The sequence below is a fragment of the Plectropomus leopardus genome, chromosome 18 (assembly GCF_026936395.1).
Source record: "Plectropomus leopardus strain MGB_pleo_1.0 chromosome 18, ASM2693639v1, whole genome shotgun sequence".
NCBI classification, from domain to species: domain Eukaryota; kingdom Metazoa; phylum Chordata; class Actinopteri; order Perciformes; family Serranidae; genus Plectropomus; species Plectropomus leopardus.
This window is the reverse complement of record NC_142193.1, coordinates 18,567,066-18,639,154: the sequence shown is the minus strand read 5'-3', so window position 1 is coordinate 18,639,154 and position 72,089 is coordinate 18,567,066. Positions and strand designations below refer to the sequence as shown.

The window sequence follows — 72,089 nt, the reverse complement described above, 5'->3', positions numbered from 1 at the left end:
ATATATACGCAATAGATATTGTATATATTACACTACATAATACACTACATGCTCATTTCGTAAAACATTGTCAGACAGGAAAAACAACATCCAAATAGTCAACATTACCGAAACTTTGTTGTAAGGTAAATGTGATTTTAGCCTCAGTCAGGTTGTCTTGTGAAATAAATGTAAAATCAACCGACACAGAGCCAAACACCATCAACCAAATCAGTTTTTCAGTAAATAAATGGCAAAACCACCGTTATTGTACAATGTCACTACCATATTCATCTCAACATGTTTTCATCCCAAGTGGTCACATATTGCCACTTTGCAGTGGACCTCGGTGTCTACATATTACTCTCTGGTATCCTTCTGCATTTGATATTGATAGTCCAGGATGCCAATACTACCATGATGTCAACACAAGTACATGGTGGGATTGCGCTGTATGTGGTTATGTTTAGGCAACAAAAGCAATTGCTGACACATATGGTTAGGATTAGGCAAGAAGTGTAAAAAGTAGCACATGGTACAGTGTAGAAGAAAATCATAACATTCAGATTGGAAGTGAATACCAACTCCTGCATGAAAGTATAGGGTTTATTGGATCCATCCACCGTCCCTCCTGCTCGCATTATAGGGACCTTCATGCTTTTTACATTACATAATAACCAGCAGCGATTCAACATGACGCCGTCCAGCGGCGCATCATACAGCTATGAAAGGAGGCTTTTGGGGTCAGGATCTTATGCCAAAATCACAGCAAAAGCGGTGGGATTTGATGACTTCTGAATGCGAACAGGCTGTTACTCTGAAGAAGAATGTGAGGTTTTACAGTGTTAAACTGGAGCAAGCATGCCTGTGATTTCTTTCTCTCCGTTAGGCCTACTTTTGGTAAAATATAATGCTATAAAATCCTACAGCAAACTACTGTTTATGTTAACTGTTGTTTTGGCTCAAAAAAGCATTAAGATTTCAGATGTTTTACTGTGTTAGGGAAAAACTGTACGTTACTGTTAGAATTTGGCCATATTTTTACCACAATTTGTTACGGCATACGGGAGCGTTTCAGCACAAGTTTAAAATGGATATTCCCCTAAGCCATATAAACAGAGGCCTGAATATGCATGGTCATTTTTCTACTTCAAAGAAAAAGATGGAAAACCAAAATAAAAAGAGACTGAATTTTCATATTCAACAAGCACCGGAAGCACTTTAGTGTTTTCTGTAAGTTTCAGTTTGGATCAGATAAAGCAATTGGTGTGGGAGTAAAATATGGAATGAGAAAAGAGGGTCAAGAGCTGGAGGGAATGAAGGAGGAGAGAGGAGTGCAGTCAAATGAGCAGGGGGGGTGAGCAGGGGTCATGTTGCCTCCCCCTGTACTTGCTCTCTGAGGTGCAGGGAGGCTGACTGTGTAGCCAAGGCTCCTGCTTAGAAAGACAGCCTTTCTTTTCTCCAGGCCCTCACTAATGCAATTGAGAGAAATTAGTATAATTATGCTCCATATTGCAGATTGAGGAGGCAATGTGGCCCGTGGGACGAGGACGGGGAGGGCAAGCTAGCGTGGGTATTTGCTGACGGGAATAACTAATTCATCAGCTACTTTTGCCATTTATCAGAGTACATTCTTGCATTTATGACATTACAGCTAATCAAATAAAGAGGTCCTGGAATGCTGCATCTTTCTCAAAATGTGATTCTGCTAATGCGAAAATGACTCCTCCTCCCTGCGGCCCTCCTAGCGACCACGTTCCAGCTGCTCTGCCCACTTGGTCACAAACACGTTGGGCAGAAGTATCTGTCGGAGCGCTATCATCCCCTGATGTCACATCTAGTGTCTTTCATTCAATAACAGCTGCACTTACGCTGAAACACATGTGAGCGCACTGCGAAGGACAGATCCATCAGACAAGTCCACTCCGGGACAGATGTCCCCGACTTTGACACATTTATGGAAGAATAATGTGAAAAAGGAACAGTGCAAAACAAATCCATGTCAATAATGGATTTCCGTACTTGACATTGGCTTGAGACTTCTGAGAAATAGGCACAGCAGGGGTTCTTCCAAGCCTGAACCAGAAGTATGCTTTTTCGACCGCAGTTTGGCTGAACATGGTTTCAGGGCCCTGATCCACCATTTATATACACAACTGTGACAGTAATTAAAGAGTGCTGCATCCAGGGTCAAAATGAGGTGCACAACGATGATTTAAGTTTGAGTGATGTGATTCTGCTTCAAGACGAGATACAGAAAATATGGATTCTACGTAATTATCAGAGACTTAATGATCTAGAGATGTAATGATATCCAGATGAGTCACAGGAAGTGATGAGGACGCAGCACGTGTGACAATGTGACCTTGAAACACACTTGTGGAAGACCTCCTCTTCCTCAGGCCGCCCGTCCGGACCCCACCCTGCAGAGTTGGAGGGAGCGGTGGGGGGTGGAAGAACACCATTTGATCCCTGCTCCAGAGAGCGCCAGGCCTACACATCATCTATATCCTGTTTGGGGAAAGCAGCCTTTTGAAACCCATCTGCTCATCGCTCCCAATGGCATCATCAAAGCCACGTATGAGACAAGAGCATGCAACAAGAAGAGTCCGGAAACCAGCGGCTGCTTTTTATGATCAGAGATTCAGCGTTTGTAATTAAGAACCTCAAGAACAAAGTTTTAAAGCGGATGAAAAGCTGCTTTTTGCATAAATATCTGCTACTAAAAAAAGAAAGTAAATAAATGAAGGGAAGTTCTCAGCAGCCACAGATCTGATGTCCACCCACTCAGACGTCCACTGATCATATATTAAGTACTTTCATTTCAGAAGTTATAAGGTCAAAAACCAGATGATGCCTGGGTTTAGTTTGTTACATTATATGCTTACATCATGTGTGTTGCATGTATGCGACAAGAGTCATCCCACGCATGGATTCACAACTGGAGAGGGAGAAGACAACACAAAATCTGTTGAAACTAATGGCTTTCAACAAGTGGTTTTAAAGCTAGAAAATAATTGAATTCAGAAATGCAAGATAAAAGGCCCTGTGAGAGAAATGAGCGACAAATCTGATTACGACCAGAAAACAACTTCTATTGAATCTGAATGACCCAGATTTATTTGTGAAACAAGAAACATACACAGTGCACTAATTTTTATGGAGAATATAAAAAATCTGCAAACAAAGAAATCCTGACAAAGCTGATTAATATCAGATCTTATCTGTTTAAATTAAATGTGTTAGATTTATATGAGAAACATTTTCATAGTTGAAAACCGATTTATGTGTAAAGTTGTAAGTTGTAAATGATTAAGTATTGATGACAAAATAACAGAAGTCCCTATGCACTGCCTGTACAAGGTGGGAATATCACGCCATTAAACCTCCTCACTATTCTATAGAAGACAGGTATGACAACGGAGGTAGTAAAAGTATTTTGACAGCATGTAATGTGCACGATCCGTCCACGGGGGATTTAAATAGCAGCAGTTTAAATAGCAGTTAGTGACTGGCTCAAAGAACAGCAGCTATAAACATTTGAAAATTGGGAAAACAATGAGATCCTTATCCTCTTAGCAGAGGATGAGATCAGTCCCCATATAACAAAAACAGTATATGATTGTTATTGTCATGTGATACCATTATTATTTTTTAGCAATTGCTCCTGATGTGTACACTAGGGGCGGAAGCTGTTGTGTTAAACATCACAGCCATCATGCCTCTTTTGCTTTCGCTATGCCAGCATGCTGTCTATGATCATACTGGAACAGAATGATACCACCGTCACTTGGTTCTGCATGAAAATGCAAAGGGGGCATAAAGAAGGGACTCTGTAGCAGCCCTGTAGCAGGATCTCTGTGTAAAAAGGACCAAAGTGTATGAGGTTAATCGTGGAAAAAGTTTGTTTTTTTTTTACTATATGAAAATATCAAATATATGCTGTAAAGCGAAAACAGATTAAGACAATAATGTAGCAAACCATACCAGTAAGTGACTATTAAAAACACATTACATAGAAAAATCATTAAATCATATTAATAAACATTAATTACTGAGAAAGAAAAGATTCAGAATGCTTTAACTGCTTCGCAGTGAAAAATTGGTTCGAGGGGAGATTTACACTGGAGATTTGTGGCAGTGCAGGGTAATAAAAAGTTTTGTGACCAAAAAGGAAAAAAAAAAAGATTGTCAAGGTTGTCGAGACACATAATGTGGGCCGTTAATCAGTCACGGAGCGGAGGGAGGCGTCTCCCTCAGGAAGCAATTAGCTGTGTTGGACCAGTTGCTAATAAAACACTTGGGTTACAAGCTACCCACAGCCCAGCCAGGCCAGGGGACCCAAGGTACTGTGTGTGTGTGTATGTGTGTGTGTGTGTGAGAGAGACAGTGTGTTGAGGCCTAACAGGTAGACAGAGAACGCTACAGTAGCAGCAACTGGTGCAACAGCACTGTTTGATGGTTTCAGTTGCAAAGTGATACTTCATCCTAGAATCTATCTTTAGAGCATCAGCACTGACCCTCTGTGGGCTTGAAATGGCTGTAAAAAGTTTGTCATATGGTCAGATTGAATGTTTTCAGAGTGAAACTACAATTACCACCTCGCAGTTCTATGCCTCTGCAAACCAGCCAAGTTGCATTTCACATCTATGTCTGTCTAGACACTTGATGTTGGGCCAAAGTCTAGTCAATTCAAGTCAAGTCAATTTTATTTATAAAGCCAATTATCACAAAACACAGTTTGCCTCAGAGGGCTTTACGGCATACGACATCCCTCTGCCCATAGACCCTCACATTGTCTAAGGAAAAACTTAGAGACGTAAAGTAAAGTATGTAAGGACAGACAGATGTGTAATAGAGGTCGTAAATAACAATTAAATTACAACAATGACAAAAAGGAAAGACAAAGAGAGACAGAAAGAGAAAGGGGAAGAGAGAGGGGGAGAGATGCAACAGCAATAATGGTACCAATAGCATGTCATATAACAATGGTGATAGGTGTAAAATTACTAAATGCACTCTTAAAGACTCGCTGTGTCTGCAGACAAAATAATGAATTGAAAATATAGATATGGATCAACAACATAAAAATATGATTGTGCTGTAAGGGTAGTTTGTCAGACGTTTTTGTGGAGACTTTGATTTTTTTCATTGCCATGAAAACTTCTTACAACTGGCATTCAGTGTAACCAAGGTGACCACAGCTGCTCCTTAGCTCTGTAGCTAAACACGTAGGCAGCCAATCAAGGACTGCATTTTAGTCAATGATGTATCATGCCTGCTGCTGCTTTGAAAACATTTATGGTGGCTCCCACAGCAGCAAGTGCTAACTTTAGCATTAGCAGAGTAAACACAGCCATAAGTAAAGTTAAATCAGTAATGGAGTCGATTACAACGATTAAACATCAACAAGAGGATGCACTCGAGTTTCTCGGTGGAATTTTTTTTGCCATTTATCTGACTGGATTTGGGCAAAGCTCGATTCACTAACTGGCTCTGTTGGTGATGAAGATGTTCCCTAGTACAAATACAATGTTTAGTGTTTTTTGGCCACTCATTGCTCTACTGGAGGGGCAGATAGGCTGCAAATCTGGGGATTGATAAACTACATGCTAAATACATACATGAGCCAAAATTAAGACTCTAAAACCCAAACAACTCACAATAAACAATACAAAACAATATAGAGCTAAATCCTGATTGATGCCATTAAATACATGACATCAACTTTTTCGAAATGAGCCTCACCCACTTCAAACCAGTAAGAAGAGCTCAGAGAAAAACAGAGGTATTGCTTAAGTGAAATAACAAAAAAGTGTTTTTGCTTTTGTGTTTTTATGGAGGAACCCATCATCTACAGTAAGGAGCTTATTGAGAAAATTGGGTTTAACGGCCTTTAAAGCCTGCAGGGTGTGTGACTTTTGAGTATATAATAAGAGTATATTTGAGGAACAGTCAGACCAAAGGGGGTAGTGGAAGGCAACAAACCATTATCCCACAATGGGAAGCCATTGCCCTCAGTAGGGAGCCTCTGGAGTCCAGAATAAAGCGGCCAGCAGCCACTAAGAGGATCCCAAAAACCACCTCTTGCCGTGTGGCGAGCACACTGTTAGATTAGGTTTCATCTCAGCATCCAGGCCCTGCCAAAGCCCAGACACTAGACACAACAAAACCGGCCCCTTTAGGAAACAAAGCCCAAGAAACGCCACTTCAAACTCTTCCCCTGAGGGGAGAGACGGAGTGAGAAGAGATAGAGAGAAGAGAAAGACAAGAGAGAAAGAAGGAGGAGGAGGAGGTGGTGGAGATAAGTGGAAGCACATTGACAAGCTGTAGACAGCAGGCACTTCTCTGCATGTTTAATGTCCAGCGCAGTTTCCAATGTTTAGGAAGGATCTGTTGAAAAGATTGGTTACTAACTATTCACTTGGGACCCAAAACTCCACTAGATGGCTTTTTTGTAAAGGATTAGTCTCAACAAAAGGTTCCCATTTTTCAGATTTTGAGGAAGGTGTTAACTTGTGAGTCTCATAAACAAAAAGCCCATTTGGCTGGCACATAAGAAACACTGCTTCTCAGACACATCAATCTTGTATAATAAGTAACTTAATGGCTAAATAACATGATGTCTAATATATGTTATGAAACACTATTTGATGATATATCTTCATTATCACCATTTGTCATTTTACCAGTTCTGTTAGATGTCAGTGGCCCTGACACACCAAGTCAACAACTGGCCGCAGTTCAATTCATCATCGTTAAATGTTTTGTCACTGTTACATTTTTTTGTCTCTATTTTGGTCTCCATTTTTACTTATTTTTTGCTTGTATTTAAATGTACATATTTGTATTGTATTATTTTGTCTTATTATTCCAAGCTCAGTATCCTACACTTCCTGTTTTTATTCTAAAAGTCTAACCAGGTATAGGGGTGCAAATCAACCTTGGCTATAAACGTGTACCTCATCTACTTTGTATTTCATATATTAAGCAATGCTTTATGCTTTTACCCTTGTCAAATAAACAAGTAAATAAAATAAACAAAATAATAATGTTGGCCTGCCAGTTAGCATCTGTTGCCCTAGTTGCTGTAGGTTGCACCGCTGAACCTCGTTGGCCCCCATCGGCTTTATTCCACCAATTTAGCTTGTTGAATTGGCCTAAGAGATGATGGAGCCCATCAGCGAATGAAATCGCTTTGACTGGCAGTTGAGCTCAGTGCGCGAGGAGAGAAATGATAGTGAGAAACGTAAAGAAAGGGCCAAAGTCAAGAGGGAGTAATATCAAAACTAACTTGTTATATAAGGTAAGATTATTTTTCTTTAACCTTCAGCAGAGTCACTTCCTGATGGCTTGTGTAACTGCTCACTGATGCACAGTAAAAATGCCTTGATTTTGAAATTAGACTGTGTTGTTAATGTGCTAACTGGCTAAATATCGTCAAAAACAGTCCTCCGTTGTCCCTTTTTGAATGGCGGTGACAGATGGCTGCCACCTGCTGGTATGAAGGGGTAGTTCCTCTGATTCAGGTGCTGAATGTACCTGCTGGTTGGCCATGGATTGTAGTCTTTGCAGTGTGCTCATGCCCAAGTTATTGGCGCAGACACAGGCGACATGAGGAGACGCATCAGTCAACTTTGTCACTGCTATTTCTTTGATGTCGATTTGGTGTGTCTGTGCTTTTAGCCTGCATGCTTGAAAAGAAAGGAGATCTGAAGTGAAAGTAGTACTAATCGCTCTCAGATTCTGTCATGGGGAATTAATTTAAACTGTGATCTTATCTCAAAGCATAAAACTAACAGAGGTGGCTTCTAGGTCACTGTTGAAATACTGAAGATTTTATGAGATATTTTTGTTCTATTATATAGGATTATTCAGCATATAGCAGAAATTAGGCTAAAGAGCCCTCTGAAGAAAACGATGTGGAAACTGTGGCTGCATTAGTGCAACAAAATCCAGTGTTTCACTTCTCGAGGAATGTCACGGTGGTCAAAACAAATGATTACAGACAAACACGAAGCGTTTGGATCTGCCGGCCAAATGCAATTAGTCATAGCAGACACACGCAAAAGGCAGATTTACGAAATCAAATCCGAGCCCAATGTAATATAGATTTGGAGTCTTCCAGGAATTAACATTAAATCAAAAAAGATGTACAGCTGAAATGAACAGGGATTCAAACCCAGGTACACTTTCGACATCCACATCTGACGTTAATTGAAAACTTTCCTTGGATTTGGCAGACTGAACCAGCGACATACTAATGCTGCTGAGCTCCACACAAATCTTCCGTTTGCTTTCAGTTGTTTAGACTACGCCACTGCCGATTATTACCTGTTTCCAGAGTTATGCACAAACACAGCTAAGCTCTTCCTACAACAGAGTGAGGCTCATCGTGCATCTCTAAACTGCGGTGTGAAGTCATTTGTTGTGGGAAAACATGTATGTATGTTTTAGTGCGCATGGAAACTGAGGTGTGTCTGCGGGGCCAGATTTTCGCACGCTGTGTGGTCCTGCCTCCAGAGGTGAGGAGAAGAGGAACCTCACCCTTCGTCAACAGAACCGGAGAGTGTGTTCTCTAGAATCTCGGCGGAGTGCTGATTTGCTTTTTCCCAGAGAATGACTCAATATAGAGAGGAACAGAGAGCGAGAGGGAGCAGAGAGTCTCTACGTTATCAGACCCGAGGGAGCCAATGGTAGGCAGATACTCCCAGGAAGGCGGGTTTCACAGAAGAGATGAGTCAGCAAATGTGAGCAAGGATGCAATCAGTCTGTCAAAAGCCGGATGATTTAACAACGAAAACAGAGCAAATGCTCTGATGTCCAGAGATGAGAGGAGTGTGAGGGAAAGGGGAAGACCCGAGGAGCGGTGAAAGCAGAGGGAAGGTGGGGGAATGATCTGGGGAATTCTCCGTCCACATCCTTCTTTTTTTTATTGAAACATTTTGGGTCAGGCGTGCCCTCCCCTCCTCCCCCTCCTGGCCTGAGGGTCTCCCCAGCACACATGTTCACTCTGCGGCCAGCTTACAGTGATTAGCCAGGCCATCCTCTTTGACAGGTGCACCGTCACGCTCTCATAGGCCGGGTGAACCCCCCCCCCCCGCCTGCTCCGCCTCAACAGATACACTTGGTGCATCCCTGAGCCAAGTTCATCTCTCTGTGAAGACAAACCAGCAGGAGGGCATTCATTCAGACAGGCTAAGAGAAAGACAGTCAATCATGTGTAGCAGTGTTGGAATGTAACTAAGTATATTTACTCAAGTATTGCACTTCAGTTCAAATTTCAGGTACCTGAACTTTGAACTTGAACTTTGAGTGTTTTCTCTCAGTGTCACTTTATATTTTTACTCTACTACTTTTCAGAGAAAAATACTGTACTTTTTAATTCACTACATGTATTTGCATGTTTAAGTTACTTTACTGATCGAGATTTTTGACATGAAAAAAAAAGAGTTAATAAAACGTGATGTTTTGTTACATATTAAATTATCAAGCAGTTTATACAAGTACAGCTGCAATAGATTCAACTATTTTTGATGAACATTTTTTTCAATTCTTTTTAAGTTATCTGGGTTTTTTTTCTGTTTTTATTTTTTTTTTCTGGGATGTTTTTAATTTTTGTTTAAAATAATTCTTAGTTTCTGCTTTTTTAAAATAATTCTGAGGTTTTTTTAAAAAATTTTCTAATAATTTTGAGTTTTTACTATTTTGTTATTTAATAATTTATTTTTTTGTGTTGTGTTTTGTTTTTTTATTTACCTATTTAATTGTTAGAATTTTTCTGTATTTACTTTTAACACTTTAAGTACTTTTTCTTGTATAAACTTACTTACTTTCACTTAAGTAAAATTTTCACTGCAGTACTTTAACTTTTAAAAGAGTGTTTTTTATAGTGTGGTATTAGTACTTTTACTTATGTAAGGGATCTGAATATGTAGCCAGTGCTTTAGGTGGAAGGATAATTAGGCAACACGTGGATGTTTGAGATTAGACATTACTGTCTATTTCATTCCAGATGATGCTTGTCTATATTAGTGTTGATTTCAAAAGCCTAGAATATCTTCCGCGATTTATAATCTTTGGGTTAACCACAGCCAGTGGCATTTCCTCCAGAGGAATCACATACAGCCAATATAAATTACCCAGTTGAACGTTAAAGCATTCAAATAAAACAGATATTAGACAGACCTCATTATGTTTCTTGAGTTCTGCGAATACTAAAGAGCTAGCTGCTTTGCCTTTTTCTCCAATTTAAATGGCCTGTAATTACTTTCAGTCTCAGGGAATCAACTTTGGTTTTTACAGTTGTAAGCACTTAAGGAAAATTATATTCTTGGCACCTGAATTCCACTGTGGCACAGCTCTGCTTCCCAGGTCTACACCGGTCTGATCGAAAAAACACCGACAGCAGCAGCAGCAGCACTGTGGCAGCTTCAGTGTTTGGCAGGCAACACAATGCAGCAAATGCAGAGAAGCCATAAGAATCATTTAAAAAAAAGGAAGGAGGAAAAAAAATCCAGACATGCCGTCTGTCTGCTTTCCTATTTGCATTCTAGATGTACAGTATAGTGTGACACTGCTTACTGGGGAGGTGGGTGTAAAATAGGAGTTTTATGGTTCAAAATTAAAGTGAAGAAAAAGAAAAAGAGCGATTGTAACCAGAAGGGATTATCGTGCTGATGGCAACAACAAAGTACAAAACAGAGTGTAGAGATGCCATCCAACTCTGGTGTTTAGTGAGCATGCAGTACACTGTCAGATGGATAGCATTATTCATGGTTAGACTCAGTTGCGAGGACAGGCTCCTGCATTTTGCTGAATGTATCTGGCTACTAAATGTTCATGTTCTGCATGAACATCAGTTAATAAACCAATTTTTTCATAGTTCATTATAGTCAACAAGTTGCTCTGCTTCATTATTACTCAATTTTTAAAAGCAGTTACGCTCACAAGAACTTTAAAGGAACAGTGTGTAAGATTTAGGGGGATATAGTGGCATCTAGTGGTGAAGATTGCAGATTGTAATCAGCTGAAACTTCTCCTGGTTAGAATTTCTTCAGTGTTCAAGAGGTTTTCACCAGGAGCCGAATTAACTGCAGAGGTCTCCACATCAGTGTTTGTCCAGTGCTTTTTGGCATGTCAGATACAGGCTGCTAGCCTGGCACCTGCTAATGTGTGCTCCTTTTTTCATTTGGTAACTTAAGATCTAGACTTCAGGAGGTTTTTGATAGGAGCCAAACTATCCAGAGATTTTGCTGACCGACAGTTCCATTGCAAAGCAACAGCAAACTACTGCAGCTGATGTAAAAACACAGATGGCCCTATGTAGAGCCAGCGTTTGCTTTTTCCATTTTGGGCTACTATAGCAAAATGATGGTGGAACATGGTGAGAACCCACACCCTATGTTGATATAAACAGCCCATCCTAAGTTAATTTAAATGCAAGCTTCTTATTTTCAGGTGATTAAACACTAGTGCTCACCGGAATACCGTTTTCTGGGTTCTGGAGCGTCACCATTCATCAACAGTGATTAATTGAAGCTTTGGTCGGTGGGGGAGGTGCTGACAGACACTGTGCTGACACCTTGCGCCCCAGAGCTTGGGCGACGGAGAGACCGTGTGCTTCAAAGCTTCACCGACAGGTAGGGTCACAGTCACCTGTCTAGTAAGGGATGACCAACTTCTCATCCCAACAGTTTTCTGTGTCGAGAGAGAGAGAGACACAGTGCCCCACGGACTGTTATGTGAGAGAGAGCTCTGTGTGCCTCTGACTGCTCGACAGCGGTTGTGACACTTTATAGTTTGAAAAAGTAAAGTTTGATAGTTTGATAAAGTTAGAAAAAAAAACTCAGACAGAGAGTACAGCAATCTATGTCCAGTGTTCTAAATTAGGCTGTTAAACTTCGTTGTGCATGTGCAAGTGTCGTCATTATGGAAGATATTGAAATTCACCTGTTCTGTGCTGGAGGTCAAGGCAATACTCAAGGTGAGCTGCAAGGGGGCTCACATGAGTGCGTAGCCAAATATTTGGGTACAGCTCTGATACAAAAGACAAGATACTTATGACTTACTTATAATATTATGTATATATATCATATATTCATTTTCTACTAATATATCCACCTAAATCCTTCACACTGGACCTTTAAACTGGACATATATTTAGAGAAGACATTTTGACAGGCCAGTTTTACAACCATGTTCCTCTTCCATTTACACCTTGCCTCAATGAGGACTCACTTCAGTTGCTCCAAATTGCTCTGAGCAGTTAGACACAAAGCACTTCAAATGGCCAAACGCCTGGCATTAAAGAGTGACTCAGTGAGCTTTGGTGCCTCTACTGACCTTGGTTTAAACTGTCCTGCAGATGCAAATTCTCATTTTTGCATCTTATTTTGCATTCAAAACTTCCCAGTTTGCTGCGGCAGCTGGGCAACATGCACAGTGTGTTGTGATCTGGGCCAGAAAGGAGAGAGTGGCAGCTTTGAATAAGCAAATAAGTTCATTTCAGCTCTGTGCATTTTTTCATATTGCCCAGACCTTTTTAAATGCAAAGTGGCCCACTTGGAGCGATGCCTATCATTACACATGTTACTGCTGAGAAATAGGGAAATGAATGGTGCAGATATGACAGTTAGCTGGCACTGGCATATATGGTTTACTTCCCTGTTCTGCTGCAGTTCAGTTTGGTTGTTTGCATGTTTTTTTCCCCTCACATGACACTTAAATATACAAGCTCACTAAAAGATGAAGAAGAATTGTCATTTCCTGTAAATATGATAGGAACATGACATTATGTACAAGGTTGTACACTTTCTGTGTCTCTCTAACACACACGCACACTCAGAAAATAATATTATGCCTTGTTTGTGCTGTTGTCTAAACAAGAAATCCTTGTGGACCACCTCCCCGAGCTCCTAACCCCAACCCCCCAGCTGTGTCCCAGGGAGGTGAAACCCAAACCAGAGTGCGGAGAGCTCTCTCAACTCCTCAACCTCTCAACACATCCTCAGCACTACCCTTTGAAAATAAACCACGCCGGCAAGCCCCCGTCTCAAACTCTCGCCTCATATGTGTGCACACATGCCCCACACTCCGCTGGGAGCTCTTTGGAGACTTCCCCGCCGCTGTTCCAGGAAGCAGATGTGAGAATGGCAGCAATCAGGCATGACGCTTCGCTAGGCAATGTGGAGACCATTACTCTCGCAGTGGAAGATTCGGAGGAGAAGTGAGATGTGGGTGCATCTTCTGCAGTCACCCAGAGTTGGTTAAGATGACACAGTGCTAAGCGGAGAGCATGTGATAAGTACCATATCAACAGCACATGGCTTCATTTTTTCAAATCGCGGGCTGGACCCAGATTGCGGGGCTCAGACAAATGTAACATGACAAATGAACTGATGTAAATTAAAGTGAATGATAGTGATGCGAGAGTAATTGGCCACGAAAAAATAAAAAGGAAAACCACTCAAACAATAACACACCCACAAATGAGCCCAGAGTTGATGAAATATTTAGTGATTTTAGGACAGTGACACTTTCGTACAGCTTCCCACACTCTAAAACATGTGTAGAGATGGAGCTCCAGATGGCTGGAAGTCTGCATTTTTCTGAGATCCACCTTCTAATGATGATCTCTCTCACACTTCCACACAAATTGTAATGTGAGCAAGTGAGGAGCCCTGCAGTGTGTTGTTTCTACTGTATCAGATGAACCAGGGTGACTGATAAGAAAATGAACAATAACCTGGAGCACCGCATGAAGAGTGGGAGCTGTGTTTTCCCAACTGGTGCAAAAGGCTCCGAGTCCATCAGAAAGAAAAGCCCCGTGGGGTGCGAGTGACAGCGCCGTGATGGAACTGATATCAAGTCACTGAACTTGGTATCTCAACAAAGCTACAGCCACATGAATGGCAGAAGACCACTGACCCGTGAAAAGAATTGAAGTCATTCAGAAATGATGGAAGAAATGACAACTGGATGATATATAACCAAAAAAGAATCAGCTAGATGGAAAAGTTGCACAGGGAAAACACACATATACTATGCCATCAAAGGGCAACAGTGGAGATAGGGATGATTTTTGAAGCTGATTGCCCTCAGAGAGAGGAAGAAAACATTGCATACACAAAGGAATATCAGAGGAATCATGAGCGAATGTTCCCAGTGAAAGAGAAAAACTGTACTGTAGCGCTTGCTGGTCAGTGCTTGCCTGCAGGACTTTCAACTGGTGATAGGGACGTCTCCAAGTATCTCTAGGCAGGAATACTAAGTGGGTGGGACAGTGGGCTCTTTCAGGATAAAGCCCTGTGGGGCATAGTGTGTATGAAATGACATTCAAGCATTTTAAGGATAGGACAGAAGGACTTATTATAAATGTGGCTGATTTATCGCTCACAGGATGGGGGATGGTTACAGTGAGGTGTGGGGGAGGGAGCAATGTGCGTCAAAACTTTCATTAATGATGCAGAGGGGCTTCAGTGACAGAAACATATTTTATAAAGCTGGAGAATATAGTTCACAAAGCCCACAGCTTTCTCTACCGTCAACCCCCCTGCATTTCATTAGCATATTGCTTTTATGATTATCAAAAAGCTTGTTTATGGAACATGACGGCAGAGAGAAAACATATGCAAAGTTAATACAAAAATTCATCCATATTTTGGTTGGTGTTTCCACAGAGATGCATGAAAAAAAGCAGCTTGTCTGGAGCTGGAGCTGATTAAGGGTGAAGATGGAGACGATAAAGTGGGAACATCATTTTTCATTTTTTAGCTTCAATACTACTTCAGTGTATCTGCTGTTCTTCAGCAATTTTTTAAAGGATTGGAGAAAAAAAATCACCAATGAAGCAAATCTGTGCATTTTATGTCACTTTGTTCCATGATGGTGCATGTCCCCTGCAGAGAGCATTGTGTGACATCTGAGCCACCTCAACAAGCACAAGAACGCTCGCCTGCAGGACTTCCTCTCTTCTCTTTCATTCATTTTCTCTCTCCATCTCCTACCACCTCCGTTTGAGCTGCGCAAAGCCGGATAAGGGTCATCTTACCAATGTCCCCATTGCGATGCAGAAATTTCAACATTTTGGCAGCACCCTAACCTGTTAACATCTCAACTTCACAAAGCTGACAGGATCTTCCTCTGCTTTCTGCAACACTTTCGTCGCCCTCGTTATAAGTGCTGTTAGGGAGTCACAAAAAGCCACATAAGCAGTATTAGTAGGCCTTAGTGAGGCAACACTTAGGGATATGTTTATGTGTTGTTGTAATTATTTGTATTGCTTTTCTAACTTTCTGCCAACATTCTCCCACCATATGAATGACTCCAGTGATGCACACTTGTTTGAGTGGGCAGTATTTCCACTGAGGCAGTCCTTTGACATGTGCATATTGCTGTATTGCTGTTTTGTGGGTGTTGCTCTGTTTGTATTTTGACATGGTATAATGTTTGTTTGTGCGTGTGTTGGGGTGGGGAAGGGGTGCTCTGAGGATGTGTGTGCATGTGTGTGTGTGGGTGGGGGAGGGAGGGAGGCACAGCTCTGCAGCCTGATATTCTGGGAACGGCAGGGTGGCGTTGTTGACCCACCTGCTCCCTTCTCTCTTCAGCTGGATCTAGTCGAATTTCAGCAGCTGCATCCCCTCACAAAGCACCTCTTTGTAATCTTCCCAAGGCGCACAAATACAACTGCAACCAGGAGAGGAGAGAGGAAGGAGGAGGGAAGATGGACAGTGGAGACAGAAAGAGGAAAAGGGCGGTAACTGTTCTGCTTGGTGTGCACCAGTGTCATCATACTGTATCTTTAAGTAAAGTTACATACAGTAGCAGGCGCCTTTATAATGGAGTCACGCTTTGCTGCCAAGAACTAGAATTACCGCCTAACGGTATGCCTCCATGAGCCAGTTAAGTTGCACTTACAGTTTGCATCCATGTCTGTGAAAACATGGATGCTTCACACTCTTAAATTCAGAATCTGACCAAATGTCTCCCCTTCTGTTCCTGAGATATGACTTTGAGTATTAGCCAGAAAAGTGTTTTGGCAGAATGTTAAATTGTTACATTCAAGTTGACCTTTTGGATGTAAAATGCCATTACTTCTGTCAGTATATCCTGTTAGACCTTTGTGTGAGATTTTATCATAATTAGTGTATCATTTCTTGAGTTATTGCCAAAAACATGTTTTGTGCAGTCACAGTGACCTTTGACCACTAAATTTTAATCAGTTCATTCTTATGGTCAAGTGGACCTTTGTTCCAGATTTGAAAAGAAATCCTCAAAGCCCTCTTGAGATAGTCTTCATAAAAAATAGAGACGCAAGGACAGAGTAACCTTGACCTTTGACCTTCAAAATCAAATTAGTTCACAATTAGTCCAAGTGAACATTTGTGTCGAATTTGAGAAAATTCCCTCATAGTGTTCTTAAAATATCACATTGTCACAGTGACCTTGACCTTTGAACTTGACTTTTGACTACCAAATTCTAATCAGTTCATTGGTAAGTCCAAGTGAATGTTTGTGCCATTTTTTTTTAAAAAAAACTTGCTCACTGTGTACTTGAAATATAGCATTCACTAGATGGATGCAAGGTCTTACTCATCTTGACCTTTGACCACCAAAATCTAATTAGTTTATTGTTGAGTCCAAGTGAATGTTACTGCCAAATCTATCCAGGTGTTTTTGAGATATCGCATCAACAAGAAGGCCAGGAGGTGACAAAAGAGGTGACCCTGACCCTGACCCTGACCCTGACCTCTGACCTATGACCACCAAAATTGAATTATTTTTGGTTCAGTCCAAGTGGGCATTTGTGGAAAATTTGAAGAAATTTCCTCAAGGTGTTCTTGAGACATTGTGTTCACAAGAATTGGATGAATGTATGTAAGTACAGAAGAACAACCCAAAACTGCCCAAAACATAATGCCTCCGGCCTTGGCATAAAAAAAATCCTCTTCATACACACACATAAGTGACATGATGTAACACTAACACCTGTGCACATGCATGTATGCAAAAGTAGCCTGCATGATTTGACAAGTGAATCATATTTAAATAAGCAGTTTAAAATGTGTATGCAAAGTATCTTTGCAAATGAAGGCCCCAAAATAAGAAAAAGCAGCCTCACAGATAGAAAGTGACAAGAACTGAGAAGTGTGGCCCATTTGTTTTCCATTAGTAAAATTTCCCTGTGGCACTCTCACTTGCAATGGATCTCATGCCCCTGGAACATGCCATGACACATACATGTCATCTTGCACTTCACACCGCACAGAAAAAGCGAAGCCCGTCTCATTCCTGTCTCTGAGCCACATTTTAGTTTAAACCTTGCTTTCCAGAATTTGCATCCCCAAAACAAGGCCCCGTGCCCCCCCCCCCTTCCTGTCTGCAGTACTGGGTCCCTATGGCCCGAACCCAGACTCACTGGTGGCATAGGAAAGGAGACGTCATTAGGAGATTAACTACAGCGGCCCATTTTACTGCCATCATAAATATATGTACCTGAGTTTGAGGCCATAAACGCACCCATGAACCAAAAACGGGGCTGTTGGGTGGGGGGCCGGGGTCATTGGTTCTGATTAACTTTGGTACCAATTTATCCAAAAGCACATGTGGACGACTCATGGGCCACTCAAATGCTGCACAGAAACCAGCACAAACATGCATGTGCACATACACATGTAAATGCATATATAAACAATTTCTCCAATTAAAAGGATTGTGCTGTTTTACTGTTCGATGCATAGTCTGCCTGTAGAGAGTCATATCATTGTCAAACTATACATGATGAATTAAGCTGCCAAACTAAACAGGGGGGCTCAAAACTCTAAAGTATGAATGCAATAATCAATCAAATAAATGACATATAGTTCATTTAATCCATAAAAGAAAGTTGCACACAGCACCATAAAGCAGCATCTTGTTAAATGAGGGACCCTATAGCTCTGTAGATGTATACTGTGTGGTAAATGTAGCCAAAGCTGTCCATAGAGGCTGCCATTAGCAGACACAATAAGTAGGTGGAGCAGGAGGCGAGGGTGCTTAATATTTCTTCAATTTGGCATAAATAAACGCAAAAAGTTGCACTGAAATGTTTGGCAAAAAGGAAAACATTGAAATTACAAAAATCTTTGAAAGTGGAAGCAGCAGAGACACACTCATACACACAACACAGAGAGGTAATCCAAGGTGAGTGTGATGAGTGGAATCGAATGTTGTTGATTTGACCATCTTTGGCAGATATGTAATTTCATCTACGCACTGATAGTCCTCAGAGCTGAACAGAGTCACCAGTCAGAACACTTTGAACTTCACTAAAGGTGATCCAGTGTCCAAAAACTGATCTGAGTCCATTCTGCAACAATGGATTATCTAATAAAGTGTCAGTTATTCAACAGAAACAACATAACATCTGGGTGATAAAACAGCTCAGGATTAGTGTGAATACACAGCAGAAGGTGGAGGAGAACACTACATTTCCAAAGAAAGCTAAGTTAAATTCCTCTGTGAATGAAAAGGTCAGACTCGATGGTTTACTGAAAAGACTCTTTATATCCTTCGTGCTACAGAAGTACTTCCGTGGTCTCTTTTGTCCTCAGCTACAGCTCTGCACCTCTTTAAAGGGAACAGGAAGTGACCTTGGTGACCTCTACTCCCACACCATGTGACCTGTAGCTGTGCACCACCATGCAGTCATGGCCAAAACACCCCACAACAACCTAATAAACTCAACAAAATTAACCTGCTTTAGCTTTAGCGTCCAGCCATATTGAAGTGCTAGTTTACTCATGAGCGCTGTAAGCTTTGAGTTCTTAAATTGTCTTTGTGTAATGGACCTGAAAGCTACAGCACAAGACTCTCTTTTCTTTTTGTTGCTTTGCATGTTTTCAACAGTCGGGAAAATCCGTAAACAGTTGGAAATAGTGAAGTGGCGACCACGAAATACCCTTTTATCTACAACCAGTGGAAACAGTTAAAAAGTGCTTCCTTCTTTTCCTGCCTGAGGCAAGTGATGTCTGTGTGACAGTTGGTGGAGAAGCCATACATGTTATGGATCAAGAATGTCAAATTAAAGGTAGACACTACAGGTGGATATGGTAAAACTTTTAACTAATAGAGATCACCATAAAAAGTTTTTTTTTAACTTACAATTACTTTTTGTATTAGAAGTTTTCTAAAATGTTATATTTAAAGATGCAAATGAAATGTTATCTAATTATATATGCAATTTTTGCATACATTTCTAAAACAGAAATGTGCATTTTGGATGTTTTTCCACCACTAGTCTGAAAAAACATTTGTTACGGAAGTCCTGAAATGTAAAAATTAACCAGTGCATTTAAAAAAAACAAAACTTTTCACTTCCAGTGTCTCCCCTTATAAATATTTCACTGCGGATATGATCTTATAAAACACTTTCTATGCAGTAAAGATGCAAACATTTTCAAAATCGGTCCTACTAGAGAAAGAGAGAGAAAGAGCTGTGGCATTTGGAAAACCTGCAACCACCAGAATGCTCTGAGCTGCACCGGACCAGTATACACTGCCACTGGTGGGACGTAATACAAGCTTGAGCATTTTAATAAGAAACAATATAGTGGCTAGCTGGTACCAAAGGATCTTATATTAATCATTAATATCAATCATCAGCACTGCTTGGTTTTTCACCCTTCATTTTTACAATACAGTAAACAGCATAGCACCCACTTCCTGTGCACAAATTCTTGTGAGCTAAAAATGAGTAATCGTCAATACAGTAACAGAATCTTGGTTCATATTTGGACTGCGTAGTTGTTATCTGCTGGATGACACTGAGCTGAGAGATGAGCAGGGAGATCTTGCTGCTGGTATGATGGAGAGAAGTTTACCACAGCTTATTTACACATACTAGCCACATTGTTTTGATAAAAACGCTGGTTAAAAATTGGCAAAGTATCCCTTTATAGAGGAGTGACAGCTTAAAGAACAAAGAACCCATCCACAGATCACACCTTTCTAGATTGTGAACAAAACTGAGTCAAAAGCAAACAGTGCTTTAGAAATTTATCATATCATCACAGATTTTTTTTTTTGTTTTTTGGTAAACTGAATTGGTGCTGCTTATAGCTATATTCATGACACAGCCAATGTTAGGCCAGTTACTTGAAAAGTAATAACAGTTACTCATTGCATATTATCTTAGACAATGTCATTACAGTACCAAGATATAGGCTGGCCAGTTGAGAAAGTGAAAGGCAAAGCTACATTTCCATGGTGATGTCACGTCAGCCTGCATGATTTCGTTTGAGCCTTTTTGAGAGCAGATCTGAGGGTATGTGCTGTAGCTGACTGTGTCTGTGCATGGTGCTAATCTCTGGATAATGTTGCAGTGCTGCTTGCTCTGGTCAGTAATATGGACCCTGATGGGTGTTTATAGGGGAACAAGATCGCTTTGACAAAAGACGGCATGTTATGGAGGACGACGGGGAGTGTAGTGTATTTCTGCAGCTCCGACCATTCTTCATTTACCTTTCTACCTATTAATGTGTTCAAGTACATAGTTAAGTATAACAAAGAGGCTGTAATTTGCAAATATACTATGTCTGTAATATGTTTTTACAGCTATCCTGTGGGACAATCACCTGTGATCAAACAGTAAAGCACTAACCAATTTTTAAGTGTGCGGTAAATGAACCCACGACAATTATTTCATAGCATCATATAATATTTAACAACATGGATTCAGATTATTATTACACAGTCAACCTCCTCATGCAGTTAGCAGCAGGTGTGCTAATGTGTTTTTCAGTGTAGCGTTTCTATTCGAGGTTACAGACAGGTTGGAGACAGACAGACTAACTGCTGCTCATAAACACTGAAAGTCTTGGCTGCCATGCTGAAAGCCTAATTGGAGAATTTGATCCACTTCAACAATTATCATTTTCATAGCTTATAAATTACACTGGAATATATGAATTGTACACATGAGATTTAGGCTTCACTGTGCTCACATGCTACACACTGTCTGTGTGTAAACATTTTCTCAGTCTTACGCTCATAAAAAGGGACATAAAAATGAGCAGTGCAAATGGCTTTTTATTCTTGTTTTAATTATCTGCAAATAAAAACAATCCACCACAGTTATCTTAGCACTGTGAGGCAAAGTCCCTGCAGACGGACAAGTCCTCTAAATAGTCTCCTTTTTGTGGAGCGGCCTCCCATTTCCCGTAAAGTCAAGGGGTGGGCTCTCTGTTCTCTCGCCGCCCCGTCCTAAATGTCTACATGTCGCGCACCATCTAATTCACAGGCAAATTAGGGAGATGATTTATGAGAATAAAGGATCAAAAAAGTAGACAATGTGGAAGACTTGAGCACACCGCAAGTTTTATTCATAACATATGCCGTGAAGATGAGAGGGAAAAGAGACACAGAGAAGGGGTTGTAGATCAGAAAGTGTAAAAAAAAAAAAAGAACCCATACACACCCACGCTTCTCTTGGGACAACTCTGGGACAAGATACACCATGGGAAGTGTCATTCCTGCTGAACATCTTAGCTTTTACATTGTCATGCCAGAGAAAAATAACCCCTGCACACTGAGGATTCTACGAAAGTTCAGAAGATCTGCAGGGTGCAAACTATGGGGGAGCTTGTGAAATATTAAGGGGAAAGGGGGAGGGTAATCCATTTTATTTTATTACTTTAGTATATATATACACACACACACACATATACAGTATATATATATATATATATATATATAGAGAGAGAGAGAGATACACACACACACATATATACATAAATATATTTTTATACTTTACATGTATGATTTTGAATGCATAATTTACTTGTAACAAAATATTTTTACAATGTAGTATTGCTACTTTACTTTGAGTAAAAGATCTGAATACTTCTTCCATCACTGTGCATGAAGGTGATACAGCCTGCATACCAGCATGCATGCTATTCTGGCCACCGTCATCTAAGCGTGGTGGTGCGATATCATAAACTTCAACCACTTAAGCCCATTTCACACTGTCTCTTCATGGCATTTGGCCACCTTGCTGCCTTGCTGTTCTGCTACAATTGTAGAAGGGGAGCAGGCAACATTAGAGGTAGTAACAGCGCCAAAATAATGTCTGTTGAAACTAAACAGCCTGCAGGACGGGGTCATGGGTGGCACAGGGGCGACATATGACGATGTGTTATGTGTTAAACCCACTGCGGAAAATTTAAAAAGTAGCTGTTAGCAGTTGGCAGCTAACTCAAAGAAAAACAATGGTTGCAAATGTCCACAAATTGGGGAGACAATGAGATCCAGGAGCTCCTTACCCTCCAAGCAGGATAAGAAATGCTGCTGTATGCGGGGATGGGAAATTGTTGTAATTGCCATGTTTGTCAGTGTTTCGAAAGTGCTGCTGACGCTTGTAGTTTAAGTCACACTCGGGGCTGATGCTGTTGTGTTACATGTCATCCGTTGTTTACTTCCATGATGATGTCTGAAATCACCCAGTGGACCTATAGCGCGAACTCTGTGTAAAACGGGCTTTTAACTGAATTTTTTTTTCTTAACCAAAAAAAATCAGGATTATTGATTCCTCTTCTTAGCAATTTCAATTAAAAAAATAAATAAATAAATAAGAAAGCTGGGGCGTACAGTAGCTCAGTTGGTAGAGTAGGCACCCCATGTGCAGAGGCTAAGTCCTTGCTGCAGTGGCTGCAGATTCGGCTCCGGCCTCAGCCCTTTGCTGCATGCTGGCCCCCCTTTCTCCCCCTTTCAGACTTGTACAGTCCTATCACAATAAAGGTAAAAGCCTAAAAATAATCTTTAAAAAAAACAACACACAAACCAGAAACCTTACAGATTTAATGCTCATTCATTTGTGTGTTTATAGGCTGTTTTACATTTCAACCTATCCATGTCTTATTTGTGCCGATAAAGTGTAGAACATAGTACATCAATCTCCAGAGTATTTTTGCCCTGCTTGAGTTGACTGATTGTATCATACTATGATGTTTTTTTTTGATACACCTTGTAAGAAAAAAAGAAAAAGCGAGCTCTCCACAATAGTTTGCACACTTCTGATCTGTTCTCTGATAATCAACCTTGAGCTTTCTCTTCAGGCAACGTTCAAAACAGAAGCTTTGTGTTAACAGCTAAAACCATTATGCACTTTACATATGTACATGTAAAGTTTTCTTGCACAACTCACATACCTGCTGACAGTTTGCAGATCAAAGATTTACAGGAAAGCCTTGAGGAAACAACTTCACGTGCTCTTTCCTGACCTGCTACCACAACAGCTTCCAAAACCTCACTGTTCATAATCTGTAGTTCATGTGAACATGCCGAACTATCACAGGCAATACTCCTCTGTCTTACAAAACAGTTATATGTCAGGGGGAAAACACATATGATCAACACAGCAAATAATCTGGAAACACTTGTGCTTTTTTTATACTCCTGACATTAAAAACGAGTGTGGCTGAGGGCCAAACACACCCTGAGACATTTTGGACTAATTGTTTCCTTCAGTCTCAAACACTCCCCCTTCAATCTCTTCAAAACTCCCTTCCTTCCCTCCTCACAGTGCAAACCCTCCCCTCCACCTCTCTGCATCAACTAATAGGTTTAAATAAAACCTGCAATTGGTCCAGTAAACCCCTCATTATGGTGTTTTAATAGAATGAATTTAGGATAGTGCGGGGTCAAGGGTCAATGGGAGGTCCTAACACACAGCAGCTGTCATGGGGGTTGGACTGTGATTAGAACCAGTGGAGTCAAACATCCCCGGGGTCCTCGACCTCACTAAGTACAAAACCTGGAAAATAGATTTGGCTGCAGACCAAAATGGAAAACATCCACCATGTAACTTCCAGAGGGGGTGGGATGAGTAGAGATGGAACAGAGAGGAGGAGTACATACATCCATCACCGACTGTTTCCTTTAATGTGTGTGTGAACCTGGCTGGAAAATCCACTGAATTGTTTCTCCTAAAAGATGTAACAATATCACATCCTATATCCGTAACAGGGCTGTAAAATAAAGGATTTTCTAGAGCGAGATATTCCGTCTGGATCCAAGGGCTGTATTCACAAAGTTCCCCAGCACAGTGAGTAGCTCCTAGTGATGAAATTCTAAGAAAACCCCAAAGCTGCACTCACATGATGAGTGACAAAGCAACAGCATGACCATCTACATTATCACAGAGTTGCTGTTTAAGTGTTGCTCAAATGCTTGGTAATGTAGTTATGTTGTTATGCTGTGCGACAGAAAACTAGCACAGTGTTAACTAAGCTAAACAACACAGCCCCACAGCAAAAAACAAACTGCTGAAAACCACTGAAAAAGTTTAACTTTTATTTCTACCCTATAACCCCCATCAGCAATGATAAGTTTCAGGTGTCAGTTTGCATTGTCATGACATGAACGCAGCATTAGAACTGTGACTGTTTTTAAGAAAGAGTAAAGACTAGTTCCTAGTAGAGATAAAAGTTATTCACAAAGCATTTAAGGCCTTACGAGTGCTCTTAACGTGAAAAAATGTTACAAGTAGGGAGGAGGACTTTCAAGAGGCTCAAGAGTTTCTAAAGCAGAGAAAAAAATAGTGGAAAGACAAAATGGAAAAAGAAATATTCTCCAAACACTAAACGACAGTGAGTAAATGTTGCCACAAATTAGATGGTGCAGGGAGAATGTTTGTGGTCGATTTCATTAGTGATGCGCTCACATCTCCCACCCAATGCAATAACGCCATAACACTAGAAATCAAAGTGATCTCAACACTATTGTATTTGGCAATAGGAAAAATGCAACAGTGCAGCAATGTGATCACACAAACAGCGCCTTTACAGTGTCATATTGTGACAAAGTTTATTTTATTTCCACTGAGTGTCCACACCTTGCAGGCTCAAGTGTCTGTGACAACCAATCACACCTTGAAAATAATGTATCACACCTAGCAGAAAGGTTTTTCACATCTTCTCACTTAAACAGCACCTTCTCATTTAAGTAAGGTAAACGCTTCTGTCCTTTCCTTGTTCAGAGTTGCGCTTAGAATTCTTCCTAAATCACTCCTAAGCTAGGACTCCTTCCTGGAAATTTTTGGGCTACGTTCACTCTCTCAGAGTATTCTCAGAATGTTTGTGAATACAGCCGCTGGATCCTTCAAGTTGCATTTGTTGCAGCTGTAAATTTTGCACTAATTACCATCTTTCTGAGAGTGTGAAACCAAAGATAGAAGTGGTCTAGTTGATGTGGCGCGTGGGTGAAATATGGCTTGTTAGCAGCCCAGGAGCTTGTTCCACATGTGGTTAGGCAGTGGTTGGGATCGTCTGGGTGAGAGGGAGGGCATGCCAGTCTCTCCAGTTCAGCAAGTTTACACTGACTCAGTGTGCAATCAGCAAGATTATTTAACAGAATGAAGGCCTACTGTTTGGGTTAGGGTTAGAGCACTGTGGTGGATACAGAGACACGGGTTTCCACAGTTGTTCCTCATGTGGAAAAGTCTTTAAAATTCTATCAGGATTCTTGTGTTGCAGCATTTATACATCATGCACAAACATATAGATCAAATAATAAACGTCTCACATGCAACATTTTGTTGGATGCATGGCAGACATTTGTTATGAACTTTGTGAACTTTATGAACTCCTCATCCGGTTCACATCATCCTAAAACTCTTTTCTATACTACACAATGCTGCGGTAATTTATGCCAATTTAACTGCTCGACATACTCCGTCCAATAACTTGGCTGGAGTGAAGAAATGTGCCGAAGTGTATTAAAACACAGAAGCAGAGACCAAAGGGGGCAAGATTCCTGCGGGTGACTGTGTAATTTAATTTTGTATGCACATTAGAAGCCAGAGAGTATAATTTACATGTGGGGTAGAAGTGACTAGGGCCCAGGAGAAATGGACTAACATGCTCCACTAAAAAAAAAAAAAATCTAAAATCTTTACTCTGGTTTTTCCTTTGAGATGCATCTCGCAAAAAAAAAAAAAAAGGAAAATTAAAACCTTCCTTCATTCTTCGGGACACTTAAGGTTCATGCGCGGTTACCTCTCCTCTGTTGCTCCTTCCTTTTCTAATCAAGAGCCTAGAGCCCACAAACTTTGGCCAGAGTTTCTCCCCACAATACAGGGAGGCATGGAGGGGGGGCGGCTGGAGTCTGTTTAAATCTGTCTCCTTCTTTCCACCGGAGACTGAGGCTGTCTCACAGCTTAGCAGCTCAATGGCAGCTGTCACTCACACTGGGCTCATAGTGACCATATTGTACCTGAGATGAGGTAAGGAGTTTAAGATTTTATCCTCTAATTGCTGACTTTGTTTTACTTTAACAACAACCAACCCACAGCTATTCAAATCGTGTTCAGATATAATGCTTTATATTTCCCTCCAATAAATTCAAACCAAATGAAGCACTATTTTTGAACTACGACACACTGCTTTCATTAATATTGATCCATTTGTTTGTCTGTCTGTCTGTCGGCAGGATGCATCAACCCTGACGGAAGGTTTTCCATTCAATTTAGTGGGGAGACGCAGATTCGAGCCAGGGACAGTTTATTCAGTTTAAATGGTGATTGAGAACAGGGACTTACAGTGTTACATGTGACACAAACAAAGATTTAATTGCAAATCCAAAGGCCATTTTACAGGGATCAGACAATCAATGTAATTTATGTGTTAGTGACAGGAATTATGTCTTGAGTGTTACGGCAAATTCAGCAATTAATGGGAAGTCTAGATTCGCCAAGTGCTTATCCAAATTAATCATGTCAGAAAAAGTACATCTAGTATACATATTAACACATGCTTGCGTCTACAATGAGTTTTCTCTGCTGACACGTGCATGCACACACGCAGTAAATACTTTTCCATGTGTTGAGCGGGACGAGAGTGAAGCCAGAGTCATTCATGTTTGACAACTAGCCGCTGTCCTGTCTGTCTGTTCACACACACAAACACACACTCTCACACACACCCACATGCACTGAACTTGACCCAACCGAGCGCTTTGACAGCAGCTGTTAGGAAGACAGGCTGCTCAGGACTCAGCAAAGGAGCACTTTCAGTTTATTTGTGATAGATTTTTTTTTAATTTTCCATAATTTTGCATTTCTTTTTTTTAGAGAAACCCATCATTCTACAGGTATCAAATATATTTAAATTCACTGGCAAACTCTTTGTTATTATAAATAAAAGCCAAACAATGAAATCCTCTTACCTTGCTGTGCAAGCTGTTACCTTCCTTGCTGTAAACTCTATACTGCCACAATTTCTATTATTTCCACACCACCTCTCTTCTTTCCTCAGCCGCCTGCAGTGTGCATCGAGCAAAGCAAACTGCCGTCCAACACAAACACACCTTGTCTTTTTACAGTGAGGCCAGTGATAAAAATCATCCCACAATACATGAGCACAAAGACACCTTTAACAAAGGCAGTGATTCAATCTCTACCCTCTTATCTCCACAGCTCTTTATATCTTCAGTGTCATAAAAAAAGAGCCTGCTTAACTATAGGTGAGAAGTGACTTATGGATCACAAAAAAGACTGCTGGGACAAATAACTTCCTCTTCTAAATTTAGGACATTTATCAAAGCTGTAATTGAGCTCACACTACGGACACAGGATTGCGGACATGGTTTTAGTTAAAGCTTGGTTTAGGAGTAAGATGTTTTATTTCAGTCTTGATCATTTGTTAATTGACATACATTAAAGGCTTAATATCACACGTTTTGATGAATTGTTGTGATATGCTCTTTCTAAATATGGTTTTAAAAAGAAAGGCAGCCATCAGTTCTAACCATTGAGAGGGAGGTTCATCCTGCCTCTCTGACAGTGAGATCTGTCAAATGTGATGTTAATTATACATGTGCTATAATTTGCAGCCGTGCTGCAAATTAATTTGTCACACGCTCTAGCACATTTGCCATTTAATATTTCATCCAGTTAAAAGCGTACATTTTTTTAAACTGTTTTGTTATGTGAGAAAATACTAAACTGAATGTCAATCATCATTTTACTCTATGCATGTATCAACTTAATGGGATGGTCGAGTCTTAAATTAGAGTCAGATATTCAAACTCAACTTTCCTCTGACTGAGAAATAATCAGTATTATATTTCTAAAAAAAAATCTACTTTTGCCATTTGACATATTTATCAAATCTTTGACAGTAAAATTTACCTTATTATTTCCTGCAATTCTAAATATGTTTACAGCATGTAAATATTTTTTAAGTAAAAAATCCTGCACATCAACAGGAAAATAACACTATCTAATACAACATACAGATATTATTAGCCTATATTTTTATAATTGTTAAGTTATTTGTTGAGCCACAATTTAAAAGATTAAAGATGTTTACATTTGCTCAAATAGAAAAATAATTTTCATTTTCAGTATTTCAGTATTCAGTATTTTCAGTATTTTTAAGCGTTTGAATATTTTCTGCACTCACTGCATTTCCTAACAACATTATAGAATTGTTTGTCACACAGCGTGTGTAATTTCAGAAAAAAAAAAAACCAGATCCGTGTCACCAATGAAAAAAATAAAATCATTATAATAATGAAGCCCACATAAAAGCCTTGAACCAATGGAGGGAAAGTGGTGATTTGTTCCAGCCAATCCCAGGTGGAGGGTGGAGTGACGATTTTAAAACTCCAACACAAGTTGCTGTAACGTGCAGCTCCTCAGCTCACATTGTGGACCACAACTTTCACGACTGCACCTCCCATGACAGCATAGGAAAACAAAACTGACGAAGACAAACAAACAGGGAAGCAGGAGGAAAACAACGGACCAGTACTGACAGAATTTGTTGAAGGAATTAAACTGTGGCGCACCGTGCGTAAAAGGCGCACTGGCCACTCTGCTGCGCGCCTCAATCCATTGCTTGATTTTTTTGTTTTAAATTGAAGGTTACTCTTTCGGATTTTCAACCCTAAGGGGCTGAGCGAAGAATGTTAAAAATGACAGAGGAGCATGACAAGTGTGGCGGCGACCATCCGTGCAGTCCATCCGGCACAAACAGCTCCATGTCCCAGGACGAGTCCGACTCCGATGCTCCGTCCTCACCGACGGGCTCCGACGGCCATGGATCCCTGCTTGCCGGTTTGGGCAAGAAGTTGGACGCGGAGGATGACGACCGGTTCCCAGCTTGCATACGGGACGCCGTCTCTCAGGTCCTCAAAGGATACGACTGGTCCCTGGTGCCCATGCCCGTGAGAGGGAACGGCTCACTGAAGAATAAACCTCACGTCAAGAGACCCATGAATGCGTTCATGGTTTGGGCGCAAGCAGCCCGCAGAAAGCTGGCGGATCAGTATCCACACCTGCACAACGCCGAGCTGAGCAAGACTCTGGGGAAACTGTGGCGGTAAGACACATGCCATTATCTACTGAGATGTACAAGGATGGAGAGGGTGTAAATAAATATCAAAGAAAATGACTGAGGACATTCAGATGCCTTGGCCGTAGATTTGTGCATGGACACAATAATTTCATTTTACATTTACAGCTTTGGCAATTAAAGAAAAAAATATAGAACCGACTACATGCAAATAAAAAGGTAGAATTTTAAAGGCAAACGCATTAGAAGATTTATTTTTTTTTTTAAAAAAAAAAGACCTCTAAAAAGCTCTAAATTATTTTGGCAATCCAACTATTATATATTTTAATCAGTTAATAAATTATTCTAGTTTGACGACATATATTTTAATATTTAATCTTTTCTCCCTTTCATAGTTTGCTCTCAGAAAGTGAGAAGAGGCCGTTTGTTGACGAAGCAGAGAGACTCCGGGTTCAGCACAAAAAAGATCATCCAGACTACAAGTATCAGCCACGGCGACGGAAGAACATGAAACCAGGCCAGAGCGACTCAGACTCAGGAGCAGAACTGGCACATCACATGTATAAAGCTGAACCTGGGATGGGAGGACTGACGGGGATGACTGACGGACACCACCACCCTGAACATGCAGGTATGGTGTCAAATTTAACAGAAAAATGAGAATTAATGTACCAAATGCAGCTTGTGTGTGAGTTTTAATTTGCTGCTGTGAATTGTTTAAATGATCTTGTTTTTGGAGTGATGACCTCTCACACTTTATTTCTAACCTTTTATATCTTAGGGCAGCCCCATGGTCCCCCTACACCACCCACTACTCCCAAAACAGACCTGCACCATGGGGTGAAGCAGGATCTGAAACACGAGGGCCGTCGTCTTGTCGACAGCAACAGGCAAAACATTGATTTCAGCAACGTCGACATCTCTGAGCTCAGCACTGATGTCATCAGCAACATGGAGACCTTTGACGTGCATGAGTTTGACCAGTACCTCCCGCTCAACGGCCACGCCTCAGGCTCCTCCGCCCTGCCTTCAGACCACAGCCACGGGCAGGCTCCAGCGCCTGGGGGCTCTTACACTTCCTCATACAACCATGCAGGCGCCAACGGGTCAGCGTGGAGCCGCAAGAGCACCATGTCCTCCTCCGCCCCCTCCGCCAGCGAGGTGGGCCAGCACCGGCTCCATATTAAAACAGAGCAATTGAGCCCCAGCCACTACAGTGAGCACTCCCATGGGTCGCCCTCGCACTCCGATTACGGCTCCTACAGTAGCCAGGCCTGTGTCACCTCGGCCACATCAGCTGCCTCGGCCGCAGCCTCTTTCTCCAGCTCCCAGTGTGACTATACTGACCTCCAGAGCTCCAACTATTACAACCCTTACTCTGGCTACCCCTCTAGCCTCTACCAGTACCCCTACTTCCACTCATCCAGGCGGCCCTACGGCAGCCCCATCCTCAACAGTCTGTCCATGGCTCCTTCCCACAGCCCCACTGCCTCCAGCTGGGACCAGCCCGTCTACACCACGCTGTCTCGACCTTGAAGGGACAACAAACAGTCAGTTTGCACCAGACTTGCTCAGATCGATGCACTACTAATGAAGGAAGTAAGGAGCAGGTGGAGGAGTGTGCGTAGTAGGCTACCTGTGACCATTTGAAACAAACAAAAAGAAAAAAGTGCCTGCTGATTTTATACAAAGTTCTATCGTTGCGATTCAAACACAGACTTTTTACACAAAGACAAATTGTGTTGTTGGTGAGCCAAAACTCCTCCATGAGGACACGTCGCCTACGCCTACATCCTGTACATCCCCCGTCATTTTTTTTCCAGTTTTAAGATTGCACGTGTGTGAGGTAAAGCAGAGGCCTGCCGCCGAGTTGTGTAGGAGAGAAACGGCTTGGCTCAATTCGGCTGTGGAGCAGATGGAGAAGCAGATACATTGGAGATCGTACACGGGACCAATTATGTGAATTTGCAGTGAAATTTACATTAACGGCCAGAGCTATATCGCAGCCATTTGCATCAGTTGATCAGTCTTAACTAAATGGCTCATATGAATCTTATAGTGTCATTTTGGCATAAAAGTCTTATATGTATTTATGTTAATGCATTATTGTTTTTTTTTGTTGTTGTTTTTGAGTAGATAAAACACATGTAATGTGGGTTTGGTTATTTACAGTACTGTTTGGTTTTAATGGAAACAAGGAGTGAAGGACGATACAAGTACAAAAAATTTCGGTATCATTCCAAGGAAGACCAATTTTCCAGTAACATCTCCATTCCAAGTTGCAAGCAAACAGAGCAACAGACTCACACAGGACAGAACAGGTGTCTGAAAGCTATGCTTGGCAAATTGCGATTAGTCATGATCTAGGGTTAAAGGAAATGGGGTAAAATAACACCACACACTCTGAGTGACATGTCAGCTGGACCTCCTGTATACATAGATGGACAGCACACGGATATGTGTACGTATGTGTGTGTGTGTGTGTGTGTGTGTCAGAAGCGCTTCTGTATGTGTGAGCCTTGGGAAAGAGATCCCGTGACAACACACAAGAAATGATAAACTCTACTGAAAATCATCATCCGTTACTTAAAGTTTAGGGTTTAAGGGTGAAATTAAGAGTGTGCCCACATTTATTTCATCCACCATCAAGTGCCAACTCACTGCTGCAGTCTCGCGCAAAACGTTTTTTGTGCCTTCTAATGCTTTTTGTCAGTATTTCAATATGAAATTGAATTATTAACAAACTTCAGGCAGCACACAATCAGTAATCACCACCAGAGATTCCTACAGTTTTAACCTGCTCCTGATTATATCCTTAATTTGATATCATTCCTTACAGCCTCAGTTTGTAACGTTCGGTGAGGTGCTGTGTGAGAAATGCACGGAGCAGCGTGCCCCGGGTTTTGTCCACAGAACTGTGTTTTGTATATTATTCCGGTGTATCATTTTGAGAAAGGCTGTTAAAATTATTGTTGTTCTATTAACTAAAGTTTCATTCACACATGCACAGCTAACCCATTCGCTGGCCTTTTTTTTTTTTTTTTTTTAAATAAAAAGATACTTTTTCTGGAAATTTGTCTCTGTCATTCTTATTTGCATCCATACTTAGTTTTGACCTATTCATACATGTATTTGGGAACATTTTTTAAAATAAAATAGTGTTCATGGATACAAGCTTGTCAGACATTTGCACTGTGAGCTACAGCTGTGAGGGGAGACATTTAGGGAATTATTTATTTTTTGTTTGTAATCAAACCTTCACATTAAATTTAATTGACTGCTGCTCAAACAGGTGCAATTGAATTCTGTAAAATGCAAAATACATGTTAAAGTATTCTTTCGCGTTAGAGCTCAGAAGGTCTTTTTTTTTCTTTTTTTTAAAAATAAATCTACAGACACTGGAAATAAAACTGACACATGTTGCAGTAAACAGCTCTCACATAACCTTCTGACCTTACAGGGCCTCGAGTTGACACTTACTGTGTCACTGTAGATGCTACCAAAATATTAAAATACTATCTACCAAAATATTAAGTTCAGATTTTTTTCGTTAAACCCCAGACAAGAGAGGAATGAGATCCCATCTCCCCTGGTCCAGCGGGTAGAATGCTCAAGTTGGCCCTGGCATGCATGCCAAGCAGCCGTCCCTAACCAGCCCAGGGAGAAGCCAAGTGCCAGGGCCGCGCTGCTGAATTTTAATGATTCATTATGCTGTGGAGGGGCCCCATTGTGTCCCTTTATCCGGAGAGCTAGAAAGGAATTAATTGGACAGAAAATGGAAGGGCAAGGGGAACTGACAAGCCATTAAGAGGGTGCTGAATGGACGATTAGATGCACATGGGGGAGGATTTTTTTGCCCTCCCCCCCATCCCCCCATCCCACCCCACTCGCTGTCTCATATCACAGCACTCAACAAACAAAAAAAAAACAACAAGTACAACCACAATGACCACCAGACCAAACTGTAGAAATCATATCAGCGCACATAATCTGTAGATAATAAAAGAAGATAATACCACAGCAGATGGGGTGTGGGTGGCTCAAGAACGACTTGTTGTTTTTCTTCCCTCAAAGTCTTTTTTTTTTTCACCAGTGTTTGCCAAATACTTTCAGGAGGAACTCTTGAGAAAGAACAGGAGTGAATAAAAGTGAGGCAAAAAGGCTCTTCAGGGTGCTTGGGTCCTGTTTCCCTGGAACTTGTCCACAGTTTCTGATTGGGCCTCTTGAAAGCCCTACTGTAAATAGCTAAAAAAAAAATTAACTGGAATGGGGGGCTTCACTAAGTTACATCAGCACAGTATACTGAATGAAGGAATGAATGAATGAACATTTTTTACACTGCAGCTTCGCCTAAGAAGAACTGTACATTTATGGACATAAACTCAAATGGGGTCCAACCACATACAGTAGACGCTTAGCACATGCAAAAAAACTATCCCCACACTCACATACATGCAGAAATTGGAAATGAAATATAATTTACAGTAATTTTAACACTGCCGCACTGAGGCTGCGCTACATTCCAGCTGTCACAGTTATTGTTTATGGAGGAAGGGCGTTATTGGCCACAGAGGGACTCGTGGTCTTGGACCCAGAGGACACAGGAGGGGGAAGGCGAGATGAACCCAGTGAAACTGGTGCCTCCACCACCTGACCACATCCCATTGTTAGGAGCAGGATAACTCGCCTGGTAATAGTCTCATCCTGTTTAATGAGCCTGGCTGACTCAGGGCATGTTTCGGGGAAAAAGAGGGAGCTGGGAACTGTGAAAACTCGGAGAATGCGAGGCTGATTTGCAAGGGAAATGAAGTGGACATAAAGCATGGTTATTGCCTGCCACTGAGTCCGCCCAGCCCACTTGATGCACCGAGTCTCTTTTAAGATCCTGGAGACATCACAGCTAATGTCTCATCATCGGTGGCTTTTTATTTCGTCCAGAAAAAGAAGAAAATATGATAAGTGGGTTTTATGAACACACAAAGTTATGTTGAGGTGTATTTTTTTAACCCAAATTACGGTGTGTTACTTCCAGCACAACTGAAACGTATTCATGTCTCTCATACATTTGGAAGAAATCGAGTGATTCCACTTTAGATTATTTGCAACACTTGCATTCGATAACAATGTGACTAACACGTTTTCATCCGGAACTTTAACCATGTATGGATCAAGTGAAAATGGCTTTTTTTCAAAGAGGCTGTCTGACCCACTTGTTTTGCGACTGTATCTCATGCGACTTCCAAAGCAAACACGTTCAACTAAATTCTAGCTGCTCCGCCCAAGTAAATGACTTCCTTGGGCTTATTTTGCCTTGTCTCCTTGTTCTTCTTACTAAATAAAGGAGTCTGTTTTATTATTGGTGTCTCCTGTGTTTGCTGGCGTGACCAGGCCAAGCAAAACAGGGTGAAAGACAGAACCAACATTGACTTCCCCAGTTCCTCACGGACGGGCCCGCACAGAGACGAAGCGAGGGAAGCACAATGCCAACGCTCTCCAAATGCCACTAAATCGATGCTGGCTCCTCTGAGGCAGCCTATGATTGGCCAGCATCGACCAGTTCCGGTGTGGACTTGCTGCTAACTTCAATTAGTTTAGCTACTTTAACGTAAAGTAAGAGAATAGAAAAAAAATAATATTAAAGGAGTGTCTTGCCTTTTAAATGTCTAGAAAGTTGCAGTTTGTTTGTGCTTTAAGGATTGAAATATTTCTTGGTAAATCAAGAAGGATCAATAAATAAAGCTCTTTGAAAACTTTGTAATCAGAAAATCTAAAATCTGGTGCTTCAATCAGGCATGGAAAACAAATTCCATTTTGAAGTAAATCTGTCCCGGTGGAGCAGCTGATCATGGTTGTTTACTGAAAAGATAATAAGACCTGGGTCTAAAACTATTGCAAATAATTCTCAGTGTCTGTTTCAACCTGCTCTGAGTGCCAGATGGAGAGGGATTACTGCACCACGGAAAGTCACAGAGTGTCAGTTTACTTTTACTACTTTTCTGATTAATCAAACTTTCTGGTGCTCATTATAAAATTCACATTTGGTAAAAAAATCACACATACTCATAAAAGTATAAAAACAAAAGGTTGGAAATCATTTTAAAATAAATAAATATCATAATAAGTGGGGTTTAACAGCACTGTAAAATGGTGATAGTAATGGTGTTGAAAAAAACAGCCACCACAGGTGGAGTGTTGCTAATTTATTTTTTTTAAACGGGAGGAAAGAAATAAAGAAAATTGAAAAAAATACAGCAACAATTTGACATCTGGTCATGTTCTGTTCTCTGAACAGTTGTCCACAGTCTTTCACTATCTTTTTTCATTTGTTCTCTCCTTTTCACTTTTTCTTGGCACATCTCAATTGTGAATGGGGTGGCAGCATAGCTGCTCATCTTCTTTCCACAGCTTTAAGACTTGTTGATTAGTAACTATGGCTGTGTTTTCATTGTCACAGCTTTCTGCTTTTGTTGAACTGTGGCACTCTTCCATCGTCATGTACTTTCTCCATCTTTACTTGAAGTTGTCTCATCTCAACCTTTTTCCCTTCACACTTCCTGTCTCCCGACTCGTCACAGAGTGAGTTTACTGTCCTGTGTTTTAGTCACACTGGGAAGACATTTGATGATTGACAGTTGGTAACATAATATTTCTTTGTCCCCTTTGAAATTTAAAATGCTAAGCAGAAGAGCTTTTTTAAAAAGACAGATCTAGTTTGGCATGTATGTGAAAATTGTTGTAAATAAGACACCACCAAAATCTTAACGTTATTTATATCTGACTGTAATTCAAAGTGACATAAGTGGGTGTCTGCGGGTTATTGACACCCACAATCATTAATTCAAAATGTCAATGAGGGGAGTTTTTCTTCTGGCCAGTGTAATTAAGGAGGATGAATTAGCATATTACCCCCCTCTGCATACACACACACACACACACACACACACACACACACACACATTGTTACCCTTCCCCACAGCCCCCAGCACCCACACAAGTTGCACTCCTCTGTCACCGATGACACAGAAAAGAGAGACTGAGCCGCCAGCATGTGGGATCCTGTAAGACCCTGGAATGTGGAGTGTGGGAGGAACATTTGCCACAAATTTTTCATGCTACTGATGCACAGAGGTAGAAGAGGTGGAGACAAAGCGAGTGAGGAGAGTGGAAGAAGCGACAGAACATGATGGAGAGAGAGAAAAAGAGGATGAGGACAGAAGGCTGGAAAGTCTCAGGTAGAAAGAAAAGAAAAAGAAAAATATCCTTCCCTTATTTCTCTTGTTTCCGGAGCAGCTTGGCAGAAAGTGCGGCGGGGACAGCAGGACCAGAGTTTTAAATGTAGCTCAGTGTTGGCAGAGCCGTGTGTGAGCGCACTCTGTGGGAGCACCAAAATCTTGTCGCCCAGCGCAACATGGCGATTCAGACAAAACAGCAGAGCCCATCAAAACCCATTTACCCTGCTTGTGTATATATACCCCACAAGCCTGCGGTTGGATTTTCTATAGTGAATTCTCACAAGCGCTGTATACCGTAGTGCCATGAGGAATGCATTTTAAAACCATGTCTGGGATGCCACACTTTCTCTGGTTTCTGGGCCATACTAAAACGGACAGTACACCGCAACATATTAGGTGACCATTGCAATATTTGTTTAATATGCATATGATCAGCAACACATGTCCATCCTCTCACACTTGATATCTTTTGTGGTATGACAAAGAGCAGGGGAGAAGGGGAGCGGGGGGAAAAAATAGGGAAGAGTTTGTTCTCCCATGTGGTTTTGGCCTGTTCTGAGGGGCTTGGAGCCACGCCAGTCTATCCCTGGTCCAGCCTTTGATATGGATGGGGTTCATTATGTAACTGAATCTATTGTCAAAGAATAAAACAATATGGGGCCAGCAGGAGAGGTGTGCTTTTTGTGTGTGTGTGTGGATCTATAAAGCAAGTGGCTAAAGGGTCGTTTACACAACCCTCTCTCACCTTAACACAGTCCAGACACTGTGAAACACTCCTGCGCCTGACTTTGGCTTTGAAATGAGCTGCACTGTATCAACAGACAATGATTTACTAACAGGTTTCTCACTTTGCAGTTGTAGTGAAATGTGTTACAGCATTTAGCCACAAATCTTTCAAGAATTCATTCACTTGGTTTTTTTCTGTTCTCACTCTTTTTTTTTTTTCCTTTTACACAACCGCAAAGAATATAAAGCTTGAGCTGAATTACAGCAGTTGGTACCACCTCCCAAAATGTGTAGCATCAAACAGATATGAACCTGTTTACCTCCTCCCTGCTGTGTCTTCTCATGCAACACAAAACTATCAACATCTTGGACTCAACATCAACAGTGGCGATCCTAGACTCTGTGTGGCCCCGGGGCAAAGAAGCCCATAATGGTCTCCAAACACCCCCTGGGATCATCTTTTCTCCTCTTCTTACAATAAATTGCAGATTATCCAAAAGGCACAGGCAATCTACTGCACATACATTGCATATAACAAATGTTGCACACACCTCATTGTTAAACCATCAGTTTCATGCTGTTTTAACAGCAGGGTGTGTGAAATATCTAATATGTGTAACGTATGTACATTTTGGATTATGTGTATTTCACTGGTGTGATTTGGTACAGTTACTGCTATTTTGTTCATATGTGGTTTGTTTTATTGTGATTGTAAAGATTTTTATGGGCGTAGCATCTGAGTCCGAGATAATTTTCCCTACTAGGACAATAATGTATATGGTATGGCATAGCATGGCATGGCATGGTATTCTTGTTTTTCTGTTATTTCAGTGACCATAAGGGTATCCTTGTTTCTTTGTGTTGATAGTTATACCTAATGTTGGTATGAGAGTCAACAGTAGCTAGCTGTCTGTGCTAGGTAACGGTATCCAGTTGTCATACGATCGCTAAAAGGACCCTCACTTTGAGTTATTTTGGAGGGACAGCAGTGGAGCACTATATAGTGCCTTTACAGGAAATAAATCCCTGTCATCATGTCATCACTTTATGTTACTTTACCTTACGTTCAGTGCAAACATAGTATTTTGCCATAACTGCGCCAAAATTGCACAGGGAATCTCCCCGTAATGTAAAACGAGATACTATACATAGTTAGAATAACTTATGGAGTGCTGAGAAATGTTTTATTTCTGCTTTTAAAAATCTTTGGATCAAGGTGTTTTTTTTTTTTTATCACGTAAAATCTCAAAACATGTTGTATTAACATTTAATGGCACAATTTCAATACTTAAATCAATTATTAGGGTTTATTGACTTACATAACCTTTTTACTTACTTTTTAGGGATATGAAGTATTTGAAGATACTCCAAGAAATGACATCACAATAAGCAAAAATACAAATGGCAAACCATTTCTATTGCTGAGTTAAAAGGGTTGAAGGTGCTTTTAGCTGTCATAGTAAAAAACTGCCAATATGATTAGTCATCGGGGGCCCCTTTTCAAAAATATATCGATGGTGCACCCCTGGACCCCAAACCCAAGAACTTGATCTGTTGCATTCAGCCATTAGACAATCTCAAAAGGACCGCAACAAACACAAACAGGAGGTAAAGCAGCCATGACACTGGCTTTCACCCTCATTCTCTGTCTTGTCAGAGAACAGCTAGACCCCCTTGACTGCAGCCTCATTGAGTCTGGGGAGCTGGGACTCAGCATGGGTAGTAAGAGGAAGCTTTAGCCTTTTAGTGGTCTGCTCTGAGTTCATTACAGCTGAGCTCTGGTGAAAGCAACAAACCTCAGTGTGGTTGCCGAGGTCATCCACTGCACAATGCTCTGGCGCCTCCAACCCAACACTGGGTCCCTGACCGTCGCTTGCTCTCACAGACAAGGAGACAGAAGGGGACATATAGGCCCTTAACTGTGGCTCTAGGGCGTTGGAACAGTGTTAACTGTCACTGCTGTGCTGGAGACCAGCAGTTTGATTTGACTGCAGAAGCTAAACGCTGCTGAATGCAAATGGGTGCGGCAAGTTATGTTTGGAACAGCGGATGGTGATGATGATTTGAATGTATGAAAATAAGAGTAGCGTGTTTGCTGTTTGAGGTCAAGATATAAGAGGGTGAAAGATAAAGCACGCACAAACTTCATGGCCGTGCTAGCTTGTTGCCAGTGCCACTCCAAACTTGGTGTTCTGCAATTTGAATGACGCAAGACAGAGGGTATGACTCAGTGTAGGTTCACAGTCAAAAGGTGGAGTTTGTGTCTGGGAGGGTCAACCTTGACCACAGTAACACAAAGCTTGAGTAAGACTGGAGTCTGTGGTTTCCAATCCTGCTTTCTCTACTCCGTATTCCTTAAGGTAATGTTTGGCTTGGTGCTGCTCCATTATTTTTTTTCCCACAGAGAATCAACTTGACAACAGTCAATGCTCAGTGACAATAATATCCATGATATTTCATAGAGAAGCACCAATGATGTTTGACAGGACTATGTTGACTTTTTTGGGAAGGCCAGGAATAAGCATTATGCTCGGCACTCAGTATGAACACCCACAGCCAGAACCCCAAAACGTAAACGACCTGGTTTGGGTTCAAGATCAACAAAAACCTGAGATCAAATGTCTGCCTGTCTAAATAGTCATTAAGCAGCTTACTGGTTATGTATTCATAAAAAGAAAAAGAAATTCAATGAAACAATTCAAATCTCAAGTGTGTTGTGTTACATGCTGGATGCTTAAATTCCCTCATGACCACAGATAGAAGTCTCCCTTACAAGTCTCTTCTCAGTTCCTCAGCCAAGAGTCAAAAGAAAGGATCCAACGCTCCATCGTCCAAGTCATCTTACAACCCACTTCCAGTCAACCCAGCAAGCTGCATCACTCTTCAATAAAAGACAAAAAATGAAAAATTACTATTTGTCTTAGTGACAAAGCCAAGATGTCACGTGGTTATGAAGTAATGACAGTGTCAAATTTTAAAGGTCTGAGACAAACACATGAGAGAGGACGACAGAGAGAAGACAGGGCTGCTATACTGCAGGAGGGGTGACGTAGTGAACTCTGGCTTGTGCCAGAAAGACAAACTATTCACTGTAGAAGCTAATGAGCTTGAACTTTGACCCCTTGGCAAGGCAGGAGGCCTGGTGCAAGACTGCCCCTGGTACTGCCGGACTGTTTTTATGGTTTGGTGGAGGAGAAATGGGCTGGAGGGGAAATGGTAAAGCTTTCCATGGAACAAGAGAGAATACAGGTTGCTGCAGAAATGGATTTCGCACTCTTATTTCATCTGACAACAAAACAGCCATTTTTTCAATATTTTTAAAGGTCCAATATGTAGGATTTAGGGGGATGTATTGGAAGAAATGTAAAATAATACTTTTGTTTTCTTTAGAGTATAATTGCCTCAAAATCATTCATTTTTGTTACCTTAGAATGAGCCATTTATTTTTACATACAGAGGAGGTCCTTCTCCATGGAGTCCGCCATGTTTCTACAGTGGCCAAAAATACATCAAATAAGCACTGGCTCTAGATAGGGCCATTTATAATTTCTTGCCAGCCTCCATGGATAGCAGTCAGTGTTTTAACAGGTTTAAATCACCAGTTCTGTCTGTTTTAGAGAGAAAAAGAACTCTGCGGATAATTTGGCTCCTGGTAAAAAAAATTCCTGAGCACTGAATACTGAAGGAATCCTAACCGGGAAATCACACTTGACACATGGGAGATGTTTTCGCTAGTTGCAATTTGCAATCCTCACCACCACATGCCCCTGGATCCTACACACTGCTCCTGTAAATGATCTACTTAGAAGGAAAGTTTCTATATATATCTATATACGGAGTTAGAAAAGCTATATCCTCTGCTGCAGTAAATTACAAATGCCAAAGATATTGTGCAAAGGTGGAAATACACACACAAACACACACAGCTAGCCAGGTAGGTAACATTTCACTTCCTGGCAGTGTTGAAGTGGAGTAGGACGGTGTGCAGGGATTATATGATCGAATGTGAAAAGTGATCTGTAGTTTGGGGGAGACGGCTCTTTTAATAAAACAGACCTTTCACTGCTTTGCGGTGTGATATCCCTGAGAAGAGGTGCTCTCAGTGCTGCAGGGGAGGGAGACGGGAGACAGTGTAGGGCAACCAGATGGGTCGGCTAACTGGTGAAGGTTACTGGAGGTCAGAAATCCACAAAATAATGGATGAAATCACTGCAGTGGGCAAATCATTTAAATGCAATTCTAGATAAAGAAGGACCAGTTATATTTCACTGGCACGCATATTATCTGCATTGTTTAGATAACATCAGTGCTCTAAGACAAAATATCTGCCTTGAGAAAGGATTTTGGGAGAGGTACAATAGAAAGCAGGCTGCTTTAAGTCTTCACTACAGTGTGAAGCACAGGTGGTTTAAAAACTCTGGGCAAGGTGACCTAATCTAAATTCACCGTTTGCTTAAAAAGCGGCAATTTGGGGTGACCTCCAGGTCATCTGGTAGAGAGTGTGCCCCATAAAGGTTGAGTCTTTTACTTCCCTGTCTATCTTCGGCTGTATCAAAACAAAAATGCTAAGAAAAACCTTTAAGAGAGCAGCAATTATATTAAAAATTACTGTTTATCTACATGCCTCTGTTGACCAACAAACTTTATGACACCCGCCTAAGTATGAATGGATTACTAAACAGGCCGACTGAGAGAAACCACCGAAAACAACAAACAACAAAAAGACGCAAGACAATTACAAAGACTTGCAAAACACCAGAAACGAAGAAAATCCGCTGTAAAGTCTGCGTGTCTTGCTTCTATGTGGTGGGGACTTTTGTACATCTGTGGCTAGGTGCCCACTGATGTCACCGACACCTTGTTTTTATTTTTTAAAATATGATATACTGGACCTCATGAAGTACTCTTCAAGTCTCAACATTATCAAATACGAGAAGTACAATACTTCCCTCTGAAGTTTAGTCAAGAAGAAAGTGTCTTGAGATTAAAATACTAATTTAAAGTAAAAGTTTCTCTAATTTATAGTTACGTGCAGAACTTGAGTAAATGTACTTACTGAAATTACAGTAACTGGAATCAATGGACCAAGTATTGTGGTATTTCTTCAGCCGTCAAATTTAATAATCCAATCATTATAAGTCATTTAAAATGAATAGTTGTGAATCAGGAGCTAGAGCGGGTCGTGAAGATCGGTGGTTCGATCCCCGGCTCCTCCAGTCCGCATGTTGAATTATCCTTCGGCATGATGCTGAACCCCAAATTGCCCCTAATGACTGCATATGATTGTTTAAAAAACTGAGTAGCAGGTGGCATCTTGTACAGTAGCTTCGACCACCAGTGTATGAATGTGTGTGTGAATAGATAAATTTGTAAAATAATGTGAAAGTGCTTTGAGTTATAGAATGACTAAAAGCACTATACAAGCAAGTCAATTTACCATAATAATCTAAATGTAATTATATATGATATTCATGCATTTTTTTTCTTAAATGTTTAATTTATGTTTCCTCTGGATGGACAAACAATCTGTAGATGGTGAAAATGACTTTTTTTCTTAACTTGGTAAGAGTGCTCTCGACCACTTCTCACATGTTCTCTAACCTAAGAGAAGAGCAAACATGAGAAAATATTAGTGAATACCAGAAATCAGTGGATACTAACAAAATAAGAGCAAATCTTGAATACAAAGAAAAATAAGATACATTTTTTTAGTATATTGCTTTCTGCATGAGGCCCATTGTTTTTGTTGTATTTTTTTTTTATTTTTTTTTGATTATTTTGTTCCATGTTCAAATACAGACTTAATTTAAACTTAATTTTTCATTACGATTCTCAGGTCTACATACTCCATTCCACTACAACTGGGTAACTGACTTTATTTGTGCTGCTGGTTGTGGTTACTCAGGAATTCTATGTTTCTTATTCTCATTTTCCCATCAGTCTTGACACTTATTCTCTTTCTCAGCTTTGCTTTCCTTCCTCCTCTCCAATTATAGGGTTCATATGCATGTGCAGTGTGAGTGTGTGTGTACATGCCTGCCTGCACACATGTAAATGTAGCTGCTCTCCCAGGATGGGACTAATCCCAGGGTGGCAGGAGTGCAGGGGGAGCCAGCACATGTGCAAATCTTTCAACTGCGGTTTGCGATGTTTAGTCTTGCTTCGTCAGCACTTCTTGAACCCGGTCCAGAAAAGCTTTCAATCGGCCATAATTCTAGACTCCCTCTGCATCCCGTAGCCTAATCGCCCTCTCTGCCCAGAGGACTTCCCCATCATAAGATGAAAAAATAACAAAATGTATATAAGAAAATCATCATCAAAATGTGCATGCTGATTTCCTCAGGGGGTTAAGGAGGAGCGCCTCTGGTCTCTCAGGTTTTTGCCCTTCAGGGACTTTCCAAATATCACTCATGATCGCTCATCACAAGGCAGGTTGGCACCGCCATACCAGACTTTGGTATCTATTGCTTTTCATCCAAATTCCTCTCCCGCCTCCCTCTCTCTTGTCCCAAGCTCTCCTCTGAAACATCTCCAGGGCAGCTGATTTGACTCGCAAAACAAGCCACATTCTGGCAGCCAATTTGAGGGGGTTTCCCCTTAATTTGTGGGCTACAGTTCATCTCTGGCGTCCCTGTCAAAATACAACCCGCAGTCATGTAATAACATCAAAATGCATCTGAGAGGAGGGGAAGGTGCGTGTGTGTCACATGCCTGTTTAATTTAGCTTAGCCATACAAATCTAATTTCAGTGAACTTGCATCTTTATTCTGTGGTTTTGTTTTCTGCATATACTCCTCATTATATTTCATTTTAGACACAAGCAGTAATGATATTCAGTACAAAGTCTTTTTCCTACTCTTTTGCTTGTGTTTGCATATACATGGGCATATATGCAGTGGTGGATGAAGTAACCTGGAAGCCAAACCAATTTGTCTTTGGCCCACCAAACACAGAAGACAATGTATGTATATTGAGTATGAATGTATGTGATATTCATTCATTGTGCAAAATAAGAAAAAATACTTCAACCCACATTTTATGTTTTGTACATGTTCATTTTGTCAATATATGTATGAAAAAAATATAGGTCTGTGATATCAGCCGGTACCGATATTTCATTTTAAAGCCATTATCTGTCGATAAACTAATGACGTGTCGATATTACTGTGCATCACTACACTTGAGTAAAAATACAGATTTCTTACCAGAAAATGACTTTGGTGGAGGTTAAAGTCACCTATTAGAATAGAACTTAAGGTAAAGTCTTAAAATATCTGACATTTACTGTACTTAAGTATCAAAAGTAATTTTAAGATATTAATTGTACTCAAGTATTGAGGGTAAAAGTACTAAAGTAGAAGTAAATGCTGGTAATAAAAATAGGAACAATTAAAAAAGTTACAATTATATAGCTTATTTATTCTTAACATGTACAACTTCATAAAAATGGAGTGTACATTACACTTGAAAAAAATAAGGTCTTTTTCACAACTTAAAGAATTTAAAGAACAAAATCTACTTTTTTCTTCCCTCTCATTCCTTCATACATCCATCCGTCCCTTCCTCCATTCCTTTCCAATCATGTAGTAAATAACAAAGATGCTTAAGGGAGATGTATAGGAGTAAAAGTGAAAGTTGACAAAAATTTAAAAAACTCAATTTAAGTACAGATACTATAGAATGCTCAAGTACTGTAGCAAAGTGTTACTACTTAACTACATTGTGTCATTGCATATATGTAGGACACACATCTCTGCCCCCACTTTCATTGCGGGTTCTGCACCTTCAGCTATAATAACACTCAAATGCAAAACACACGACAACTGCTCAGCACAGTAATAACTTTGCATCTGTCGACCAACAGATGCAAAGCTGTCCGGTCACCCTGCAGGTCCTCGGCTCAAAACAACAGCTGAGGCTCAACCACTTTCCCTGCAGCAACCCTCATGTCATGAGTGGCAACATAATCTCAAATACAAGCCCTCTAAAGCTACTCCTCAGCTTTTTAATTTTTTCTTTTTCCTAAACCCTATTTTTTAACTACCCTAAAACATCCATTAACATGCTGAAGTCACACATGCTTCGACTCAATTCACAGATTCCTCAACCCGTTCACTTCAACAACACATGCAAGCAGTGGGACTGCAGTCTGTATCTCTCCTACCTCCCACTTCCCTTCTCTGGGCAGGAGGAAAGTGGAATCAAACAGAAGTAATGATCAACTTACAGGTCAAAGTAAGGAATGTGTGTGTCATCTTCACTTTCTCCTGGAAAATATAAGACCTACAGGTGGTTCAAGCTGCTCTGCAAAAAAGGAAATTTCCCCCAAAGAAGAGGCCACCTGTTCTCCCCACAGAAAGCACTCACAGCTGAGTAACATGACTCTCTTAGACTTATGAAGCGGAGCTGTAAATCGTTTTGCTTTAAAATTTGTGGCTTAGCACTGACAAAATTACGTGTAGGCTACTTATGGAAGTATGTGGTGTGATATAGATGATTAATGCATTTTCATAAGGGAGTTAAGTCATTTGAAAAGCCTGGGGACCGAGAGTGGGAGCACACTGAGGAGTTCCCCACAAGATGGCACTGCAGCACTTCAAATCAGTTCATTTTGGATTGTGGTATCTGTTGCTCCACCAAGTGTTTGGAAGAACACATTACACACAAATGCTCTTGTTTCTGTCCGTAAATTCAGATGAATAGATAACCAAAACACCTCATGATTTAAATCCTCTCCTCTGCTTAAAAATAACATCCCTAGGAATATTTCTTAATATACTTGAATATTATTTTTTACATTAAACTATCTTATAACACTTGACAATAAAATCCACAAATCCTGAGGAATGAGAAGGCAGAAAATCAAAAACTAACAGCTGTTGAATGGATAATGTGTGTACTCATATAGTGTGACCTCCTTACTAACCAGTCAGAGCAGAAATATGACAATAAGTGCATTCTATATCCCAAGAATGAGCTTGCATGCTGTTATATTTGAACAAAATATCAATTTAAGATGCATATGAGCTGAAAATAATTCATTGCAAAATTTGCAAAAGCAATCAAAGTGGCCTGTGGACACGACAGACAATGCTAAATCAAGTTCGCCTCAAGACAGAATGAAGACATGAAGAAATGTCATTCTGTCGGTGCATTGCAACAGAGAAATCCCAAACAATCTCATGCACAATTCAGCTCTTCATTATCCAGATCTTTATTCAAGCCAAACAAAAATGACATCCATTAATTTCCTGGGCTCTGTAAATTACATCAGCAATGATAGATGATGGCTCATTAAACTCTTATCTTACCAAACTGCATCCACAATGAGCCACTGTGGAACCTGGCAGCCCGTCTTGTTTGCACATTGCTGTTTACCTTAGCAACACGTGGAAAGTTTTATTCCGAAAGGCAATCCAAGTTAAGTCAATTAATTTGATAGCGTACATGGTTAGTAAATTCCTTGTAATTGGGGAAATAAAACCATAAAGCCCACAACAACGCAGCTACAATGTGACAACAGACCCCACTGCAAATACTGATAATGCATTATTTATATATCTAAAGTGGTTTTCATTCCATTCATACCTGTTTTCTAATTTACAGCACATTGACTTTTATTAAAGCAACAGTGCTATCCTTTAAATGACCAAGGAGACAGCTGTTGGCAGCAAAAAGCTCTGAAAAAAAAACAAAACCCAACTAGCAGGGGTGGAACCAGACGCTATAGACATTTGGGAATCTGCCCAAATCTGAAGAGGCCCGGGGGCATGCTCCCCTAGAGATGTTTATTTTCCCATTTATGGCAGCAATATGCACGATTTTCTAAGCAATTTGAGATAATAAAACACCCAAGGAAAAACATCAGCACATCAACAGTTGCCAAGAAGAAAAAAAATCTTACTGTAGAGCCGACATCCTATTTTGTATCTGTTATCAACCGTCTTCCTCCTTCTGAAACCACAACACGACAAATGTTGATGTTGATTTTCACTCCTGCCACCTTGAAAGAGGCAAAATTGTCTGTTTGAGTTACATAACATAGGTAAGGTAGGAATATGGTGTAAACATCATTACTAATCTAGCATCCTGGAGTTTACAGTATAAATGTTTAGCTGAAAAATTTGCTAAATTTCAATTCATGCCAAAATAATCTGGGATGCTCTAATCGCAAATCAAGGACCAACAATGCCAAATATGGTCTTTGACACTCTGAGATGAATCTTAGGCCAACAGAAGAACATTTACTCAAATAAGCTGACTTCTTTAGGGAGTAGCATAGTAACAATAAACAACATGGAGCCTATATATTATTATCTGAATGACATGAAGTGGAGGTGTCTTTAAAACCTAAGAGATTCAGTGTTTTTGATGGAGAAACACACGGGGCTTGAGCCCCATTAGCCAGCACCACAACGTGAAAAGCCATTGCATTCAGCACCAAACACACAAAGTTAGCCAGTTAGCTAAACACAGTGGAGCATTTAGCAGCTAAACAACAACTATTTCCCTTAGGAGAAAATGACCACACTAAAAGGAGAGTGAATATTGGACTTACATTGATCAGGTGGCCAGAAACAGGACTTCCTCCCAATGACAGTTAATGTTGCTCCATATTTGTTGGATATGTAGCTAAATAAGTAAACTAAAGTAAGCTAAACAAACTGTTTGCTAACATGTTTATCAATCAAACTTAGCTTGTTGTGCTGCCCCAGTGGCTAAAAAAAAAAATAAATCAATGAATGTGGCTCTAAACTAAAATATGTAAAGATCAGCAGTATGCTAAAATCACTTGGTTAATCTTGATGCAGCAGAAAAGGGCTCTGAGCAGAACACCTGTGCTGTTTGATCATGTGATCACGCCAAAGAATTCTGGGAGCTGTAGTCTCAAGATCAACCTCATATATTTCCAGTTGTGAAGAATGGTAGGAGAAGCAGATCAGAATTTAATAATCTTCAAATAAGAAGTTGATTTATTTCTCTGAGACAAAGAAAGGATTATTGTGAGCAGCATTTTTTTTTTTAGTGTTTATGTTTAAATAAAAAATTTGTTGCATTTTGTTGTTTTTGCACACAGCCATGGTTTAAAAGGTCATTCCCAATTTGTGAGGAGAGTAAAAGCAACCTGCCGGCTGACAATTTACCAGATGAACCTACTTTTAAATTTTAATTTTGGCAAAATTGTTACTTCAAAATATTAACTTCTGTTGAGCATATTGACAACATTGCTGTTGTTATATCACATTTTTAGTCCTTTCACTTTTCTCACCACTGTAGTTATATCAGGACAATTAAAAAAGGCAAGTTGGCAAGCTTAATGAACCACTCTCATAACTATTCAACAGCACTGTGTCTGAGCCCCGGCGTTAGGCTGTTAGGCAGCCATTTACACGTGCAGAGGCTCCATTCCCACTAGGTAATGCAATATCGTAGCGGAAATCCACTTTAATAAACACAATGCTGCTGCTGCTGCTGATAGCTCATTTATTTGGCTTCCTTTGTCACTGTGGTTGTATACTGCCTCGCATGTGGGAAAAGTGGGTTAATATGAGACAAGTAGGATTGTGTAGACGGAAAGCTGTCATTTTGTGATGATAGGCTACTAGAAAGACAGGGCTTTAATGAGTCTCTCTGGCAATCAGCTGCCAGTGGGAATGCACCAGATGCCATTATTGTTAACAGTAAACAAGTTAGGTAATTGTGTTAATTTCCTACCTTTACAACAGAAGTTTTAGGTAAGGGATCTAAAATCAGAAAATCTATTCATTTAACTGTGTGGTATCCTGCATGGCCTCCATAAATATTAAAACAAACATACATCCACTTTAATGTAAAAAGGATTTCCTCTGCCCCTCCCTTGCTGATATATTTACTTTTATAGTCAGCAATCAGTCAAGAAGCTTGCATAAATATTTATGTGAGCCAAATATAGACATGAATCCAAATAAAACAATTAGGCATGCCCATTACCCTCATAAGTAAACAGAGATTTCATTTCCGAATTGGTGGACATATTTTATTAATGCAGATTCAGGCAAGGAAATGAATGAAGCCAGATCAGTTTGCCACAGAGAGATTGGCTTGTGAGCTGAGTCACAAATACGGCCGTTAATGTGGTTGCTCCACAATAATGGGCTGGCACTATGGAGCAGATGGCTGTTATTACAGTAGGCAGTGGGCTCAGAAGATTTGTGAAAATTAACTGAGAATGAACAAGTTTCTGTATGCATATGCCCACGTGCCTAAGCCATTTTAGGTCTGAGGTATGTTTTATTTTTATTTGATCCTCTTATACATATATCCCACAGTGTTGTGTTAGTTTGCAAAGTTGAGGGGGCAAAATGACAATAAGCAAACAAAAAATTCACAACCTGGGAAATGCAAGAGAATAAGCAGTTGGCAGAAGGCAACAGTTAATAAGTAAAAAAGCAGAAGAAGATAATATTATATGTAAGATTAGAGCAGGCCTTGGCAATGAGCAACTTTGAAAGAAATGCCCCAAAAAAGGAGCAAGAAATTAGAAAAATTATTAAAAGAAAATTTCCAGAAAATTAGCAAAAACAAACAAGGAATAATATATAACATAACTTAAAATATCTAATTAGAATAAATATACATGCAGTTCTCTCTACATTTTTGCATCTTTTTAAACTTTTTTTGTAATATTTTCTCTCTTTCTTTTTCAGGACATTTTCTCTGAAACTTTTATTTAGTTCTTGGTAGTTTTTTTTTAGGTCAGTTAGTGCCAAGATGCACATTGCTTTTTTTTCCATGTTTTTGAAAGAAGTCAAACCAATTTGCTCAGGTTTCAAAGGTGTCAGTGCTTGCGAAAGACATCTGAACGCTGCGGAAGAAAACTGAGCTAAATCTCGGATTCAAAGTGTTAAAGTGGCTCTCTTATTTATTCTTTAGTCAGTGGGGTATTCAAGAACATTACATTAATCTCCACACTGCACTGCACTGTACTGTCTTTGTATGCACTACCCAAATATGCAAACATGACGCTGTGTTGAGAATATCCAAACAGTGGGCTTAATTACTGAGTGTTCCCAGCCTGTACAGGATGTGTTCTGAGGGTCACTGTCAGAGAAAAGAAGAGCTCAGGAGAGAGGAAAAGGATAAGAGGAGGAGGCGGGAGGATGAAGAGGGAGGGAAAAAAGCATAGGGAACAGAGAGGGTTTCATTTGGCACTTAGGGCACTGTACACAGAGCAGTGTTTAGCAACAGCTTCCATCTGAGTCCCTGTTGTCATGGAGACAAGATGCAAGATGCAGATATGTGCAGATTTACCAAAAATCAGAATCCAAAATCAACATTTGCAAAGCTTCTTATAGCTGCTCAACTATGTAAAACCCTAAAATAAACACACTTTTTTCAAGTTGTTGTAAAAACAACAACAAAAGCAACACAGTCAGGTTGACGTGGTCCTTAATGTTGGTTTATTGAGCATATCGAACCACCCAGAACTTCATTTCTATGGATGGGTGGATTGAAATTAATTGGATTGGATTGCTTTCTGCACACACCCATACTGGTAATGAGAGACTTAATACTATTAAGTATTTCTTAAGTAGCAAAAGAAAAAATATGAGGGAAAACTAGAATCTGGAAAAACTGAAATATCCAGAGGAAAACACAAGTAAGAGAGGAATTTGTAGACGGCGAGACTGACCACCATTAATGACTGCGGTTAACATGGTCATGAATAACCTGTTTATGAAGCTTATCACTGTTATGATCATATTTGGGATATGGTGTTTACATAAGCACAGAGAAATCAGGATATTCAGATTGCATGTATACACCCCAGTTTATTTCAGAGTACTCCAGCTATCATACTAAAAGGCTGTTTACATGCTCAAACACATTAACAGAAAACTCAGACAAACCCAAAACCCCTGACTTCATCCAAAACCTAAACATTCCTACACAAACACATCACCGAGCTCTGAGCTCATCACAAGCTGTTCCTCTCCTCATCATCCAGATCTCAGCATCCTCCTTCATTAACACCACCAGTGTCTGGACTCCATCAGGAGCTCATCTACACTACTCACAGCTTCTTACCAAAGACTTTATCATTTTCATCCATTTTGTACATGTGTCCATAAATAAATGTTCATTCACTGAGGTCTCTCCTGACTGAACTGAAACTGCTCAATTGACTGCAAGTACCAAACATTATGGTAATCACAAACACAAGTCAATGACTTGTGGAAGTTGCAATCTGAAAAATACAACTCCAAAAATACACTCTTACATTCCTCGGGCTGCAAATACCTTAGAAACATTACAAAAACTGATGAAATGATTTGAGCATTGCCAAACCAGTTCAAAGAAAATAGTTTGAGGAATAGATGCCAGAATGTAATGAGAGCAGAGCTGTGGGTTTTAGAGTTAATGGTTGCTACAGTTAAACTGAGAATAAAAGCCATGACCAACACTGGAACATAATGCAATTGTCCAGCATTTCTTCGGTTTGGGTGACTCACAACTCATGGTTATTACAGCAGGCCATACCTTCAATTTGACACTTTCAGAGTTGAAGGTGGTGGTCTCCAGATGACTCTTATATAATAACACAGTTACGTCAGAGTTCACAGTGCAACACACTGCACATATTCCAAGTAAAAAAAAAAAAACACAACAAAAAACAACACCTCTCCACTGCAGGAGCTGACTGGGTGTTCAAAGAGTGAAGTGGTTTTTTTTCACCTAGAGTAGATGCAACATGTTGCACTCTGAGCTCTGACATAACTGCAACATTATATATTCCGCATGTCCTTATGAATATCTTTACTTTATAAATTTAGTTGTGTACTGGTATGCAAATGTACATAATACTCAGTAGGGCTAGCATGATTATCATGTTCTGGATATTTTGATATGAGAGTTAAAAGGAGAAATACTGAGAAAACAATAAGAAACATTGGATTTAAAGTGCTTATGCTTTTTGTTATTTAAATATAAAGTTAACAGGGATCTGATTTTACAGTGTCTGCTGAGCTTTCATTAAAAATCCTTTGTCCTTCCTCACTGTTGCTGGCCTTTGGGGCATCACTGAAGATGCCCAATTTGACAGTTTCTGCTTTTGTCAGAGCGATCTTGAATGAAGCAGAGCATGAGTGGCTTGCACATGAATGTCAAGAGAATCCAAGATGCCCAAAAACTGTTAATCAACATGTGACTGCAGCCCCCTGAGGTGTGGACACATGCACACACACGCATACACACTCAAAACTACAGCTCCCTGCCCAGAAAAAACAGAACTTCTGATATATTGTATTAATCTAGCCACCATATATGAAGGCTAATCAATTCAAGCACTGAAACATATAAAAATTCATAAAGAAATGGTGGATAGGAAACTGTTAATGTTAATTAATAGCTGGGGGAACCCTATTGGTTATATATATATATATATATATATATATATATATATATATATATATATATATATATATATATATATATATGAAAAACATCACGGTTTAGGGTTCAGGATATATGGGTAGGTTAAGTGCGGTTGTGACATGATGTGATGTGACGTGACGTGACGTGACGTGACGTGACGTGACGTGACGTGACGTGACGTGACGTGACGTGACGTGACGTGATGTGACGCGATGCAACACAATGCGACATGACGCACAATGAAGCTAAATTGTTGGATAATATGAGTCCTGAAGATTTTTCATGCATGAGATGTGAATTATACAATTGTGATGTTTAAAATCAACATTACCCTTGATGTTAAAGTAGTGGACATGAATTATGTATAATAATTCTTGTGAAAGTGAACTAAAATGGATGTGTGGGTGCTGACAGCCTGAAGATCATTTGTGAGGGTTGCAGTACGCACAAGTTGGCAAGTGAGGAAAAAGACATGGTGAGCATTATTTTTTGTCCCTAATGTAACATTGCACCCTTTATACACCTCAGCTAAATTCTCTGATGCATCATCTTTGCCCTTTCCGGTTTCATTTTCTCAGACAGGGGGCCCCTATTTGAGAACAATGAGTCAGTCAGTACTTTTCTTTTCGAAGCAGAGGAAGACATTATGAGTTTTACTTCAGCACTTTTATTTGTCTTGGTTGGGCTTTGCGCAAAGTGAGTCATGGTGATTGACAGACATCTGATGCGCAAAAGACTAATCAGTGAAACAAGAAGATGGTGATATCATTTCAGTTTCATTTTCTGAAAAAAATGGGTTCTACTGAAAGGACAAGTGAGGTGTGACAAAGGCAGCATAATTAATTGCTGGACTGTTATCCTGAGCATTGATTATATCAGTCTGTCTGCATATCTCGTCACATATAAAATGAACTTTCATTGACTTTAGCTTTAAATTTTGTTATTATTTTGTTACTTTGAATTACCTGAATATTTCAAGGTTATCAATATTGTCTATGTTATAGAATTATATATTTTTAGTGGTCAATCTTGAATATGAAAAAGGGCATATAATTGAACAAAGTATTCATTATTATAGTTATAACAGTTATTTCCTTGAATAACATACAAATCTATTTTCTTCCTCCAGTACATTTATGAAATGAAGTTCTAAGACAGTGCTCAGAATAGTTCTGACATTTACCTACAGGAATACTTTAAAGGTCAGTGTTATTTCAGCCTTGCTCTGATGATGTTTCTTTAATATGCTGTCAATCTGTGTTAAGGTTGTAGATAAATGTTAGAAACTGGGTAACTGTGGCAACAACTAACACACTGAAATTGAAAAAAACAATGCATTCTATTTGCTAGAATATAAAGGCAAAGCTTATTTTACATTTTAGTTGCCTAATATACTGGTGGTATTTATGCACGAAGGTCACATTATGTAACAGCAATAAAGCTCTCCAGATATAATGTAAACATCCTTTTCGTGAATGTAGAATTCAAGCAAGCAGGTGGAGCATGTGCAGGTGGCTGAGACAGGTTTGTTTTTCTTCATGCACTCCTTATCTTTTGTCACCACATTTCCAATGTTCTATTTTCACTTCGTGGAGTTGTTTTTTATTCAATTACACTCTCAACAAAATAGCTTATAGCATTACCTGTGATCCAATGCCTGTAGCTGCAAGTCAAAACAAGTTAGAGCGTACAGAGAATTAGCTGTCATCAAGAGCGACACAAACACAATCAGAGTGGCAGTATAGCTCTCTGGTGCTTATAAACAATTTCTCAATTTCAAGACTGAACCTGTACTTTTAATGCAAATGTCTAATGAACATGTGACAACAACGTTCTGTCAGTTGAAATGAGTAGACAAATATACGGAGAACATCATTTATATTTCAGTATTTCTTTCATGATGTGGGAATGACGATTAAGAGATACATTAGTGTCTGTGGGGATGTTTCCTTATGTTGTTAATTGTAATCCAAAGCACCTTTCTCTTTTGCTAGGATTGTTTTTCACTTTAACATATTTGTCATGTTGGGGGCTCAACCCCTGCAACATTTCTGCGAACCTGCTGCCACATGGCAAAAGGACACAAAAGGACACAAACAGCAGACAGCCCTCTTATAAATGAGACACAGTCAGTAGTTGCATTACAGTTGTGCGCTTGACGGATCTCAAAAGGGGGAAAAGGCCTCAAGGAAAGTTACATGTTTCCTGGGTCGAGGAGTAATTCATTTCCTTTTAATGTCTCAGCAAAACAACCACAATGAGGTGTTTTGAACTAGTGGGTTCTGCCAGACACAAACAAGTGCCAGTGGAGGGCAGAGGGAGCAGCGTGTACAGCATGGTTTGTTTGCACTGACGGGGCAGGAAGAAAATACTAATGGTTTTGAGTGCGCAGGGCAAACAATGTGGCTTTGTGTCTTGGCCTGTAAAGGGCCCACCTGTTAGCATTAAATGGAAATAGAAGAATCTTTGACAGTAGTCCACAGGTAAATAAATAAGTATGTGCTTGACTGGATAAAACTGGAATGGTAATTACTTGGTCCTGCCACAAACTGTGTAAAATAATGGACATGGTTACCATGACGTCACTCACTGGTTTGTGGACTGCTGTTTTGAAGCTTCAAGTTCGGCATTTCAGCTATCGCCATCATTTTCTGAGCCAGAAGTTAATGTACTGGATTGTGAGGTTGGATCTGTCCTTAAAAATGTGTAACTTTTAGCCTTAATAAAATGTAAGCGGGTGACTTAATTCTTTAATTATTCATCCCCCGTACACTTGTCATAAATGTTTCAATAAGCTGAAGAGACAAAAAAAATGTTCTTTGTCCCGGGCTGTAAACATGCTTGTATCTGTTGTATCTGTTGTAAAGTTGGGTATTTTAACATGGAGATGTGCACGGTTTGACTCACCTCTGGAGGCAGCCTCAAGTGGCCATTCAAGGAGGTGCAGTTTTTGGCACGTCCACATTTGCCAACCAACTTCAACTTTGAGAACTTCTTGCTCCATGGCGTGTGTGTGTGTGTGTGTGTGTGTGTGTGTGTGTGTGTGTGTGTGTGTGTGTTTATATAAATTAATCTCGGATATGTGGTATTCACTGGTGATCTCAATTTGTTGATTTTGATATTATTTGGTTGGTACACAGGTGACAATCACAAAGGCAAAAGTACCAAATTCAACAGGCAAAAGTGTGGTCAAAAAGCAAAAGCAGAGAGAGATAGGAGAGAGGAGAAAGCTGGAGAACCTGGTGAAAACCTACACTGACACAGGGAGAACTCAAGACAAAAGAGCATTGTGTATTGATACTACGAGAGACACACACACACACAATATATTGTGAGTTTGTAGGCAGCAGAGATTTGAAAAAATCTCTGGGTTGATGTTTAAAAGAAAGCTCTGATTTTTCTGACAGTTTGTCCACTGTATAGATTTTTTTTCCAAAATCAATCCTTAAACTTACAGTGTGCTTCAGAAAACCTATGCAATTAATGTTAAGTTTCCACACTGTTTGCAGTTATTGATCTAAAACATGCAAAGGCAGCATGTTCCTTTAAGCCAAAGGAAATTTTACTTCCTCTAACCTCAATGTTCTCTGTTTGGCACGTGAAGCCTTTAAAATGCTATGCACATGTATTAGCGCCTTCCTTGCACGTGAAAGTCTGATTAGGACTTTCATTATTTACTCCCACCTCATCATTGATCTCTTTTTCTCCTGCTGCCTGGCCTGCTGTCATTTCGGGAACACTGAAACAGACAGCTTTGTCAACAGTCTGAAATGCAACTTCTATCGAACCCATTATTAAGCAAGTCCTATCCGAAGCTTACCATCAAAAGAGCCCCTTGACTCATTATATGATTCATTATGTATTTTAATGAGTTAGATGTGATGTTAAGGTTTGTCCCATAGACTCTTTTGACCACATCACTCATGGTTAATGTAACACACAAATGCACAGTATACAGAAAGATGCAGTTATGCAAGCATGCACAAAAGCTCACCTTCACCAATGCACTCTGGTACATGATATGAATGAGAAAGGGTTATACTCACAAATATGAATATATCATATGCATGTATGTACGCACACATCCTAATATCCTTCAGTCTTGTGATGGCCACCAACTCTGCACGTGTCCTATCATTTTCCTCATGTGACTCTGCTGTACCTGTTGTTTAGTGACTGCCTGAGCTAGTGACTTGACCCACCTGGGTCCACCTACATGTTCTCCTGTGTTTGTGTGTTTGTGTCTGTCAGTGAATGCAGACAATTGTTCACGCATGCACGTGTTAACATGTTCTACATGTACAGTACTGAGTGTGTTTTTGATTAAGAGTGGTCTTTGAGGTAAGTTGCATTAGTATGTCAAGAGATCATCAGCCCCACGTGCCTTAAATGATGAGGACAGTCCCTATGGTAACTGTATGATACCTTAGCACTTAGCTAACAGAGATTTAACCAAGCTGATAAAAGGAATCATTTGTGCCAGGCTTTTAAATGGCAAAGTTCATAATTCAACATGCATGTTAGTGTGGCAAAACACATATAAACAGTATTTTGATGGTAGTGTTCTGAATGTATTACACCAATGTCAAACTGATGCTCTGTAAGAGGTATAGATATGATAGCTGTGTCAACTTTGAAAAGAGAAAAAATGGTCAGACAGCTAAGACCACACTCAAGTAACTATATAACTACATATAGAGACGTTTATCAGATCCTTCATGGGACTTGAGTCTGAGCTTGCTGTTAGAGGATCATCATCAGCATTTATTTTATGTAAAACCTTGGAAAACAGATGTTGTCATACTAAGCATCGTGTTTCTGTCAAGTAAAATTTCTTCCTTTGGACTATCTCTAAAATTGTCATTTGTATTTATATAAACAGCAATTGTACCTGCTTTATCTCAATTGTTTAACTTTATTTCTTGATCTCAACCAGTAACAAAGATTTATCACAAAATGTTACATCACAGGAGCAAAAGTTTCCAGATTTGCTCTTTCTGCTTTTCCTCGGCTGTCATCTTTGACATATGATTGAAAAGAGCTAAACAGACTTGAGAAGATGGCAACTTCCCATCACAGCTACAGAGTTAGATATGCAAGGAGAGGAGCTTTTTTTCCCTCTGGCGGATGGAGGTAAAGCCTACTTGTTTTCCATAGAAGAGATTAAAGAGGCCAATCTTCAAGGGAGCCAGAAAAGTAGGATTAAAATTAATTCCTGCTTAATTAGGTCTTAAGGTCATCAACACAAATGCCCAATGGGGCTAATGGCTCTGTTTGTTTTTGCTGGGTATTGAGAAGATATGACGAGAATTGAGACAAGATGACTGAGTTGACACAAGCTCACCAAAAACAAGATGAGATGAGATATGAGATGAAACAAGATGAAATTAAACACGATAAAACAGGATGATATTGAACGAAACAAGAAAAAATTAGAAATCCAAGAAACGTCCTAAGATCCTCGAAAGATGTATGAGGCCGCTGCTATGGGGCCTTGGCTTTCTGTCATTTTGCTAAAGTGGCCCTCAAGCAAATCAGTATTCCTGCAGCATTCCCCAACATATGTAGCCATGTCCTTGGCAGAGGTAAATAAAGTGTATTGTAGATTGTACTTGGGTAGGCTCTTAGTCCACTGCTGGTCCTTTTTTTTTGCACATGCCTGATGCTTTCACTCATAGTTCTTTAAGATCTGTGTCCATGGATTCTTCTGAGAACATAGTCTCTCCCTCTGACTTTTTGTTTTCTTTAAAGAGGTGTGATCCATGCACCATAAGAGGCAGCCACGTGTCTTGTGATTTAGCACAATTCACTCACTAAAAGCTTTGAAATATCTGATATTTTTACATCTATGTCTCTGTTTGACAAAGGCTTCCTTTGCCTTTCCTTCTTGATTGCTTATTTGTGTATTTAAACCACTGAGCTGCAGCAATGTTCCTACTCAATGTCAGTGTTTGAGTGCCTTTGTATGTGCTATTAGTGATAACCTATGAGTGTGATTTTAGTAGTGTGCCTTAAGTGTATCTTCAAGTGGATGTCACAATGTGTCCCGAGCACGTGTCCCTGTGTGTGAGCTGAAGAACAGAATCAACGTCAGCAGCTCAGTGGGCTGGTTACAATGCTTTCATGTGCTCAACAGTATGTTTTGCTCTGTGTGTGAAATGTGAAGCAGCCAACCTGCTACAGGGTCTGTCCTCCTGGTATCATATTCCTCCACCTCGGGTGATGATGATTCACTGGTGCTACTACCATAACTACCTGCTGTAAATGCTACAGGGTAAAATGATAGCATCACCAGAGGTAACATCTGCATATTTGGTCGACAAATGTTTTCATCCAGCCTGAGCAGTTGAGCTGTTCTCTCTGAGATGGAGCATGCTAGTATTCCCAACATGCCATTAAAAAGCTTTGTGAAAAGTACCTAGCTTTTTTTTAGTAGCTTTTTGTAGAAATATTAACATTGACTGTTTCTGTAATGATAAACTAATATACCAGGAAACATTTCTCCAGTGTTCATTTTTAAAGACAGATGGTCCGTCTGTAGTCATTATGTTAGATTATGTTAAACTGAGCAGAATAGGTCGGCAGCAGCAGCACAAGGCGTTTCAAAACGTGCAATACCAGTGACGTGACCTGATCACTAAATCAGCATAATCGCAACACTGGTTTCTCAACCTGGCTCGCAATATTCATATTCATCATTGATATTGAATGAAGTGAAGCAGGGAGCCTGTGTCTGTGCTTATCATGTGAGGGTGTACTTATTAACCATTTAATATGTTTTAAGGATTTTTTTGCTCAAAATCTCAACACCTCCAAAATCCACAAACAGCTTAATGTTGTTCACATGGCAGCATGACCAATCATTCACAACACTGTGAAAAACCCTTTAGTCCAAAATAGACTGACTAGTTCTTGAGAAACTGGTTTCTGAGAAATGGTCTGAGCTCTTATGTACACTAACAGAATTTATACCATAGAATGGACACCACTAATTTATTCTGCTGATACTGTCAGTTCACTATTCTAAATTAATGTGCTGGCTACATAATTGTATCAACCTTTATCTAATATGAGTAAGGGACACAATCCAAGCCTTTTCTTACAATCAATGTACAACACTGAGTGTCGATCATCAGTGCCTCATCCTCTGAACACCAGCTGCAGTACTAACAAAGATTAAACTATGAATTAATTTGTCCAATTTACTTAAATACAGTTAAAGCAATTTAAACAAATAATGTAAAATATAATGTAAAAAAAACTCCAACTAGCACTTTAAAAAACACCAGGATGTTGTACTGCATTGAGTTGCATTTTGCTGCATGCAGGCCAGCATGCTTTTGTGGCTATTCTGACCCACAATCTGGATAGTGGACAATATATCATATCGACTGAGCCGCAGACGGATGACCACTCTTTGACAGCTGATTGACAGCTGTCACAAACCGCAATGACAGATGACAGGGCATTCAGGGGACTGATGACCATTCGAGTGGTAATTACAGCATTATAATTGGTCAAGATAACAAAATAATCATAACAATTACCAGCATAAATAATTAAATAATTTACACTGAAGTAGAAATGCATAACTAGGCTAATTTTATTGTCATGAAAATAAAGGGTTAGAATCTACAATGTATGCAGTTATAATTCAAAAGTTAAACTATATAAACTGCAAAGCAATAACAGCAGCGCACTCCAGGTTGATCTATGTCTCTAGCGAGCTCGACAAATTGCATTTTGTTTTATCTTCATGGTAGTGGATATATGAGCAAAATTCAGAGCGCAGTGTAATTGTGTGCATACTGCATGCAACAGTATGTACTTTGCAAGGGCAGCTGCAGTACCTACTAAAAGTTTGGGATTCAGGATGCACCCCATGTCACCTTACTTGTATTTGGCCAGGACATTGAATTTTTCTGAAATAGATAACAAAGGACAACACCAAATAAGCATGAAAATGGACTGAAATATATGAGCAAAAGGCAACATGTGTTTTTACATTTTCCAGATGAATGCCTAATTTATGGATATACTTTGAGTGTGACTATGCAGTGTGCTGTGCAAAACAATCTTGTGAAAGTCAGTTTCTTTAGTCAGAGCCTTGTGTTGGTCTCATTAGGAGAAAAAATTCTATTACCTGTTACACTGTCATGTTTGTCAATTCATTGCAAATAACAGTCAGTGCATATTGGTGATAATTAGTCACAACTGAAGGAACATTGAATCCAAATACTGTTGTTCTTTTCCTCTGAACACATTTGTCTAATTCTTCAGGGGATTTGGACCCAAAACCTTCCAGCAAATTTCCATTTTATTATACAGACAGTTTAAGAAATTAGTATTTGTGTCTGTGGGGTGTTGTGATCATATTATCTGTCAACAACTCCTAACTTCTTGTCACATGGCCACAGTCAGTGAAACATGTTGTCCTTGGTTCTGACCCCTGTGGTAACTGATTTTCTGTGATTGTGTGCTGAGAGTCAACTTGTGGAAGAAGTTGTCACGAGGATTCGACACATTTTTTTCCAATGTAAGCACTCAGTTCTACTCTTTTAGTATCACATTTTGACTCAACAACATAATACACTTTTATAAACTTAACCATCAACATCAGTTGCCCTGTCTCCTAGAAATGATGTATGATGTAACTAATGATGTAACTAATTTAAAATGTTAAATGTTTTGAGGTAAAAGTGATGCAGAGTAAACTGCATTTCTGTGTTAACATCATGAAAAAATGTTGCTAATTGATATATCTGACAAGTCACAAAAATGTTGATACTGAATCCATCAGTAAAGCGTTCATTGTCAACATATTAAAGTTATCGGCAAAATGTTCACTGGCAGCATATTTAAGTTGTTTCGGTCAAAATAGGCATCCATAACCACTCGAAAGTGACTACAGCATTTTTTAAAATGTCAGTTTTTATTAACATTTAATCCAAAATAAGCATTTTTTTCCTAACCTTAACCAAAGTGTGTTTGTTATCTAAGCCTAAGAATGGAGTCTGAACACAAACCTGAAGTTCGGGTGTCAAGATCCTTCACTTTGTCTCTGAATATCGTCCAGACAGTGTACGTTGCCACAACAAAGTAATCAAGAAAGTAGTTTGGTTACATACAAAAGTAATTTCTAGGAGACAGGGTTAAAATCAGAACATATTTCTTCAGGGTGGTGATGCAGGTCAGGACCATTTGGTGTACTACAAAGTATATCATGGTCTAATATTGATATAAAGACGAAAACATTTTGGACAAAAAGAAAAAAATGATTCTCATCCTCATGCACTGAGACTCATGACTGCATGTGTTTTCTTATGAAAAGTAATGCACCAAAATTCATATGTATGCCACATAGTCACAAACCAGTAGTTCATGCATAATCCGGGTATTTTGGAAGGCTGCGATCACGTGACCAATGCACTGACAGTCGCAAAGAATAAAGAAGGAGGCAATCCAGTAAGGTCAGAGATTTGGATGTTGGATTTTTCTCAGGAGACTGGTGTTTGGAACTGTGTGAACTTTGTGTCATTATAAGGTACATGTCACTGTGTTACTTTTCTTTTTTTAAACCTTACCACAGTAAGTACTGGCTTATACCAAAATACACTCAAACACGAAAGGTTATCTCAGTGTCATTCAAGGGATGCTAATTTGTAGGATATCATGTAAACCTTTGTGTGTGCATTTTATATTTTACTTAAATATTTTACTACCTATTCTGAGATATGTGAGGAGTATGATTTACATTGGTGTCGTAAATTTATATACCAAAGAAGGGAGGAAATTACCTCTTTATATGGAAGTGCAACAAAACTAACAAGAGGCTGTGGTTATTATTGTTAAAAGGAAAATGATTTGGCTGATGCCTGAAGCCTAAGGCAGATGCTTGTTGTGCCTGCAGGAAACTCAGACAATAACCATAAGATATAATTTAAATATTTATACAAATGAAGCCTAACTGTGAGAGAAGCAATGACAGTGTATTTTCTAAAATGAGCCATTTTTCTTTTCCATGCCACCCACCACTATCTCATCTACACTTCAACAGGATTAGCCAGCGTATCTGATGCTGATGCTGAGGAATAGCATGTTCTCATACACAGAAGTACGGTTTTTATAATCCAATCCATCTAACTCTCTTCCTCCCCCTAATGTGAATGACAGAAACAACGCTGTTCAAGATGTTACCTGTCCTTGCATATTACTGATGGGGATTAAAAGAGCTCTAACAGTGCAGTCTGGGAAGGTAGGTGTCCTAAGAGGGAGAGATCACAGTTTTCCTTTCTGTCTAAATAATGGAAAAGGGATTCCGCCTGCGTTAAATGCAAACAAGCACAGTGTGTGTGTGTGTGTGTGTGTGTGTGTGTGTGTGTGTGTGTGTGTGTGGCTCAGTTGTTCTGATAGGGAGATACAAGAGAGAAAAAAGTCAGTTGGAAACAGGAATCAGCAAGGTGTAAAGATGTGCACAACAAGAGTGCGTGCACACACACAGGTCAGGAAGTGTTTGACTTGCTGAGTCAGGAGATAGAACAGCTTGTTCAGTGTGTGTGTGGGTGTTTGTGTGTGTGTGTTGGCGAGCCAGATCTAGCCGTTCTCTCCTCCTAACCTTTTCCACTACAGGTTCTACTTTTGGTGCAGGCCGTGCTAAGCACCTCGGATAATGTTCTGCTCTTTTAATTGTGCTTTGACTGTGCTGGCCTTAGCATCAAGGTCTTGTGATAGTGCTTCCGTGCTGATGAAAGCAAGCGGTTTTCTCATTTGTTAGTTTATTTCTGCGCTCTCCTCTTCAGAGAACAGAGTGTTATAGTCAAGGTGACTGTCTTTTTTTTCTCTCTCTCTCTCCATTAGCTATCAAAAGAGATTCATGACAAGAGTCAGACTATTTCATTGTGAGAGCAATACATTACCTGTTGAATAATGAGACAGAGTGAGAACCCATTTGATCTGGATAACATAAAGCAACTGTTCATGTGTAAAAGGAGTTAAAGTTTGTCCCTTCACACATCTCTTCATCTTTAACAGGAACATGCAAGCAGTCACACAGCTATAACGCACACTAATAATACATTTGTGCGTCTGTTCTGTTTTTATTGCTATAGAGGGTTCATGTTAAATTATACGGATAAATCAAGCCTGCTGTTAGCAGCTGAGGTAAACATTCTTGTAAGCTTTTGTAACAAGAAGGTGAAACATGGTGTATGTTACATTTCTGGCTCTAATAAAGAATATGCGTACTGTTTTTCTAAATAAGTTGACTTTTTTGTGCAGTTGTTATGGGTCACTGGGTCCAACACTTACAAATTCTCCAGTGGAGGTCTGTATGAGGGCAGGTGTGTCCTTGTCTCTAGCTGTACTGAGAGAGAACACGTCTTGGATAACAGCCCTCCCACCCAGCTGCTCCCGTTATTGTAGCTGAAACTCTGCTAAGAGCTTGCCGTTTTTGTTTTTTTTTTTGTGCATGTTCCAGCCAGTGAATTGTCCAGTTTAGTTCTTGTTAATGTTAATAATGAAATCCAAATTATTGTGTTCTTGCTTGTACAAATAGCTTGGATGATGAGCACTAATTCATCATGTGAATGGGACAAAATAAAAGCCTACAAAAGAAGGCAGAACAGCAAAACTTTTAATTTGACAAATTAACTGAAATTTACACCAGAAATTAATGCAGGCACTAAGTGATGCGTAACAAATCACCAGAGTGCGCAGTGTGTGTAAGAGTTCATTTCTCAATTTTTTGTAGTGGAGCACCCCCAAACCCCTTGACCCCCAATGTTGAAATGAAATCTACACTTGGGCCAAGAGTACTGAGTTTGTTTCTCTTTTTTCTGATGTATGTTTGTAGAAAGTCTAAACTCTGACGTTTTCACTAGATAGGATTTTTCTGACAACACTGACAAGCTCGGAATCTCCCCCCAAAAAAATTATAACCAATGCTCAGACTAACAGATATACATTTTTTACATGTTTCACAGTCAAGGAATATAATCATCATATCATGTCTAAATTATTACAAAATGATGATTTAAATGCTCACATGATCTGCAGATGTACTAAAAACACAGTTTGTGGTTGGAGAATGACAACGCATGTCATTATGATCATTAAGACAAGATCTAATCACATGCACAATGCATAATTACTGTTCATTATGAACACAGGCTGTTGATTGCTAAGGTACATCCAGTATGTACATAAAATAAAACATTTTAAATTTGCCACATAAATCCAATATGGGTAGGTAGATGGATGACTGATTGTTCTGCTCTGTATATGAATACTATAAATATTCATTTTAAGTTTCCCAAACAACACCTATAACCATGATGATTATGACAACCCTCCCCTTACCTATTAATTTGAGCTCAAACCACAATATTTCCCAAATCATGCTTTCTTTTTACCCCAAACAGTGATTTTCCCTTACCCAACCAAGTTGGTGTTATGCCCATACATAACCAAGCAATAACCACAGCAGTGTGACATCATTAAACTGTTTCAATTTTTAACATTGATGTTTTGTTGATGAAGGCCCCAGATCAGAAAATGTTCTTCAGTGTTGTTCTACAGGAGAAGGACAAACAATGCATTTTACATTGGAGGACTTGTAGAAGAAACATTGTATCCTCATACAATAGTTTGCATATTATCAAATGAATTAGTGCCTTATAACTGATGTTACGTACTTAATGTAAAGGTAGGTTTAGGCAAGGAAGGTTAATTTGGTTATGCTTAGGAAAATAAATATGTTTGGGTGTATTTAGGTTTAGGCAAATTAAGGTCCATATATTAAGTATAGGAAAAGACACATGGTGACAACGCACGTTAAAATAATGCAAAGTTCACTCAAAATTCACACAGTTCCAAACAACAGTCTCCTGGGGAAAAGTTCTGTGTTTTGTGACCTATCCATCACCCCAGCCTTCATCCTTATGCTGACGACTTCCTTCTTTACGTCTTTGCTTCATGTGATCACAGCCTTCCAAAATACATGGGATATGCACAAATGTCTGGCTCATGATAATATGGGATGTTTGGTATAAATGCAGGTATTACTTTCTTTGCCTATAGGTGGTAACACATACATACATCTGTAAGTAAAAACTGTAACTGCTAACTGTTTCCTTTCTAATAGTGCACAGGTTGTCATGTGTAGAAATGGTACAGCAATAAATAACCCTCTTGTTATAGTCAAAAGCTAGTTCCAGGTCGTGACAGCGCTCTTGCTTCAGCAGGGACTGCTGTGTGTGTTTCCCTTGGTCTGCTTGTCCCTCTTGCAGGTTCTGGTTGGCAGGGTCAGCTAAGAGGTGAAACCTGGAGCAACTGGCCAGTCTCTTAGTGGCAGCTTTCTTGAGTTTTGGCTGTTTCTTCAGTTACCTTTCTTTCTTTATCTGGCACCATGTTCTGTTTGGTTGGTTTCGGCACTGTTAGTAGTTTTAGTTTACACTTTACAACACATTATATCCATCTGTCACCGCCTCATGCATCTGCCAACTCACTGACCCAACAGAATTACACACCTTATAACTTTACTATGCTTTTGAAATTATGTCATGTTCATTAATACATTTTTACAACTCTCACTTTGAATCCTTTCTTCTCCCTTCTTTTGTCATGGCTCATGGGCCAGGTCATTTAAAGGTGACTTGCATTTTTTTATTTTAAAAGTCCAGGAGTGTTTAATTGTCCAGTCTCTGCTTAGTTGTGCACAGACAGTCCCTGGAAATAGTTTCCACTCAGGTTCAGAGCAACTGAACGTTGATCGCTGCAACTGAACAAAGCTCCCAGGGACATATACAGTAATATATAATACAATGTGTGTTGTTACATGTTGCTTGTGAGACAGTAGAGTAGGTACACAAACATGCTCACACTCACAAATCTACACAGATAAAAGTAAAAATGGCTTCATCATGCTTGCTGAGAGTGCTATTTAACTCTGCAGTAAATATAGCACAGGGGCTGTTCTTGCAGATAACAGTTATGTGTAATCTTCTTCTCACCCTATCACTAAATAGCAGATAAACAAAATGTCATAGACTCGGCTCTTCTTTGATCTTCAAAGGCTCCAAGAAATTCCAAGAAAAATGAAGGCGTATGGATAGAGGCAAGACACAGCTAGTTTTGATGAACCATGACAGGATAGCCACGCTAATCATATTGAAGCGTAATATCAAACACACTCTTCTCTGTCACTGTCTCTATATCGCTGTATCTAAACCATAAATTTGTTTTTTACAGCGTTACTAAGCAACACAAACCAACTGTTGCCGCTGTAACACAAAAATGCATAATGTACCTCCTGCCACCTCTTCCTCAGGTTGATTACATAACATCTGGCACATTATATGTGGGTTGACAGATGTTATTACAGCATTCAACTTCTGAGCATGGTCCAGAGTGACTGTGGGAGGCCAGATCTTTGCCTTATGCTTGTAGGCTGCTGTCCTTATTTTTTGTTTTACATACTAAAAACTCTTAGCCATAATATCAACCATGCATGCATATTACATATAGAAGTGTCAACAAGGTGGCCACACTCCGGGGAGGGAACATTGGATTATTCAAAATCCACCATCTGCCTTCCATCACAATTTTGCCAGTCCCTGTCTGTATCAAGTGGGTTTGTGAAAAGGGATGAACGTTGTGTAATTTCTTGGAGCGTATGGTGACAAAAGGTTTTGCTTAAAAAATATCTTTTCTATGTAAAAAAGACCCAATTTAAAAAGTAGGGCACAAAAATTAAGTTCAGTGAGAGCTTCTCTTAACCAAAAAAAGAAAAACACATGAAAGAACTTCTTTCTTCCAATATTTAATTCAACAAATTACTTTGAGGGAGCATTGTGGAAGTACTTTAGATGTTCGGCAAAATGGTAGATTTATGTAAGTGTTTCATAAGTGATAGTCTTGTTCAGAAGAAGGTCACCTCAATGCTAATTAGCAACATAAGGAAAGCATTCTGATTCTGTGAGTTGTATAACTTCCATTTTATGAGTTCGAAGCAAAATGATAGTGGCTGACAATGGTCACTATCAGCTTTGTGGGTTTTTGTAGTGCTACAGAGAAAGTCTGGCACTCAACACTGATTGTTGACCTTTCTGTCCAAAGTAATATTGACTTCAGTAATTCTGCTCAGTGAAGTAAGTGGTCACAAAAGTTATTTGATATCTTACATCATAATAAAAGTTTTCCACTGGACACTAAAAGGAAAGTCTCAGGGGGAAGATCAAGCAAGTCTGGCAATGAACAGTGGAGAGAGAAGTGAATACCCTAAAACAGACCTGGATACATTAAAACTGTTGCCCTAAACAGACAAAAGTGGAAAAAATCTTTATCACTGTCCTGCATGCTAGTAGACATAAAATATAGTAAGTCAGTAAGTTGTAAAGGTATCAATGACCTTGTGTATTTGAAACAGGGAGGATAACTTGTCATTAGTTTAAATGTTGCTTCAATACGTTTGGTTCAGTGGTGACTGACAAATGAAGGGAATAATGATCAGCTCATTATAATGCATTGTTCTACTGGAAAACCTTGAGTCCTGACATTCATGTGGATGCTACTTGACATGCACCACCCACTCAAACACAACACCATAAGTCCTGTTTCCATGCCTTTACAGGATGGAGCTAAGTCTGATCCATGATGAGTCTCCTTGGATTGGACTTGGCTTTGATATGTCAAGGCATGGACCTCTGGGGACGTCCTGTGGTGTCTGGCATCAGATCTTTTGAGTCCTGTCAGTTTTGAGGTGGAGTGTCACACTTGGGACTGAGGACCTAAAAGCAGACAGACAAAACAGATGTTCAAAAAAGAGTTCTTTATTACAATAGTGAAATGTGCAGGAGAATCAAGTATAAGATGACTGACTGTAGGGAGGGGTGATCTGTGTTCTTGTGGTCTCTTTGGCTGGAGGTGTGACAAACAGATAATACAGTTTCATAAATAAAGCCGTTTTTTCCCTTACGTTTTTCTTTTCATAAACAACCCCTACCTTGAAAAGTCCATAAAGATATAAATCCAACACACAATGCATTGATTCCATAGAACAAAATAAAGCACCGCAGAAAATAAAATTAAATAAATTTAGTCTTTTTCAGCTTGTCCTATGGTAAGGTTTTCTTATCCATATTGAAAAAAGTAAACGGTAGCCTCCAAATAAGCTCCCCACTTCTGTTAGTGTGGTGATAGTGTTTTTGAAATTCATATTCCACAAGGCTAAGAAAATCAAGACTACTCTTCATTCTCTTTGTCAGTTGTCTTTGTCTTTTTTTCTTCAGACAGTGAATTTAAGTCTTCTTATTTTAGCGCACACAAAACAGGTATTTGTAAGTAATTGCTTGAGGTAATTGCTTTTTTTCTGTGTTATTGCTGCATTTAAAAGTTTTTTCTTTCATTCCATTCCATACATTGTTTACAATTTGCTGGGGTCATGAGCACTTTGGAAAGTAAAATGCTTCGAAAGCCTGGTTTAATGGATACCTGAAACTTTTTATTTGTATTTTCCTAAGAAATTAAATCGCCTTGGTAGCAGCAGTAAGATATCCCCAGGTAATACACAGTGTAGTAAAATACCCACCAGCACACTTTGTACTTAGTAAGGCTTAAGTCACCAGGTTCCCTGAGGTCAAAGAGACACTGGGTGTACAGGGTTGTCCATCGGGGAAGTTGATCTCTATCTTTCTCCATAAACATGGATGGCCAAATTAAGATATGAAGGATAGTCTGAACACAAAAGCTGCCATGATGCAGAGTGAACTGAGATGCCTCATGGGTCAGGGAAGATCTCAGGTAAAACAGTGTACCGAGGTTCAGTATTTGCATATTTGTATGAGTCTGTACGGATCCATATGGGCATGTATAAGTGTGTTACGTACATTGGCTGTATATGTTTGCACTTTTTCACCTCTGCGGCCATTCTCATATTACAGAACACCAGTTCCTCTATAAGGTTCATCCTTGGAGCCATGGTGGACTCAGATCCACTAATGCACACCGAGCTGCCTGGACCAATTATACATAATTAGCTTGGTGCAGCAGCTAGGCTAACACGCAGCCAGTATTGACCCAGTCTGTCATTTATTCCGCTCTCTGTGTGCTCCCGCTGTTGTTAATGTCTGTTTGGAGCCCCAAGAGCTCCGGTTAGATGGTCACACACAGATTGTAGGGCATGGCCTTGTGTTCTCTCATCTTGTGACTTAGTGTTGAAAACATGGACACATTACCGCCTGCCAAATTTAGCATAAGGAACATGGGAGGAAATTCTATTTTGGTCATTTTCACATGGACTGTTGGATGATTTTGACTCTTCACACCCCCAGGCTTCCAAGAAACTGTTTCTATAAATATGCCTTGATGTGTACACTATTTATATTGGGTTGTCCTTCCATTTATCAGCACACTGGGTGAAGTAAGTGCCAGTAGAAGTGCAGAGAGTCAGACAAGCATGGATGGCCTTGTCTTCTTATCATTTAGCTCATACCATCAACATCCAACACTCACTATTAGTGTAACATGCTTGTATTTTCATCAAAATTCCAGTAGGGGAAAGTAACCTTTAAATGAACTTGTCCGAAATCTGACAAACTGAATGAAATCCTCATTCACTTATCTGATCAGTAAAAACAGTTAATAGCGAACCTGTGTCTCCAGGAAAAAAATGGTTGAAAGTTTGTTCTTTGTAAGTGCAGTGTATTTATGTGCATTCACAACCATTATATTTTTCACCTGAACTCATCCACACACTCTGTTTCTTGGAAACAGTAGCTAAATGTGAGCTGTTTCTGAAAATTTCCTTTGTACCCAGTTCACCCCTGGCTAGTTAATTAAGTACATCTGATCATAGATGCAGCTTCCACTGCAGAGACCACAGTAGAAGTAAAGTCAAGTCAAGTCAAGTCAGTTTTATTTATAAAGCCCATTTTCACAAATCACAGTTTGCCTCAGAGGGCTTTTCAGGGTATAACATTCATCTGTCCTTAGACGCTCACATTGACTAAGGAAAATTCCCCAAAACCTCAGGAAGAGCAACTGCGGAGGGATCCCTCTTCCAGCACAGACAGACGTGCAATAGATGTTGTAAATAACAATTAAATCACAGTAATGGCATGAACGAAAGAGAAAGAGAGAGAGGAAAAGAGAGGGAGAGAGGGAGAGAAATGCCTTATTTTTTGTCTTTTGTGTTTAGTCATTGCACTTGGCCGTAAGGCTTGTTTGCTGATATTTGTCTGTTTTGTTTGGTTTTGCTTTGCTTTGCTGTTTTTTTTTTTCAGATGTTCAAAATAAAGATTCATTCATTCATTCATTCATATTTACAGCACTAAAGTATTTCCGTTATATTAAACGTACCTCAGTATTGAAAGTAAAAGTGCAAGAAAATCATGGTAATAAAATGCCAAACAGTCAAAAACCCAATAATTCTGACGTTTATTTCTTTATAATATTCATCACCTTGTACTCTGTCCAGTTTTGTATATTTTTTATGTATTTATTGATGTTTATGAGTGACCTATATCAAATGTTGCTGACTGTTTGATGAATTTGCTAGTCTTGACCACACTGGTGTTTTGTTGGAGTTGATCTAAATGTGTACACTCTCACTTCTTTGATTGTACCTTTGACAATTATCCAGTGCTACTCTGATTGTCTGGCACCTGACATCAGCCTTTGTATATCTCTGAGCTGCCACTGGTTTTTACATGTACTGACGAAGACTGTATGTCAAAACATGTAGGTGTCAAGCCCATTATTTTAAAGCCTTTTAACTTTTGCGAAACAGTGTACCTTGGATTTTTTTTCAGATCTAACCTCTCCCTCTTTTTTGGTCTTTTTTTTTCCTATCCAAAGAGTTGTGTTTTTGAGATCTACTCGTTTGAAGTAGCACTCCTCAGCCAGCTTTTTCACAATATCATATTGACTTATTTTATTAGAATGTGGTTAATATTCTATCTATGTTAGCATCTGTTATGTTCCCACAGGTGTCTGCCACTATACACATGACCATCTTTCTGCACAGCTGTTCTTGGTGTACTCATCAGCTCTTCACCCTCTTGGTTTTCCAGATTGTTAATGTTGATGGAGCAGCATTGCCCTTTTTGTTCCAGTACACTTAGTAAACCTCACCATCTCTTGTCATTGACATTAAAAATGTTCTTATTCCTGTGTGTCTGCACCTGCGTCATACGATTTCTGAACAGTGACATTACCAAAATCCAATTTACACAGCACAATTGTGGCCGGGCATTTGCATCCAGGCCTTTAGGCAAAGTATAATTGCAGAGAGCTATGTGCACTGTACTTGAATGAAATACATGTGAAAGGAAAAGGGACAATGCAGGAGATGGCCTTACATTTTACTTTCTACTATGTCTGCACTACAGTATTGTACTTTTTACTC

General features: G+C 39.8%; 1 protein-coding gene and 1 long non-coding RNA gene across 2 annotated transcripts; one reads left to right on the top strand and one right to left on the bottom strand.

Moving 5' to 3' along the window:
- Positions 1-13,252: 13,252 nt before the first annotated feature.
- LOC121956511 (uncharacterized) lies at positions 13,253-48,120 on the bottom strand. Its single transcript, XR_015779656.1, has 4 exons — positions 47,832-48,120; positions 47,178-47,276; positions 15,568-15,666; positions 13,253-15,162 (listed from the first exon to the last, which is right to left on the bottom strand). It is a non-coding gene; the product is annotated as an uncharacterized LOC121956511 (long non-coding RNA).
- LOC121956510 (transcription factor Sox-8) lies at positions 28,642-32,388 on the top strand. The gene is made up of 3 exons (XM_042504769.2): positions 28,642-29,342; positions 29,711-29,946; positions 30,097-32,388. The coding sequence occupies exons 1-3, from the start codon at positions 28,927-28,929 to the stop codon at positions 30,849-30,851; spliced, it is 1,407 nt and encodes a 468-aa protein (XP_042360703.1). The 5' UTR covers positions 28,642-28,926; the 3' UTR covers positions 30,852-32,388.
- Positions 48,121-72,089: the final 23,969 nt, after the last annotated feature.

What these genes read in the sequence shown, in the direction of transcription:
- LOC121956510 (XM_042504769.2), top strand. Translation starts at nt 28,927, where the DNA reads ATGTTAAAAATGACAGAGGAGCATGACAAGTGTGGCGGCGACCATCCG. An exon ending in ACTCTGGGGAAACTGTGGCG is followed by an intron (nt 29,343 to 29,710) that starts GTAAGACACATG and finishes TCCCTTTCATAG; the next exon opens with TTTGCTCTCAGAAAGTGAGA. An exon ending in CCACCACCCTGAACATGCAG is followed by an intron (nt 29,947 to 30,096) that starts GTATGGTGTCAA and finishes TTTATATCTTAG; the next exon opens with GGCAGCCCCATGGTCCCCCT.